Below are 72,089 nucleotides of genomic sequence, written 5' to 3'. Positions count from 1 at the left end.
TTTGAAGTTGACATCTGAGGGATAAATTAAAGAACTGTTGGTTATACCGTTACTAAGGATGGTGAAGATAATTCTTAAACAAAGTGCTAATTGTCCTGTATGATTTTGCTGAAATCATCTTTGGACCTTTATGACTTTGATCTTAATGCTGTTTAAAAAACAGGGTTGGATGTTCATTTTAAAAAATTAAACTTTATAGCAAAATGTTTCATTATACGGGGAAGGGTTCATCGAGATCATTAATGGCTAAGAAGGTTTCCTAATATTTCATCCCCATCGTCATTTTTGTCATGTACTCTCTAACATTTTCCCAATCTGTGAGGTGTAGAATGATGCACGCTTTTAGCGCACCAGTTGGGTTGGTTGTGAAAAAAATTTCCAAAGAACGGATTTGAACTAATTGTTCCTTGAATTGGAAGAGCGTTATAGAAGATCTAAATCAAAGAGAATGGCGTAAGTTAGATCTAGTGTGTTACATAGGATTGTGAAAAAGTCCCAATAAGGAGAAACTGCTGATAGAGTGATGGAACTGTCACTTTCATAAATCTTCACAGTCCAGTATTAGTAGGGGGTAAATTGATCGTTCTGAACGTTTTACATAAATTAACAAAGCTGATTGATTCATCAACTAGTGCTTGTAACAGTAAAAGGAAATTATAATTTTGTGGAGGTAAACTTAGATCTAATATATGGTCATAATGGAATGAAGTAACTCTAATTGTAAAATTTTTTTCTCAGCATGCAATACTTGACGCTAATACTTGACCTGTGTATTGTCCAAATTGAATAAATAAAACGTTGGGTTGTTTGGTGAACTATTTGTGCCGATTCAAATGTCAGTTTTTCATATCTTTTTAATTTTTTCTGAGCTTTTCCAGATGTATCCCAACAACATTGATGGGATATTTTTTTATTGTTTAGTTGATGGACAGAAATTTGTGAAAAGACATTTGGACATTTGCTTGAACCCTTAATTGGTTTTAATTTTGCATATTGGGCATTTATTTTATGAACTGGTACAAGTTCTGCAGAATAATTCTTCATAATTCTGAAAGTGTTCGGTTTTTGTTAACGCTAAATGCGTTCTGATTATTTTGCAAGAGTAACATATAAAATAATATGTTATTCTGAATGCAAAGCATGGTCTTAAAATGACGGGGCATTTTGGATTTGGATGTCTTTTGTAGAGGGCTTCTTTACAGGGAATACAGGTAAAGAAGGGTTTTTCATTTAGTAGGGCTTTTGTAATTTTTCAAATTTCTGACAGTTTTTCAAACAAACGGGACATTTAATGTTTTGACTTTTGGTAAGCCAGTGGGGTAAACTTACTGAAGGAGAAAGTCTTCCTGTTCTGGGATTTAATATGTTTTGTGAATAATCATAGGGTGTTAGGGTCAAGAAAAAAAAGTTTTTACTTATGCTAAGCAGGCAGCCCTGGCACAAGTACGTCTTTCTCCGCTGCCCGGAGTTGTGAGTCTTGGGGCGTGTGTCACACTAACTTGATTGCAACGACCCGTGCAGCTGGGGAGACAACCTTTTCGAGCTGAAAAAGAATGTTTTTATGCGTTTTTGTTTCCATAAATTCGCTTAGCTTCGTTAAACAAATTTTGACTTTTATTTTTCAGACGTCAGTTCTTCGATTCCATAAAGGAGAAGGATTCGACCTGCGTTGAGACCCACTAGGATAGTTTTTATTTCTTCAGCAAAGAAGATAATAAATGTATGAATAAAAGCGGGTACCATTATAATGTTAATTAAAATGGCCATGACATGGGACTTAAATGAATGCAGAAGGGACGGATCAACCATCGTTAATGTGGAGCTTCAAAACACTTTTTGCAGGTGGAATAATCGCCAACACAGTATTTACTAAACCTGATGGCAGGATGAATGGGATTGAGAGGGAATAATTTGAACAATTTTGAAAAAATGATATAATCGAGGGAGAAAACGACAAAGGTTATTAAAACTGTGGTGAGTATATCATTGACTGTTATGGAATGTATCTTTAGGAATAACGGAAAAGAACTTTATAGGCTGTGTTTTTACCAGGGGTTTTTGGGGTCAATGGGTTTGTTGTATAACGGGCACAACGTTTTTTCGTTAGGTATACAACTACAACAGACAAATTTAGTAGGATGGTTTGTTCTGAAGTGGTTATGGGCAGAGCTGGATTTTTTTTAAAATGTTGGCAGGAGTCGCAGTGGAAATAGTGGCACTGGCTAATTATAAAAAAAGGGGTACGCAAAGGGAGCAATTTGGTTTTTCCCACACTTGAAAAATTCGTTGCGGCAAGGAATACAAGCAAAGTCAGGGGGCTGGCGTTTAGGGTTTTGATGGAGCTTTTCGAAAGTTCTACAGTGTAGGTACTAAATGGGGCATTCAACTTTTGGGTGAAGGGTCAATTTGTGGATTTTGAAAAGAGGTAAAAATATTTCCCATGAAGGCAGTTGTCTCTAAATAGAACAACTTGTGTCAACAATGGTCTAACTTCAAGGAATGGGTAAAGTCAGATCTATTATTCTGAAAAAGAATTCCCAATGAGGGTGGTCTTGTTCTATCGTCATATTTTCAAATTTTTTGGTTTTAGTATTACAGAAAAAGATTTTTACCGCTGGTATAAAACCAAAATTTTTTATTGTGAAGCTTCCTTCAACAAAGATGATTTTAACACACTTATTATTGAGATAAAGGCTCTTTTCACTAAAGGCTGTCCTTTTTTAAATGCGAAAATTTGAGTTTTGCGATGAACCTAAAATGGTTAGAATAAAAAAGAAGGGAAGGAGAAGGAAATAGTTGTAAGCATAAAAAGAAGAGGAAGTTCGATTTACAGAAGTGTACCTTGTGCTGATGTTTTTGATTCAGCGATGTCAAAGAATAATTTGAAGTTGACATCTGAGGGATAAATTAAAGAACTGTTGGTTATACCGTTACTAAGGATGGTGAAGATAATTCTTAAACAAAGTGCTAATTGTCCTGTATGATTTTGCTGAAATCATCTTTGGACCTTTATGACTTTGATCTTAATGCTGTTTAAAAAACAGGGTTGGATGTTTATTTTAAAAAATTAAACTTTATAGCAAAATGTTTCATTATACGGGGAAGGGTTCATCGAGATCATTAATGGCTAAGAAGGTTTCCTAATATTTCATCCCCATCGTCACTTTTGTCGAGTACTGTCTAACATTTTCCCGACCTGTGAGGTGTAGAATGATGCACGCTTTTAGCTCACCAGTTGGGTTGGTAGTGAAGAAATTTTCCAAAGACCGGATTTGAACTAATTGCTCCTTGAATTGGAAGAGCATTATAGAAGATCTAAATCAAAAAGAATGGCATAAGTTAGATCTAGTGTGTTACATAGGATTGTGAAAACGTCCCAATAAGGAGAAACTGGTTACAGAGTGATGGAACCGTCACTTTCCTAAATCTTCACAGTCTAGTATTAGTAGGGGGGTCGGATGTTTTGAACGATTTTCAAAAACCTTGTATTTGTTTTAAGCAATTATTGAGGTAAAAGATCATTCTAAGATTTTAATTTTAGAAAAGATAAAAAGGTTGCGGTAATATGAAGGCACTATTTTCTTGGGAAGCTCGGAAAAAAGTGAATTCTATAATTTGGGTCTGCTAATTAGGACTGCTAGGTTTTCATAAACAATGCTATCGGGCTGTGTTACAAATATAAATGCCATCCATTCCAAAATGTGTTGCATAGCTATCAGCAAATTTTCTTGATTTCCTATATTCACAGTTAAGTTTTTGTCTGTTATATGAATCATTGTTGCAATGATAGGTCATTAGGTAGAGTAATTAAATTAAATACGCAAAATATTTCCAGTTGGGGCAATGAGGAGTAATGGTTATGCTGCAAGTTTCCCAAGTATCCCAAAATTCAGAGTCTAAAATCAATAGCGGGGTTATAAAATTTTGCTCTTGTACAAAAGTTTTTCTTATCTGGTAAAGTAACACTAGATGGTCTTGACACAGAAAATACATTACACGTCTACTACAGTTTTGCTAGTAAATATTGTGATGAAGAAAATAAATAAATGTAAAACAAATATGGTCCTACTATAAATAAAGTCGTAAATATTCATTTTTTGGGTAGGTTTTGACAGTTTTGAACGTTTAACCTAAAATAACAAAGCTGAATGATTCATCAACTAGTGCTTGTAACAGTAAAAAGAAATTATAATTTTGGGGAGGTAAATTTATCTGTGGTCATAATGTGGTCATAATCAGGATCAAATATGTGGTCATAATGGAATGAAGTAACTCTAATTGTAAAATTTTTGTCTCAGCATGCAATACTTGACGCTAATACTTGACCTGTGTATTGTCCAATTTGAATAAAAAAAAAGTTGGGTTGTTTGGTGAACTATTTGTGCCTATTCAGATGTCAGTTTTTCATATCTGAAAAAGATAATTGAAATTTTTAATTCAATCATTTAAGGTGGTAATACCTGGTTTTCTGTTTCAAACTCTTTTTGTATATTCAGATACATATTTTTTTCATTTTTTGGATCCTGAATCAATGGATTGTTAGTACAATCGTGTTGTTTTTCTATGGTACTGTAGTTGTGGTGCTGATCTTGAATTGCACTTTGGGCAATTGGGGCACTAGGTCTATTTTCGCTTGAAAAGACGGGTGCAAAAATAAATTGGATGAATAAATTGTATGTTGCTCCTAGCATAATCTTCCAAAATCCAAGTAATTTGTTCGAGATAGTATGAATTTAAAATGCTCTTCTTATTGAAACTGCTATATCTGCTATGAATTTGAAACAAAGAAAGCACGCGAAATAGATTCCAATTTTTTCATGGTAAACAGTTATTGTGCCGAAAGTGCGCTTGAACCGATTGGAGAATAATTGTGGTGACAATAAAGAATCAAGGTAAATTTGTCTGTTTATTACCATTGCGGAAGCAAAAATATCGTTTTGTGTGTGATCAATTTCTCTACCCATTAAAACTTCTCTTGACCTTTTTTTTCAGGACTGCTTTTGATGCATCTGAGTGGAAAATGTTGTCCAAAAAAATCTTTTAGTTGATTTGGTGTATTAATACCGGCACGTTGTGATTCGCATCTGGTGAATTTGGGAATGGAGCCTGCAAAAATTGCTGCAAATATTCTAGGCGGTTGCAAAGGAACAGGTGCTGGCATTGTATGGTACCACAAATTATCATTAAGAAAAAAAAGTGGTAGAAATTTTTGCAACCTCCATAACATTTTACTTCGCTAGCAACAGGATAGGTCTGTCTAGTAAAAGGGTCGACAAATATTGCCTACCCTTATATTGAATAGAAATCCTATCATAACACTGATCAATAATTTTAAGTGATGATTTTCGTTTTGGGCATTGATAAAGCCAACCTTTGCAACCATCGGTGTCGAAAAACATTGAACGGTTGCCGGTTAGCATAAATCCAGCCAAACAATTATTTTCAGTGGATAACATAAATATCATTTGTTTTTGGGTGCGGTCAAGTTCGCAGTGAATTATGACAACATTTTTCCATGATCGTTTTATTTGCAAGTAATTATGATAAATTATGTAGTCCATTTTTACCGCGAGAATAAAGTTATAATCCAGTTAACCGTTTTCTACATGTTTTCCAACTTGAAAACCATTTTAGGCGGCTGAATTCTCTTGATAAGCAGACGGCACTCGTTTTAATGCCTTAATACTCAAGCTATTGTCAGGTTAAAGAAGAAGTTTATGGAAAAATTGTTATAAATATTTAATTTGGTACGCCAGTCTTCATATTAAATCCGTCAGTATAAGAAACATATAAAGAATCTAAATTTGTTCTATTAAGAATTTCAGGTTTTCCACACAAATTATCTTTTTCATCATCTTTCTCCATTTCAGCGGGTGAATAAGCTCCGGGACCTTCATGTGGTGTCTCCGGTTTTTCATCACTCACTATGAAATACTGTACGTTACCAGGTTTGTTTTCATGTCTCAGCATTTTAGCATTTTGTGAAAGTCTTTTGGTAACTATACGATTTTCCAGTACCTTCCAAAGCAAAGGGGTCGAGAGATGTCGAAAAACAGCTACCTACTGATAGGGAACAAGGAAGTTTATGTCCCTGACTGTTGTAAAAGATTCTTTAATATCAAAATCTAGGACACTTTGTTCCATTAATCTTTCAAAAGAGCAGTGTTTTGCTTGTCCGCTATCATCACATGAGGTAGAGGAGTCTTTTTCGAATTATGTTCTTCTGTTATGGTTGGACACTTTGCTTGCTCCATGTTTGATATCAACTTCTATTTCATCACCAAAATTGGTTATTTTTATTTTTCCTGTTTTGTTAGCTTACAAACATTGTTCTGGGATAATTATTAAATCCTAAGTAATTATGGGAACATTGTGTACAATAGAACAATGCGAACACATACCACAATTGTTACGCAAAATCTTTGTTTTTGCTCTGCACATAAGTGCTTTAACAAAAGTGCGGTAAGATCTTTGATTAAGGGTTACTTGAGTATCTACCATCTGAATGTTTTCGGGTGTAATTTTACAAGGCGCTGATTTTTTTAGAGCATACATGTTATTTTCACCAGGTTGAGAGCAATCGTAGTTAATGACTCGTAGTTTATCAGATATATCATATAAATCATTAGAGGGAGTAATAATAGTTTTAATATGGGCTAAGAAAAAAAGAAGAGTTTAAAATGATGATAATGAATTAAAAGGAGTTTAGTTTGTTATAACAAGGGATTCTGTTCATCCTGTTTTTTGTCAGCTACCTGAGCCGGACGAAGTTTGGTAAGATTGCTTAGAAATAGGTATGTCCAGTTAAGGCTCTCCGGGTTTATTGGTACCTAAAATAAAGTTAAGTAAATCAAGCCTGATAGCGGGAACGTACTTTTCTTGAGCGGTTAGACGATCTATTATTCGTGTTTTTATTGTTTTCTGTTTGTTTGTTTTGAGGACCTTGTCCTTGTGGATACTGGGGATTTTGGTTAAAAATCGGTTGGGGTAGTCGAATCGGACTTAGATTAGGGCAATACAGTTGTCTAGATTGGTGTATAAGAGTCGATGAACGAGAACGATTCTCAAAAACATTTCCTGAATTTGGGGTAGTCGAATAGGACTTAGATTAGCGCAATATAGTTGTCTAGATTGGTGTATAAGAGTCGATGAACGAGAACGATTCTCAAAAACATTTCCTGAATTTGGGTTAGAGCCACTTGGGCCGCTTCCTTTGAAACCTGAATCTTTTTTGGTTGGGGTTTTTTCTGGATCAACTTCTTTTTCGAGACTTTCAGAATTCTGTTCTAGTATTTCTACTGGGAGGTCTTCAGTGTTACATGGATTTTGGAAGGAATATTTAGTTAAAGGTCTGTTTAGTTTTTTTATTTGACTGGTCATCAAGTTTTTGTAGAATATGTCTGAATTACTACTAACGATTGCGTATTCTAACGTAAGTTCTGGAATTTTTTCATCAGTGGGGTATTATTCAACTATACGATTTTGATGTGCTACTTTTTTCACAGAAATGTTGCTATCTGAGATTAGTTCATGGTTTACTTTGGTAGTCTTATTTGTCACTATGTATGGTCCAGATCTTAATTCATGTAATTTTTTCGATTTACCTAACTCAATTTGATGATTTTCCATTAAATTTTTTTTACCAGTTTCTAGGGGTTTACCTAATTTGTGTTTGTTGCGGTTTTTATTGGCTCGAATAATATTTTCTTAACTTTGTTTGTAGGCGTTTTTGTAAATTTGTGAAGGAGTGAATTGTTAACGGTTGGTTTCAATAATTTATCTATTTCGATATTTTTTGATGTTTGTAAGGTGTGTCGGTACAATTGAATATCCTTACAGAACTCCGGATTGCATGTTAATATAAAATTTCCTAATAGACATAATTTTAAAGAAAATGGGATTTGAGGTTTTTGTACAAATACAATCTTATATGGAGAAACAGCTGTGCTTGCGTTAAGTACAGTATTGTGTCCGAATGCAAACGTTGTGGCAAGTTCATCCCATCGACCTTGGGCCTGATACAGAAAAATTCGATAGTGTGCACCTAGAGCTTTCCTTTGTACTTCAACTTTTCCGTTAGTCCAAGGGGAGAAAGCTGTTCTTGGAGCGTGAGTTATACCAAGTTCGTGTATATAAATCGCAAAGTCCTTATTTATTAACGCAGAACCATTTTCATAAACTAAATTCTGTGGAAATCCGAACGATAGAAAAAATTTTCAAGTGCTTGACTTGTATCATCAGCGTTGGTTGACCTTACTGGATAAACTTGAATGAAACGGGAGAAGGAGTCTACAATTACCAAGCAATGATGTTTTCCATTTGGATGGAGGGTTCGAAGGTCCTTTATGATCATTGTGAACAGTATCGAATGAAAAAGGTACTATGTCAGTCCACTTTTCTAGTGGTGCTTCATGACAACTTTTACGTTTCTGTTTAATTCTTTGACAGTCAAGGCAATCAGTAATTGAGTTTTCAATCTATTTGTACAAAAGGGGGTCAGAAAAAATCGTTTTATATTAGCAAGTGTTTTGCTTAGACCTCCATGTCCTGATAGTTAGCAATGTGCTAACAGGAAAACTTTAAAAAACAAGGATACCGGAACACAAATTTATAGATATTCAATGTCTGGGTCATCGGAAGTTTACTTTATACAAAGTAAATTTCCCACAAAACACAATTTGTCAAATTTGTCGATGTCTGACGTTATTGTTTTTGATTGACGGTATTCGATATTTTTCTCATTTTTGTTGTTTTCGGAACTCATTTGATAAATTTGTTGGGAAACAGGATCTTCTAATTGTTCTTGAAGATTTATTTTGGTATTTAGATCAACCTCGTCATCAAAGGACGTAAGTTTTTCGATCAGTTCTTTTGCATCCTTTATCTTTGATGGATCGGATGATTTTTTGCTACTTCCGTGTTATCAGTAAAAAAAAATTTGCAAGGAAGATCTTGTCATATGCAGGGGAAGAATATGTTTCATTTTCAAGCATCCCTTGGCTTTCGTCTATGCAATTTTTAGATTGAGGAGGGGAATTTTCGTTGAACAATTCAAATTCAGTTTTAAAATCTGATAGTTCTTTGTAAGTTTCTTCCTCATCATCAAACCGAATTTCAGTATAAGGATCAGAGGTATCAGATTCAACCTCTTAATATATCGGAGTTATGTCACTATTATGATGAGTTCTATAACAGTTGATGAACGAACCATATGCAAAGTTTTCTGATACATTATTCATCAAACAAAGTCTGTTTCGGTTAGGGCCATAGTGTTGTCGGATCATTTTATCGTTTTTGAAGATTTATTTGTCGTTTCCTGTTTTGCTTTGTTTAAGAACTGGGAAGAAATCATCTGCTGGACTCTTTTCAAAGTCGCGCAGAATGAAGTATTTTTCTTCGTTACCGTCTTGATCGTAAAAGCTAATGTCTTGGTGTATTTTTTTGTGATTGACTTGGTTTCGAACATGATCTTTATTTTTTACAAAGCGACCGAGAATATCTGGGAAGGCTAATTTATCTCCTTCGATCCAGATAATTTTTAAATTTTGGAACTGTGATTTTACTAAATGGTAGCGGAAAAATCTATGTGAGAGTTTTACTCGTCTGCCCCATAGGTACAATAGAGGTTTATGGTCTGTATAGACATATACACGATCGGGAGAACCAATTAAGTAATGTTCGTAAGTTTACAGAGCGGATATTACTCCACAAAGTTCACGCACTGTTGTGCTAATATTTTGTTCCTCCTTAGTGTAAATTCTGGAGTTAAACGACACTAATGAGCCTACTCCAATTGATGAAGCGACTACATGCACATGAAAGGGGTACTTAGTATCAGGTAACGCCAAAAAGGTGTCCTCACTGATACTGCTTTTGATATCATTAAAAAACATTTCGTGTTCGGGAGTCCAAGCAAACATGGTTTCAGATCGGGTTAAATCGTAGAACGGTTTGCAGTCTACATGAGAAGTTTTGTTATACTTGCTATATAATCCTAGACATCCTAAGACTCTCATCACATCATTTAAATGGTTCTAATGGTTTATTGGGATTTTCATGGTTTAAGATCTGCAACTCGCTTCTTTAATGGTTGTATTCCATGCATACCTACTACATATCCGAGAAATTGTACCTATCTTAGAAAAAAATTGTTTTCTCAGGTTGCGCTTTCAAACCTGATTTTCTCAGTAGGTGATGGTGTTTATCAATGATTTCAAACATTTCTGCTTCTGTTTGTGATTGCATTTTTTGTATCATTAATGTATGTTATTGCTTGCTTGTTTCTAATCAAAGATGCAAAGTGAATTGTCATTATTTGACTAAAGAAGTTAGGAAGTCCACATAAACTTTAGAATCCACGTTCAAATGTGTATTGTTTTGGCCCTATCACAAAACTTACAAGTAGCTTAGTTTCCTCTTTTAGGGTTACTTGGTTGTATGCCGAACAGAGATCACTCTTTGTGAAGTGGTTTCCCTTTAGCCTAGTCAATAACGCTCCAATAGATTCCAGAGGCCATGAATACCTACTCAAATCTGTGGTTGAATTCAAATATCTTGCATCTATTACCAATTTGACAGTGTTCCCCTTGGGTAGGATAAAAATTGAAATTGATAAATTCTGTCCCCACTTCTCCATTATTACCCTTTCCTCGGATGATACCTGCTTTACACAATTGTCCTAATAGATTCACCAATTTCTCTTGGTAGTCTAGAGGTACCTTGGAGGGTCTTTGTTTGGCAAGAATTGAAATTGGTAAAAGCTTGACATTAATTTTTTGCTTGGTTTTTACTAAATCAAACTTGTGCTGTGAGCACACGTTTTTATTTTCGATTAGAACTTTCACCAGCTGCATTAGTTTTTCATTATCAATGTCTGTTTCGCTGAAGTCAAACTATTTCAGGAATGTTTGATCATCTTTGGTGAAACCTTTAGGTTGACTTTTGGGTAATTCTATTGGTCGTATATTTTCGTCAGTTTTTTCAAATTGTGGTCTAAGATCTTTTAAGTCTTTGCTAAAATCTCTTTCTAATTCGTACTGATTTGTGAAATCCTGTTGACGTTTCCATTTCTAAGATTTTATAAGTTTTACTTTCTTTTTGTTAGTTCTGTGAAATCCTGTTTTAGTGTCACTTTGAAGCTTTGTTTTCACCTAAATGAAAGATCTGATCCCAATTTGTCTCACTATTCATTAGGTGATCTACTAAGGCTATGTTATCAACGACCGAGAATTCGGGTTTTTGTTTATTCGAATGTCTTCTAATCTGTGACCAATTGGACCTTTTTCTATGGTAACTTTGCAGTTTTCAGGATTATTTAGCAAAAATTGGAAGCTCTATCACTTTTCTGAAACATTAGACTTTGTATGTAAAGATAGCTTTGTCCTGAATCAATTGGGGGGGTCTGATCGATATAACTCGTGTTGATTTTGGTGCTAATGGTAAGGATTGTTTAAGATTTACAATTTTAAATTCACCGATCTATTGGTAGCTTTTTGTTTGAAAACGGGAAAGTAAAACAGAAAATCCGGGAAAGAGTTTCAGACCTATTTTTGGAGCAGATATATCGATGGAACTTATAGTATTTTCAAAAAAATCCCTTACCAGTAGGTTTGACTTATATCCATTCTTTGCCAATACGCATGCGGTATCATCTACTTGATGTGTGCCTGCTATATCAAAGAAGCTTTAAATGTATTTCGCCAAGAAGTTATAATTTTTCATCATTTACAACAAGAGTATGATTTTTTGAATTTCTAAAATCAAGTTTTTGGTTTTTGTGTTTTGCAGAGTTCAAGATAAGTGTGGTAATTATTTATTGAGCTTGAGGCTCTATCTTCTTGCAAAACTGTGTTTCAAAAACGTTATTTTTGTTTGGGCCTACGACGGATTGGTATAAATTAAAATAAATATGTGAAAATGGTCTGGAGTATTTGTATTAGAAGTGTTAATTGACGGAGACTTGGTTAGTTCAAAAAGATTTAGTTGTAGTTCTCGTCAACATTGTATCCTCCTTGAGTCCCATTTACGAAGTGAACTCGAGGACTTTGTCCACGACTACTGTCTCTGGAATTGATTCTTTCACTAGAGCGGTTTGGGATTTTATCGCGACTATCGCGATTGCGATTCCTGTCTTGTGATCTATCATTGTACCAATGATTGCCCTGGTTTTGTCTATCTTGACTATAGATCTATTGTTTTGATAGTTGTTATCGTTATATCTATCATTATGTTGTCTATCTTGTGACCTACTCTGGTTATGATAGGTTCTGGGTTGATTAGACTGACTTGATGGGTGTGGAAACTGATGTCCACTACGTGAGGGGAAAATATTTTGGTTGTATCTGGTCTGATTTTGTTATAGTTGTTACTACAATTTTGTTGATACTTTTGGTTTCTGTTTACCCTAAATGGTTGCTGACAAATTTGACCGGGCGATTGACTGCGATTTCGCCTGTAGTTATCGGTACACTTTTCTCGATACTGAGGAGGTGAACGATTGTCATTTTTCAAATCCTTGTAATTAAAACAATGGGCGATTGTATGACCAGTACGCATGCAAAACTTCAAAATCTAGTTCGATTTTGTTTGAACCTGGGATTATCTGTTTGATTGTTGTTTGGGTAAAGGGCGTTTACTTCTTGATCTATAAGAAGACTATTCAATTCTTCGAGTTGATTTCCTATTTTGTCAATTTCTCAATTGTTGTCTGTACTGTTGCATGAAGTACCTGTGAATTCACTGCTCATTAAGTAGCTTAAAACTTTATTCGATACAGGGTCCTGAAATTGTTGCCACGTTTTGCCTGGATTTTCTATTAATAACTGATTTTTGTATAAGTGATGGTGGAGTAAGAGCTCTCACGAAAAATTCCATACTTTTCATTGTTTGATAGTAAGCATTAAATTCAGGATCTGATACACTTTTTCTATTGATTTTGTTAATCTGTGTAAAAAACTTGTAAAGAGTTTGTCTGGTTGCCGTTTTATGTTTTTTACTTCGATACGTTTCCTGTGTTTAACCCCAGCATCCGTAAATCTATTGATAAATTGTCCTTTGACCTAATTCCAATTAATTCCAGGAGCTAGCGACTCAAACCATTGTGCCGCAGGTCCTCATAAAACAGAACCGAACAACGCTCTTCGTTGCGCGTCATAAACCGTATGCGGGTCTGGATCTGCAGGGTGTGTTCCGGGAGAGAACTGTGTTTTTCTTCGTATGAACTTAAAAAAGTCTTGAGTGTCTTTAGATGGATCTGGTCCAGTAAATTTTTCCAAGGCAAAATCAGGGTACGCTACTACATTTGCCATGATAATGCAGTGTCTTTATTTGCTTTTTTATATGATTTTTTTTCAGAATAAACACTTTTCCATATGTTTAAAAATTTATTTAAAAGCTGCTACTTAAATTTAGTTAGAGTTAGAACTATAGTTAGAAAAAGACTTAAAATTGAAACCGTTTGTGTTTTTCTACGTACTCAATTTGTTCCGGACCGTATAATGATTAGATGATAAATTCAAAAGTTTTTCCGTTATTTGTGCTAAATATTTCTATCCACGAATTGTTATCTGACTGTTCAGCTGTATAGTTCAATAACCAGGGGTATGTACCGTCTGAATGTTCAATTTAGATACAAAAAAGATGGTAGTTTTGTATTCTGCCAAACCTAATTTGTGTTGCTTTCTCTTTTTCTATTATTGACCTAAGCAAATCTGATTAGCTTTCTGGTTGATCTAAGGGTATGTCGTAATAATTGGGCTTTGTGAATTTAAGTTCTTTCAGTGTAAATTGTAACAAATTTCTTTGACTAATTATAAACGTATACAGAACTGGGTATTTCTATTTCTGTATTACTGTTTTCTAGAGCTTAAAAAAACTTCGCTAAAGTTGAAAGTTAAATGTTATGTAAATACGTACTCTGTTATCTATTGGTAACTTGTAGAAAATTTCTTAGTATGTTCTGTTAAAGTTAGTTAAATGAAAAGAAATGTTACCGTTCTTGTTGTCTTCCCTAATTAAAATGTTTAAAAGATCAGCGTTTTTGTGTATATGCGTCATATAAAAATGGTTATTCTAATTTTTGTGATGATTATATTCAGTATTTTTCTGCAAAATTTTAACCAAAAGTATAAAAAATTTTAAAACATGACTTTTAGTACATTGGGAATTATGAAAACGGTGTGTTTGCTGTTAGGTTTTTGTGTTATGAGCTTTTAATTACGGTGGAATTGTGTTAACTTACGCTTATAATGTAATATTTTACGAACCGTCTTGTTCGAATTACAACTTACAGTGCATTACAGAGCAAAATGGTAGCTATTTTGGCGGACCTTCTTGTTATTTGTCCAATTTTGAGCTAGTTTTTGGGGTGAAATTCTCGTTAATTTGTTTAATTTTAGTGGCAAAAGTGGTAAAAATGCATAAAATCCGCGTTAAAATCGTAAAATTTTGCAAAAAGTCGCTTATTAATTGGCCAGAATTGCAATTTATTGCTGTTCAATTAGCTTATTTTCTCAGAATTTGGGCAAAAATTTTTCCAGGTTGGTGACAAATTACTAAATGTTTGCTCTTGGGGGGGGATGAATTCTGGTTAAAATTTGACTAATTAGTGTGCCTACACAACTATTTTAGTAAAAATTTGGTAAAAATTGGATTTATTTTTCTCTGAACACACTTTTGGGGGGAAGAAATTTGGCTAAATTTTGGTTTAATAGTGTAATAATGCCAAATTTTAGACAAAATTCTACAGCAAATTGGACATATATTACTCTAATTTTGCTTTGGGGGATGAATACTGGCTAGATTTGCGTTAAAAAGCGCGAAAATACTAACATTCAATCATACATTTGGCAAAAATTGCGTGAAAATTAGGCTAAGTACGTTTTGCGGGGGTCGAATCCGGCTAAATTTTGATTATTTTGAGTGAAAAACCTAAAATTTAACCATAAACATGTAGCTTAACCAGAAAATGAAGCCAAATTTAAAGCTAGTCGGTTTGGGGGAATGATCGCTGGTTAAAATTGTGTTAAATAGTGTGAAAATACTACAATTTGACCCTAAATTTGATGAAAAAAAATTGGGTAAAAATTAGCTTATATACGTTTTGGGGGATAAGATCTTGTTAAATTTTGAATATTTAGCTTGAAAATGCTAAAATGCTAAAATTTAACCATAAATTTATTAAAAATTGGGTAAATATAAGGGTACAACTTTTTTGGGGCGATGATTTCTGGTTAAATTCTGGCTATAAAGTATGTAAATACATGAAATTGTATAGAAATAAAATACAAATGGGACATAGATTACCCCCACTTGCCCGGGTCAGAACCATTTTACAAGAGTAAATAATCAACTGCCTGTCTCTATTTTAGTGTAAATTCACTATATTTTGGTAAGAAAACTGATATAGATTACGCTATTTGTCTTTATTTTAGTGTGCGTTCACTGCTGTGCTAGTGGTTATTTCATTATTTTATTCCGATCGGACAAAAATACAAAATTTCAGGCGTGATTCTTTCCTATGGGCGCACCAGTTATCAATTTAGAGCGGTCTGCTACAGATAACACAATACGGGATCTCTTTATGTAGGCCGATTTAACTTGATAAAGGGTATAACAAATCGAAGGCAATGATACATGCCTAAATCCTAATTGTGCTATAAGACTCAATTTGAAAATTGCGGGGCTGAAAGTGTTTAATTTATAAAAGAGTAAGTATAAAAGTACAGCTTACTAATTACCAGTTGCGTTAAAGTATTAACGATATGAGCTGCGTCACGATCGCTCAACACTTCTTCGAGTTGGGAGTTGTTCAATATAATCGAAAAAAACTTATAAAATTTACTTGAGAAATTGTTGGTTAATGTAAGAGATGTTACTGTTTAAACAGTATAATTTTGTACTTAATTTGGATGAAAATTACTAGCAAGGAAAAGGGACCGTTGTCTGATTTCTAACTCAGAACCCTAATAATCTCATCCTGCTTCTTTTTCTCAATAATGTCAGCGAAGCATTGGGCCGATAGGGGGCGGAAAACCACGTTCACGTTCATAGTGAAACGGTTTCCTAGTTTTCCTATTTGCCAAGAAATCGAAAGAATTAACTCTGCTCATCTCTTGAAATTATTATTGTTTTTTCCTTTAAAAAATATTTAAAAGGCGGGAGCCTTTGAGCCTTTTTCATCCTTGCTTGGGCGCCTTAATTCCTCCCATTCTGCTCTTGAAACCTTGAAGTTTGTGGGGGAATTTATTGCTTTTCATCAGATGCACCTGCATCGCTTTTAGTAGCTCCCCTGAGTTGCAAATGTCAGTCAAAGAGCAGGGAAATTGAGCAGTATTAGCGGCGCCTACTCATACTTAGTTCTAGTTCTAGTTCTAGTTTGGATTTGTTCCTGGATAAGTCAGGCCGAAACTGAGGCTCTTTTTTTAATTAGAAAAGTAAAGGCTCAAATGCTAATATATTGTTCGCCTAAGCGCGCGTTAATTTGATTGGCGGGTGCTAAGAGTGGTGGTAATTAATGCTTAAATGTATGCGGTTGATTTGCTTTGCGTGATTAGTTATTCGGTGGTTTGTTTAGAGCAGGTCTGTAATACTACACCGTGATACTATGATACTATAATAACTATTATATTGATAAATTGCCTTTGCAAATCCTAACTCAAAAACCTGATTTAATACTTCGATTTTTACAAAAATTCGGTACAAGTACAACTAAAAATACCAAGCCTTAAATTTTCAAACAGCACAAAACCATAATAATTGTGGGTTTTTTACCTAAATCCGTCAACTACAAATGCGTCTTTCCGTTCAGCCCATTCGGCAGCAGCTGACATTTGTTTTTTGAAATTGAACTCTCCAGTGATTGGTTGAGTGAACAATTCAAAAAAAATGTGAATTATCTTTACATAAATTCGAAGAATTTTTGAAACAAATTTTTAAGCTGCAGAACATTATAAATACGTGAAATAGTTCATAATTGTCTTTACCAAGACTGTCTTAAGAAATGTTAACTAAAGACAAAGGAAAAAATACAAACTTGTAACTGGAAAAGAAAAACTGAAAAAGCAAAGTTTAATAAAAATTGAACCAAACAGAAAAAGACGTTGCCGATGGTACAGCCTTTTAAAAAAGGGTTCATTTCCTAGAAATTATATACAAGTCAGCTTTTCCGATCATAGTTGTTGGAATTTACTTTGAGAGTTTCCAGGTTCGCATTCTAAATTCATGTCTGACCATTTTACAAGTGCAATTTGCATATACGCTGGCAATGAACGAGTTGAACAAGATACTCTGTAAATAATTGCGGTAAACATCCGAATAGTTACCATGATAAACCACCAACAGCTCAAAACTCTCAACTGCTGAGGAAAATTTGAAGTAATTTTTGAAGTATTCTGTTTTCCGCTTGTGATTTGGAAAATGGATGTTTTAATTATTCATCAGGCAAATGTTCCCAAGCTTACCAGCACAGCCACTGAACAAAAATTATGTACAAATTATGAACAAATACATTAATGTGCATTTACGTTGCTGAATCTGAACGCTTGTTTATTTTTTGCTCCATCACCTCAAAATAAACAACTGGAACTGTTTTCTTGTTAATTATTACCCTAAATATTACCGATCAAGTAAAATTATTCAAAACAAAGTTTGTTTTCGTATTAAAGATATCAAATTTAATTTGAAATATAATTGGGCAAACAAAATATTTCAAAATTGGCTTAATTCTCTTAAGATATTATACTCAATTCTTTTTGAAATTGTATCTGAAAATTATATCCCCACATTTGACATCTTGTGAGCGTGCACATACTCACTTCCCTTCTTAAATTGATATTTAGTTTAAGTTATTTTTTGAGTAAATCTTTGAGAAACAAAAGTAGGCTGTCGGAAAACAACTTGGAAACCAAACCAAAACTTTGAGAAACAACTTGGAAACCAAACCAAAACCATTTGTTTATTTTTTTTTATCTTCTGACTACGTATCTAACCATAATAAATTAGGGTAATAATTAATCTAATCTTAAGTAAAACAGATAATTAAAAAAATAAAAAAAACTAATAGCCTAACTAAACAATAAAGTGTTTAAAATGCAGACACAACTTGAAGTTTTAGAGTTTGGAGTCTAAGAGGGGGGGGGGGGGGGGTTATCGGTGGATTAGTTGATGGGGAGTAGGTGGGGTGGGGGTTAGTGTGGCATTGAGCTGGGGGTACTTAGGTTTATGGGGTTGAGCGTAAGTGTATTTGGGGGAGGGGCGTCTGTTTATGGGAGAGGTGGAAGGGTAGGGTAAGTAGAGGCAGGCAAGTCGGGGGTTGTTTGTATTTTGAATAAGGAGGATGTGCTTTTTTGGGAAGAAAAGTGATTGACAAAACAAAATTTGTGTTTTAACTGCTAACTACAGTAGCAATTATTAACAATGCAGACAGCGATAAACTACAGAAAATTGAATTTTTACATGATACTACTTTAGTCTATCAATTTGAGATATAAACCTGCAGGATAGCTAGGATTAGAAAAATTAGTAATAAAAAGTTACAAAAACCGTCAGCAGAATGGTGCAAAAAATAACAGTTTTTACATCTTTTGTCATTAGTTTTTTTCACATAAAAAATTTTTCTTTGGCAATGATTCCTTTCTCAGAGTTTGAAACATGAATTTTCAGTTAACATTATTGGGAAAATTAAATTTAAAGCAGTTCTTTTAAAATTTTAGGCAGCTCTTTTTCTCAAAATTGAAAAGAGACAAATAACAGGTGTCTAAAGAGTTGATAACAAATTGAGTTAACAGTACTGATAAACAATACAAAATTCAATTATCTACCATCATCAATATTATTTTGAGCAAAAAAGAAACAACTTTTTTGAAATTTTGGACTTCAAAACTGTCTATGTGTATTTTTTTGCAATTTCTTTTATCTTGTGAGTGATTATCATTATGCTTGCCTGTCGATAACTGAGTATTGTTAAATTTGTTTTTGATTCATAGCGTTTTTTACATCATAATTCACAATTTTTTATAAAAACGTAAGCGTATTAAAAGACTAATACAATGTAAAATTGTGAAAATCTTCAATCCTGACTCCCCTAGCCAATAAAAAATTTTACTTCATATATGACAACAACACTATGTATTCATATCATACGGGATCTATATTCAGCCTTTGATGTTATTTGAAAAGGGAAAGGCAGAAACGTGAAAAAATTGAAAATTTTAAACCTATATTTTTCCTCGATATGAAAAACTTTTGAAATCTCATCAAAAATATCCCTTCAGTTATTGGAACTTTCTAATGGTACCAATTTTGTATCTCTCCGCCAGAAAATTGATCGTCCAAAATCGGCTCTACAAAAACAGTGGGGCTGGTATAAAATTCCTACCCTCCAAAAAGTTTTAAACATTGAAACAATTATTTACATCAGCTGCCCCTTTTATGTCGTTGGTCAATTCTTTCTTATAAAAATGATAGTTTGCTGCTAAATTATTTTTAAATACCTATGTAATAATACTGTAAATAATCGTATGGAAAACAAAAAATGCTGTGCATTTTGTACACCATTCGAAAGCAATTAAACATTTGTGATCAGACATAGTTTCAAGTTTACATATCACCAAATTTTTCCAAAAGTAAAAAAAACAACCATCCATAACTGACAAGAAACTATCTTGAAATATTTTGAAAAAAAATGTTTGCTCAATGCAGGACCTATTAAGGTTTGTTCATCAAATATATCACGCTTAACTTGTGTTTCATTGCCTACGTTTTCTGAGTTACATTTTGAGACGCAACATTGCAGCTACTGGGAAAACATTCCACCGGAACTTATAAGAAACTCGTCTAAACCGGAAAAAATTACTCAGCAGAATGGCTATGATAATGTACGAGTCACACAACAGCCCAGGTGTTCACGTGCAGATAGAGAGACAGATTGGGGAGCTATTCTGTGAACTGAGGTGCAATCAACAGCCCAGAGGATTTATCGAGATTGTGACCGATTTCTGCCAGCCGGAAAATAGCGGAGAGACCATATTTCGACTGCGACCCCGGAAGTAAGTTTGCAACCATAGCTCAGATTTGGGCCTCTCTGATCAGAGGACTGGCTACCATTGTCCAGACATTTTATGCATCCGAAAAAATACTAAAGCAATTGTCACCAGCTACGGATAGCACTACTGACAATTTATTGTAAGCTTTCTCTTGCACCAATTGGAGTCTACAATTATTCAAAAAAGAAAGACTTTATAGGTACCGACCCTTTAGACGGAAGACAAAGAAAAATTGTCCAGATAGGCTCCAAAGCATGGGCTCTGAAAAATCACATAAAAATTCAAACCTGGAAAAAATTAATCTTGAACACAAAATATCAAACTAAGTTATATGAAAACAGCTAAATATGTTTTTCCGTTAAATCATCTACAAATTAATTAACTACAATAAGGTGTATGAAGAATTTCAAATTGTAACCAAAAGCTAGAAAAACTGGATATGTGATAAGATGCTCTGCAAAAATTAGTTTTTTCCGAGGAAGACAAGCTTTATGAGTTTTGTCAAACAACACCTTTTGTCAAGCTTTCAAAATCAATTGATACTTTTGGTTATAAAAATTTTGACAATTGATTATAATCTTGTTGAATCTTGTGAGATATATATTGCATACGCTGCTGATTAGAAACCAAGTCAATACTTTTATATTTTGGAGTTTCAACTGACCTTAAAACACTCACGAGCACATTTTAAAATGCCGAAAGTCTGCAGTGCCAGAAGTCAATATGCCAGAAGTTGCTACTTAGCCGGAAGTTGAATTTCGTAGACTTTCGTCATTTTAAAACGTGCGCGTTTCGTGTTTTAAGCATGGTTAAGTGACTCTGCAGAAGTCACTTTGAAATTCTGACTTAATAGATGAACGCCAGAAGTTCTCAGTGACTTCAAGCAGAGCCACTTAAACATTACTTCGGCTTGAAGGCAGAATTCTAAATGAAAAGAATGAACTTATTTACCAAAAAAATATCTTTTGTAAGAAAATCAATTTTATGGAGAACGCAACATCTGGATAGTTATTCAAAAACAACGTCTTTTGCAATTTTCTAGGCTCTTTCTAGGCTTTTTTTTTGCTTGAGATATGAGGCAAGCAATATTACTTCTATTACTGCATTTTTTATCTCTTCAAATAGATTAATAAGGTTTCTCATTACTTTGTATTGGAAGCCTAAACGGATACGTATTCAAAACGCTAAAACAATCAAAAATGATTAAAATGAGAAGTCCTATTTCTCGCCAAATAAAATAGTTGGATATGAACTCCAAGGAAAATTATTTTTCAGGATCTTTTCAACAAAACCACATTTTTTTCTCTGCATACAGAAAGACCATCGGGCGTGCAAAATTGACTCAGCAAAAAACCATGACAGGCATAGATTCGCTAAACCTCGGCTAAATTTTTTGTTAGTAACATTACCAGCTGATTAATAAAAAGTTTCACTCAAATCAAACTTCTTAAATTGGTCAAGTATATTAAAAAAAACTTTCTGTTTTGAATGTCAACAAAAATTTTGGAAAGATGTATCGGAAAAAAATTCAAACTACCATCCAAATGAGAATAACAAACCATATATTCAATTACAACCAAAAACTTATGGGAGATATAATCAGTAAGCACGATTGTATCAGATCAATCTAAACCAACAACCAAAACTTTTATGTTAAAAAGCACACCTGATTAATGCTATATATAAAGTTATATGACCCAAGTTCTTTGAATCCAGCTTATACTTATCAATATTCACTTCTTACAACCACGAAAAAATTTTTCGCATCTAATTTTTACATCTTTCTCTTTCTCTTAATTCAAACAAACTTCAAAATTTTTGTTTGCGCACCCATATAGTCAAAAGTGAACTGCAAATGCAACATATTAAGTTTAAATGCCCTCTGTTGCCACTATACGGGAATTTTTGACATCAGTCAAAGGTTTTTGTACTATATATGACCTTGTATTTCCAAGAAATTTTCTTGATTTCTACCGAAAATAAAAATTAAACAGTTTTTAAGATTTTAAATTTTTTGTATGATTTTCAAAGAACTTATATGTGATCTTTGTAAAACTACTAACAAATCATACAAATCATATATGACCTAGTATGAGATCAAAGAAAATTTTACGATCGGTGACCGGGTATTAATCAGTCACTCTTCAATTTCGATACCTCATTAGAATTATGCGTACACAAAACTCATAAAAAGTACTCTAAATTGAGTGGAGCGCAACTTGACCTCACGCTATAGATGATCATGCGACAACTGATTGCTAAAACATTTCTTTTTCTTCATTTTTATATGAACAAACCAGTTTCTTTGATCAATCAAATTTCAGAATCGGTTGTTATTCGCAATTTTGTCAAAGTGTCCTTTTGTTTGTTATTCCTGAACTTTTCTACCTCCCCCCCCCCCCCCACCTACCGTGTTTTTATCCCGACACTTACAAAAAAATTTGTTATATAGCAGGTTAATTTGTAGCAAAAAGCACGTGTGGCGGCGTGTATGTCAACTGCCTGTTTCTCTAAGGCGTCCTTCCGTTTCCCAAACCGAGGTGCCCACGCGTATTCCACCATTATTAAAAGAGAACACGGGTTTAAAGCAAATTCAACTCTTAATAAGCATGGAAAAGAGTGTAATTTTAAGGCAGTTACACATTTTTACGCTCTTATGTATGCTATTTATTTATACTTTTTATTTATACTATTTATATTATTGACACAGATACTCTTTTTTACACAGATATGGCTTCGCAAAGTATGACGACCTGCTGGCCATGTTGCATGAGACGAACCACTACTGTCTGTTCGTCTATGATCTTCACTACACACTCTCTGGGGGTGGGAACAGGCGAAAATTGGTCGAATGTGAGAACGCATTTTCGATTAATTGATACCCATTAAGGAATCATAATAAAAAAAGTGAAAGAGTAAACTTTTTACGCACATCATCGCCATATAATGCAGGATTAGTTTTTAAAACAAAGTGAAATTATCAATATTTTTTTCTCCAAATATTCCTTTAATATTTCAAATGCCAGTTCAGCAACATTTTGAGCATGACGATGTGAACTCAGAAATTTTTAGATAAATAGTATAAAAACAGAATTAGATATATTTTGCGCAGTGCAGTCACTTGAAAGTTCCACGCCTTTTGGGAATACAAAAAAAATCAAAATGAAAATTAATGTCATTTACGTAAATGAACAACGTGCTCGTTCCTACCCCACTTAGCTGGGGAAAGAACTAAAGGCTGAATTGAGTTTTTTTCAGTCAATTTTGGTCTTTCGATATATTTGACGAAGAAAGACGTGAGCGGTATCCTTAAAATATCCACTGAGCAAAAAACTGAAACTTTTTTAAAACAGATATATTTCGTTTTTCTTGGAAGACATCCAAATTTTACATTTTTGTGAACATTCAAAGTATGTTCACTATTTTTTTCTATATTGTCGTACTTTTTCACATCAACTTTGATGCGAGAGTTTTGCTAAAATTTTTCAAAAACGAGCCGTTCTTTATGAAAAAATGGCGCCAAATCAGCTCTTACAAAAAATTGTTAAATTTTGCCAGAAAACAGACCTAAGGCTGCCTATAAAAAGCAATCTAAAATGAGGGCTATTATTATTTCGGCTTCCAGATTTTCCTGGAACTAACACTTTAAATTATTTCCAAAATCCAATCGATTCTTATTTAATTTATATCTTTTATATTAGTTCTTCTCTTTTTTTCTCTCGGCATTGGTCTTAACTTCCATTTGGAACTTTAGTCGGGTCCACATTATCCACTTTTCTCCTTTAATTTTTTTATTATATTTCAGGAGTTCAAAGTGTCATGTGAAGTATTTTCTAATCTGTTCTGTTATCAGTTTTTTCAAAAATCTCTTTTCAATGTAAAATTGAAATCAAAAAATTGAACTAACCAAATTAAGATGGCTGACTGGCTGACGACATAGTTGTTGATGAATTTGTTGACGAACCAACAGGGATAATAAATTTGCTAAGTTTATTTTTCCAACACCAGAACCCACCATTATTTGAATTTCAAAGTTGCAATATAATCATAGATAGAATGAATATGACTGCCACCAGTAAGAAAAGTGCAAACCGAGGAGTGAAAAGTATGAGGGTGATTGTAAACAAAGAAAAGAAGAAAATGGCTGAGCCGGAATTAAGAAAGGGCAATAAGGAATTGGAACGCGAAAGGAAGATCTTAGTCAGCATGGAGCAAATATCCCATGGGAAACAGCTATTTGTTGCCAGGAGCCATATAATTGAAAATGAAACGGAATCAGAGAGGGAGATTTTGAAGGGGATGTTAGAAAGAGAGGTGAACAAAAACTAAACTATAAACTAGTATCATCATCATCATCGTATCTATCATGATCATCATCATCATCATCATCATCATCATCATCATTATCATCATCATCATCATCGTTGTTTTATACATATCGTTGTAATTTAGCCTACTGTGGTTTCAGTTCCACTTTCCCTACTAGACTAACATCACCGAAACTTTGTTATTCACCGAGAACGCGTGATAAACAGAGGGAGCCGACTAGCCAGCGTGTGCGCCTGAATAACTTTCCCAGTGACCTTATGATTGTCCAGGCGAAATAAAATAGACATAGACATTAGTTGCAAGTGTTCGGGCAATGATCCGCTAGTCGGTAGAACTAAGCTCGGAAACATCTTCGCTTGAGTTACTGGAACGTACTTCATCAGGGAGATCAAATAGTTAACGATTCGGTCCCGATACTTGGAGGCGTTTCACCCAGTCCTCGATATTTCCACCAAAAGTTCGATCCCCAGTATACACTACCGATAACGCTGAACACACGCAATTGTACGTATGATGACCAGTACATAAGATTACAATTTGGAACTCAGTAAGAGAATCAGAACTGACAGAAACATAGTTATGTGGTTACAAAGGTATTGCTAACAAGATAATTCCAAAGATTACATTACTTACTTCTGGAACACTTGAGAAAGTGATTCAGTCCATCCAACGGGATTCGCAATTGATTAAATAATCGCCCTATACCTTGCCTGTTAAGTGAACCATAAAACGGGACTAACGAATATCGATACGTTGTTGGCATTCTTCACACTGTGCCAAAACTCTCCGGCAAACAAGCCGTAAATTTTCTACGTGAAACTTTAAGCGGGCAAATCTCAAGTTGCAAGCGGTTATGGTGAGCACCGACGTGATGCGCATTATCTTGGGTAGGATAACCGACTTCGTTCTGCAGGAATTACTCCCATTTCTGACGAGTTCCCCTCTCCGATAGTGAATAGGCGGGGCTTCGTTCTGAAATGCCGTTCTTTGCGGCCAAGTAGCTTCAAGGATGTAGCAGAGAGCTTTTTGTAATGTTATTTTTTTACTATAGTCGGCAACATCTATTAAATTTGAAAGAAATTAGAGTTTCACAAAATTCGCAATTTTGGTCAAATCTGAAAATTTTTTGGTCAAATCTGAACAAGATGGTACCGAAACTTTGTCCAACCCACTACCAATTTTTTGAGGCCAATATGGCTGGCTGAACCAAGCTGAGATCACCAACACCCTGGGGCACCCACAAGCTATTTACCAACCACGACTGGTAGTAACAGCCTTACCCAGTGCAAAGCTATACTTATAAATAGAAAAGGTGATAAATTTGGTGTGAAATGCGAAATCCACCATCTCTTTTGAACGCTATTGATATTAGGGTGCAATGAGGCCCTCAACCCATGCGTGTTTAGGCTGAATGCCGACTATAACCCCCGAAACCACCTTATGTAAAGAAAAGACCCGGAAAGATATAATTGGTGGTGAACTAAAAAGATGTCGAATTGTTGGCCATTTGAATTATTTTGGTATTTTTTAACACACCACGGTATTACGGCATTGGTACTGCGGAATGTAAACAAAATGGCCAATAGCAATGTAGAAAGGTGAATACTTGTGTCATAGTGACGCTGCTTTTGTTTAATGCAACAATTTGTTTGCTCGGTTTAGTATAAAAGCGGCTTACACTATAAGCGCGGCGTAGAAGTTGCAAACCGCGAACGAGTTAATTATCAGTTAATTGGCATAGTTTGCCGGTTTTACCGAGCGCGATGCTCTTGTTAATCGTGATTAAGGGTGGTTGCGTTAAATTTGCCGGAGCGATTGAGCAAGAGGCTGTTAATTATCGCTGAATCGATTATGGATTTATTGGCAGAGTTTCGCCTGCCAGTTCAGCGATTAGCTCGGATAGCGTGGTTCAAATCGCTAGGTGATCAGTTAGGAATAGAGCGATCGCTCTGATAGTTTGCCGGTTTACGACGATTCTGTGGGTATATAATCGTGCCAGGGTCGAAAGATTTTGCGGGATTTTTTTGTTAGTTTCCTGTTTCGTTGTGCTTAAGGATTACCAGTTAGTACTCTGAGTAGTTCTTAAATGTATGTTAGTTAGTGCTGTAGTATAGCTATTGTAGTTGCATGATAATTGTTTGTTTGTTAATTGTCTAGATTCATAATTACTGTTACTTTGTTGGTTATTTATCTATTTATTCTGCTAATTGAATAGTTGCACAAACTGTTTTGATTGAGCCAAAAGGGCAATCAAATGGGTTAATAAATGGGTTAATCAAACCACTTATTAAAAAATTTTGAATTGTGAGATCTGGGCGGTAGTTCCCGTTCTAGGCTGGCTAAAAAAGTTCAGAATCTTACAAAAATGAAGCCGTGATTTTGGTAACGCTCGATTATTGAATGCAGAAAAGGAATGACGTTTCGAAAAGCGGATTCTTTCAATTGGTTTTGAAAGTGAAAAGAATTATATTACAAATCTTGATTTTAGAGATAACGTATTTTAGTGTACGTATTTTTATACGTAACTTAATTTGAGTTCAGTTTTTGACTTTTTGTCTTGATTTTCTGAAAACGCGTAAAAGCCGAGACGAATGTTTAAAAGGACCATAGATGCTGTTGTATGAAACAATTACAGGACGGGGAACTATTTCATGACTTCGATTTCAGGTTTCAAAAAATATTTGCTTTTTTCAGTGTGATTCGTATTGTTCAAATTCGTTTTTATGATTTTGCCATTAGGGAATAATAAAATTTTGGTAAAGTTTTGGTTCTGCTTTTACTTTTCGTTGTCTTTCTGGTCAGATATCTCAGGCTGATTAATTAGAGGACAATTTGGCTCCCTGCGAAAGCTTAATTAAATGGTTTTAGGGAGTTTACTTAACTCTAAAACCGTTCAATTAAACTTTCTGAGGCAGCCCCAATGTCCTCTAATTAATCAACCTAAGGTCATTAAATAGAAGACAGTTGGAGACTCTCTTTTGTTCTCTTATAATTCATTTCATTAGTGACAAGTACTTTTGTGCTTTCTGAGATGTCATAATTGAGCTTTTATTTTGAGGTCAATGATTTATACTTTGTGGACTAGAAATAGTTTGACCTTGTTCAGTTGTACTAGATTTTAACAAACACTTTTGAAGAAGTCTTTTTTAAAGGAAAACAGTGATTGTTGAGTTTCGACAGTATATAACTTCAATTATTATCATGTCTATTATTATCAATGACATTCTCAATGCTCTAACAAGACTCTTAATGCAATCTTAGTGGCTTATGGATTTCAACTCTCAACTGAAACTACTGGCTAGGATATCAATCACACCAAATTTTTTGCCATCTGTTGGATTTTGCTTAATTTATTGACATTTAATAGCCCTTTCTTATCACTTTGTGCCTGCAGCCAAGATAAGATTTTACTTTCTGATTATGAAGTTGTCATTGATTTGAGAGTTGCGGTTCTGTTTTTATGAGGTCTCTGTATTTTAAAATCAACGCCAAAAATTGTTAAAAATACAATGAGTTTTGCAATGTCAACTTCTGGCCGTTTTTGTGTTGTTCTCACGCATTTTCTGCAAAATTGGTCTTTTCGTTGATACATTGCGCGGAATTGGCCAACGTGAAATATAATCGAAAAAATTAAAATTGATATTTTTCGACGAAAATGAGTTTTTATTTTCTCAGATTTTTTGGCTGTTTCTTCTGCTTTTATTTTTGGCGCATGTTTTGAAGAAGTATCAAAACTCATATTACTGTTAAAACCTTGAAAGCTAATTTTCATCTTTCCTATCGATTTTAGTTCAATTAATTCAGGACAAGTGCTCGTATCATCTACCAATCACTCATCCTCGATTTTCTTAGCATCTTTTGGATCACAAGTCAACCAAAGTTTTTAGCCATTTGACAACTAAATTATTCAAACGACAATTTCCAAATAATCAAAAATAGCTGGCAGATGGCCGGAAAATGGCTGCCGTTGACCCAACTGCAGGACGTACGGATCAAACAATTAGAAATGAGAAAAAGTGAGGACATTCAAATAGTTTTCTCAATTGTCAAAAAGTGTTTTTTTATTTCAGTATCATTAGTTTCAATAAGTATGATTGATGCAGCCTCTAAAACAGAGATAAACTGAATATTAAAACCAGTTAGCAGTATAGTCTAAAGAACTTCGTTAATTTAATGCACTAAACCTTCAATCATCAGTTCTTATTGGCCAAGATTTTTGGTTAAAACGACGATTCCGCTTTTTGACCGGGAATGCATTCCAGTAAGTTTCTTCAACGAATTCCAAATTCCACTTAAATGAAATACTGCGTGAAGTTAGTCAGACGTCAAACAAGAAAGCAGACATTGATGTAAAAAGAAAAAAGTGTTACAAACGTACGACGAATAAAATACAAAAAAACATAAGATGAATCGAAAGACACCGGAAATACCTTCTACAAATTTGAAGAAAAAAGTAAAAATTCATGTACCAGACCAGTAGGCCAAATAAAAATTATCAAGACAGCGGGAAGTTATCAAGACATGAACAAGAATAGCATTCGCCGAGCAAATGTAATTGGAAATAATTTCAATAGCAGTTAGCAACCAAATGATCTAATTATAATATTTAGGTATCACATTTCCCCATTGACACCAAATGAGTAACAACAATTCAATTACAGTGTCTTGACTAAGTAACAGTGCATTAGAGATGCAACAAAAAGGTAATAAATAAATAGAAAAATTGCTGGTTATCATAACTATAAATATATATGTACTCGTTATCATAACTAGTGTTAATTTTGACAACTAGTGACAAGTTGGTACCGTGTCGTACGCGAATGAAATTGCGTACTTGATCTTGAGTCGCGACTGGCGTTTATGTTCTATGTCCTACTTGCGCGGCAAGTGCGCTTTACACAATTTCTAAATGAATCCGCTTAGCGAATCGCGTAAGGACTAATTGTTTACTTTACTCGATTTGTAAAGACAGTTAATGAAGAATAAGATAAATTGAGCAACTGTACGCGAAGTGCAAAACTAAGAGAATGAAGATTAAGGCAACTGGTATTCCAGAAGTCATAACAAAACGTGAACACTAATTTCCCGCTATGGGAGATGGGAGCAACAGACTAGCAAGTGAAATAACAATGACTTATACACATGCCCCTCAGGAACAAGTACACTAAATAAATTAAGTACATCGTATGATAAATTTACTGCACTAAATTAATTTATGATGTATGACATTTCTCCCGCTTCAAAGAAAACTAAAATTGCATAACGTAAAATTTTAATAACAATATGAATAATAATAATACTTATTCACCGGTTAAATAGTATCAACAATATATTTACTGGTTATCATAGCTAGTCATAATTAATAATGTATCAAGTTTAATGGATCAGAGTTTTCACATGTCTTCTTCATCAATGATTAGTTCATTTGAAGTGCTGTGGTCGGCTGGTCGTATACGGGGGTCCGTCGGTGACACCTGTCCTATGATAGGCGAGGGAAAGTCGTTTGCAATAGATTCAACCCGCGTAGCTGTATCAACAATTGTTTGTACAACCGAAGGTTGTATCGATTCGATGTCGCCTACGCGTCGCTTCCTACGAGGTGGAGCAAAGTTCGGAGGACACGAAGTAGTGGAGTCACCAGATGAATCTTCATTATCATATCCATAAAATTTAGGACTTTTTCTAGTCCGTTTGGTTGTTCTTGTCAGAGTATGGTGTAATGTTGTTGTTGGAACTGAAGGAGATGATAAAAGAGCTTCTTGTTGAGTATTTGTAGGAGGGGGTGCAATTAATACTTCTCCAGTTATAATTTGCTGTTCGGGAGCAGCCTCTGGAATTTCGGGTATTGTTTGAGGAGCCAAATTGTCTGGAACTTTAGGCATGCGTACTCGCATTGCGCGAGCAATGTTAGATTTATTTGAGGATACACCACTACCAGTTTCTCGTTTTCTATGCTTCATTTTTCGGTCGCCTTTTTGTATGCGGGTACACTCTTTGATGTGGCTAAGTATCTTAGCCTCAGTTGTTTTCTCGTGCGTGCGGGGTCCTCGGCGGTTTATGTAGTCGGTCAATTTGGTTTTTAGTTCTTCCCGAGTACCAAATTTTGCAATATCACTATTGCGTACTGTCACTTCCATCTTTCCCGGCTCGCGAATAACCGAAGTGTATTGATCGGTCTTTTGTACTACCGATCCTGGGGCCAACACCTCATACAAGCCGTCCAGATTCTTCTTGGATCTCTTATGAAGGTGTTTCTTTCTGGCAATGTTTAACCGTACGGCGTGTTCTTTCAATGGAAGTGGGCGATGCGCTTTCGTGGTGCGAAGGAAATGGGGTTCATTATCAGTTGCTAGCCGTTCGCGAGTGGTGGCATCCTTTGTCGCCTTACACATATTGTGTTCAATTTCGTCGTCACTCCGGCTGTTTCCCCAGTGTTCCTCCGGCAGCAATTCATTAGGGGTTACAGTTTCTTCATCTAAATAATGATTCAAAATTTTTTCATAACTTAAGTCAGATGATTTTTGTTGAGTACTTATATTACTAAGTGGTGTATTAGCTTTACACCCGAAGTGAGATTCGAGCGAATGGCGAAAGCTTAGTTGTTCTATGTTTACATATGCGAAGCTGGTATATAATTGATTTCAATGCTGCTTTAATGGTGAACGAATTTACTTCTTTATTTGCGTCTTTTATACATGCCAAGCGTTGTTTAATAGTACCAATAAGTCGTTCAACTAAACCTATTGCACGATGATCGTTCGCCGGAGCTGGTATTAGTCTGATGTTATTTTTGGTACAAAAATTTTTTACTTGGTTACCTACAAGACAACGGGCTTGATCTATTCTTAAGGAACGAGGAACTCCATGAATTTGTATATAATTATCTAAGATTTTTATGACATTCGAGGCATTTGCATTATCAACCAATTCTGCAGAAGGGTATTTTCAAAATCTATCAATGCATGTTAAAACGTATGTTTCATGTTCTTTTTCGTTATTAATGGGCCCTGCAAAATCTATTTGTATTTCTTGGTTTGGAACTTATGGTGTATGTGCTTTAAATTGTTTTGCGGGAATGACAGATTTCAAATTTTTACCGATAGCAGTGCAAGATTTGCACTCTATTGCTTTGACAAGCAAATCACGATTCATGTATGGCCACCAGCAGTGCTGAGCCATACATATCATCCCCCAGCTACCTGGGTGACTCGCATGTAAATCGTCAATGAGGGCATCTTTGAGTGCATTCGGAATGGCCACCTTCTCGTCCATACAAACACACCCGCCAGTCACATGAAGGTCCCGCCAATAGCAATGAAGATACGGGTTGAGGGCCTTCAGTCTTTCTTCATCTCCCCGAATTATGCTGTCCCGAACCTCTTTTAGAACTGCGTCCTTACTTGTGAGTGATGCAATTAGACCTTTGCTAAATACTTTTCCCACCACTCGTTCAAACGACATTACTTGGGGACTATCCGTTAGTGGGGTGCTTAAATTTGAATGCGAGGAGGATCTGCGTGGCGTACTTGTGGTTGCATTGTCGGTGAATGACACGCGAGGCGAAGCTCTGGTTGTTCGGGAGGAGAGTGATTTTCCCTTGAGAGATGAAGCTTGTTGACTCATTGTTGATGAGAGTTGAGTTTTTTCAATTAAGTTAATTGACAGAGAGGAAGACAACTGAATTTCAGGTTGAGTTTGGGCAAAAAGCACTTGATTGTTGTTTGTTAATTAAGCACGTGAGTTATTTAAAGTATTTGAGTGTGGCTTACTAAAAAGGGTAGGAATTTGAGGCTGATTTTTGATTGACAAGTGAGAATGACCTATTGGAGTAAATTTGGAAGCATTTTGATAAGCGAGTGACGCTTTTCTTGTGTTTACTAGCATTTGAGACTCAATTTGTACAGGATTAGTTGTAAATGGTAGACAACGTGACGCAGATTTAGAGTGAATTGAGTAATTAGTAACTTGCTTTGCAAAAGAGTCATCTGTGGAATGCATTCTAGTCTTTTGAGTAAATAATAGAGGATTATGCCGGGCGGGTGTTAAATTGTTAAAGGAAAAGCGTACTCGCGATGCGAGATCGGAGGTGGTATTAATTAAATTAGAATTGTTAACTTTTGGAGTAGGATATGTATGAGCGAATACGGAATCATTTTGACTTGAATGTACTCGCTGGTCATGTGCACTAGTACAATTAATACTATTAGTGGAATGGAGAAATAAGTTATGTTTTTGATCCGCGAATGATTTAGTATTATTAGTTAAATGTACGTGCGGGGCGTGTGTGCTATACGGATGATTGAATTTAAAAGAGGTTACATTAGAGTTGTATTTTCGCGCCGCGAGATTCAGACTATCATTTGTTAAGCGTACATGCTGGGCGGAATTTATGTCTAAATTGGAAGTTTGTCTTGAACAGAATTTTGAACTATTGTTTCGCGGGGCGAGATTTGAACTAACGTTTGTTAAGCGTACACGCTGGGCGGAATTTATGTCTGAATTAGAGGTTTGTTTTGAATAGAATTTTGGACGATTGTTTCGCGGGGCGAGTAAATCATGAATTTCAGTTTGAGGATTTGGTGTTACGTAATTTATAGTTAAAACTTGTGCTGTATTGGTGGTGGAATTTTTATGTTCACCATCAATATCAATATATAATTTATGAAGTGAATTAGCTGAGAGATTGTGTTTCCGTTGAAGTAATCGGGCATCAGAATGTATGCTCGATAATGTTGCAACTAAAAATTCCTCGTCATATTTGGAAACACTTTTTGCTGGTTGATATGGATTACGAGATATGTAATCAACTAGTCCCATTTTCGCGCCAGGTAGATGCTCTATTGAGAATTGATAAGGCAAAAGACGATCAACCCATCGTGATAACCTACTATTGTAACTTTTATTTGATCGATGTTCTTTTTAAATGGAAAGTAATGCGCGGTGATCAGTGATAACAGTGAATTCTTTACCATACAAATAATTTTTAAAATATTCTATGGACCAAACTACCCCAAGAAGTTCTAATTCGTTAATACTATAACGTTCTTCACTACTGTTTAAAAATCGGGATGCAAAAGATATCGGCTTCCAACCGTCAACTGTTAGTTGTTCTAATGCTGCTCCCAATCGGGAGCGAGAAGCATCACATTTGATTCGTGTTTCAAGTTGATGGTTATAGTGAATGTTTTCTGTATGATTTGCTATGCGAGTTTTAATGGCATTAAAATGTAGTGTATGAGTGTCAGTCCAAATGTACTTAGTGGACTTACGAAGTAGAGGTCTTAAAGGATGGCAAAGTTGAGCTAAATTGGGAATAAATTTACTAATATAGTGGACTGAGCCGAGGAGTGAGCGTAATTTTTTAAGTGTATTGGGTGGTTGTAATGATATAATAGAGGATGTTTTGGATTCGAGTGGCGAGATCCCAGATTGAGTTATATTATATCCTAACCAGGAAATTTGTTGTTTCGCAAAGTGGCATTTCGGAAGGTTAATTCGAAGGTTATCTGCATCCAATTTTTTAAGACAATCTAATACAAGTTGGAAGTGATCATCTTCTGAACCTTTGCTAACAATTAAAATGTCGTCTAAGAAACAGAATGTATTTTTAAGTCCAATCAGGGTGTAATCCATTGCCTTCTGAAACTCGGCAGGCATGTCTGTAAGACCGTAGAATCCCGTCTTGAATCGATATGTGCCTGTCATGTCACCACTTACAATATTAAAATTACAATGATTAGCAGTTTTAGGGTGTAAGTTTAGTTGGCTGTATGCATATTTAAGATCAATAGTAGAGAAGTATATTTGTTCCGCTGGTTCTGTTTTGTAGTTTGTTATTATTTGTGATATCGAATCCATAAGTGTTTGAATATTTGGCATCTGATATTTGTTCTTGTGTATTGCTTTGTTAAGAGTTTTAGAATCTAGTGCTAACTTTATGGTTTGATCTCGTTTGACTGTGATTACAATAGGTGAAATAAAATATTGGTGAGAACAGTTATTCAGTTTTTCTATATGTCCCTCTACAAGAAGTTTTTTAATTTCATTATTTACTCGTTCTTGTAAATTAATGGGTACTCTTCTACCCTTTTGATGTTTTGGCTGAAAATTTCGATGGAATTTAGATTTGACAATGTGTATTTTTGAGCGACCAATACGTGTAATAAGTTGAGGAAATTGTTGTGCGATACGTGTTTTAAATGGACATTGAGATGTGATAGTGTTGACCATACTACCTTCATGTTTTGGGATTTGAGTTACTGAGATTCCGAGAGCGTCAAATAGATCTCTACCCACTAGTGGTTTTAGCCCATCACGGACTACTACAAATTCAGCTTCTTCAAGTCGCCATCCATTGCTCGCAATTGGTGCCTGTATCATACCCGTCACGTTTATGGGTTCGTTTGAAAATGTTTTGAGTTCCTGGAGAGGCGCTATCATCAGCCAACGAGCATGGGGAGAATTTTCCACAATTTCCGAAGCAAGAGACTCGGGCAAAATACTGCATACACTGCCTGAATCAATGAGAAGTCCAACGTGGGTGTTACCAATTTGTAAGATGGTGTTCTTTGGTTCGATCTGTATTGCGTTACTTGCGATGCTAGCGACCATATTGTCATCTGAGCTATCGTAGTCCGATTCGCATTGCGGGTTATAATTCATATTTTGTATAGCGTTTACCGTTTGCTCAGTTGTAGTTTCTTCAACGGAGTTAACATTAGAGCGACTAGATTTGTTTGACGAGGACTTCGGTTTTCTGCACACTCGCGAAAAATGGTTTTGGAGGCCACAATAATTGCAAGTCTTGCCTATCGCAATACACTTGACTTTATGATTAGCTGACCAAGTTAAGCCACAGTTCCTGCAGAGTTGGTTTGGTGATCGAGGAAAGCTAGATGTAGTCGGCCGTTGATTCGGTGGTCGAAAAGATCGTTGAGGAATTATTGCATTAACTTGCGGAGCAGATTGCGAGTTTGTAATTTGTAGTTGGTTTCTTTGACCTAGTTCCATATTTATGGCCAAACGTAATGCTTGGGCTGGTTCTAAAGTTTCTCGCAACAATTCCCGTTGAATTTCTGGATCTAACATATTTGCAATAAATAAATCTCTGATGAGGGTGTCTTCTTGACTTCCGAGCTCACAATTCTCAGAAAGTTTATTCAATTTTCCGAAGAAATGTTCGATGGACTCTCCTCTTGTCTGTTTCGTGGTGAGAAGTACATATCTATCAAATGTGATATTGCGCTGACGAATAAATGCTGTTTCCATGATTGTCCAAAGTTCTGCTGTTGAGAGACTGTCCATCCTGAGGTGTGGGTTTTGGCTACAAAAAATTCGACGTCCTTCAGTGCCCAAACTGAGGTATAGCATTGACACAGTCTTTCGATCGGCCTGTGCCCATGGTTTGTCTCCGGACATTATTCCTATCTCCAGTTGTCTCTGACACCGATTTTCCCAGTTCATTTTTGATTGAGCATTCCTCGCCAATCTTTCCCTCTCCGATTGTGCCGATGATCTTGTTATCGTAACCTCATAGATCGGTTCAAGTGGTAGTTGCACTGTTTCGGGTTTTGGTTCCAACAAAGTGTCTATTGTAATATTTTCCTTCGCAAGAAGAGCTAGCTTGGCCTGCATCTGCCACTTTTCCCATTTCAGCGACGGGTCTACACTAGGTTTATCCCAAAATGGCTCAATGCCAAGTGGAGTCCGCTTCTGAGCTGCTGACTGCGCCATGTCGTACGCGAATGAAATTGCGTACTTGATCTTGAGTCGCGAGTTTCGTTTATGTTCTATGTCCTACTTGCGCGGCGAGTGCGCTTTACACAATTTCTAAATGAATCCGCTTAGCGAATCGCGTAAGGACTAATTCTTTACTTTACTCGATTTGTAAAGACAGTTAATGAAGAATAAGTTAAATTGAGCAACTGTACGCGAAGTGCAAAACTAAGAGAATGAAGATTAAGGCAACTGGTATTCCAGAAGTCATAACAAAACGTGAACACTAATTTCCCGCTATGGGAGATGGGAGCAACAGACTAGCATGTGAAATAACAATGACTTATACACATGCCCCTCAGGAATAAGTACACTAAATAAATTAAGTACATCGTATGATAAATTTACTGCACTAAATTAATTTATGATGTATGACATACCGAAACTTTGTCCAGCCCACTACCGATTTTTTGAAGCCGATATGGCTGAATCAAGCTGAGATCACCAACACCCTAGGGCGCCCATAAGCTATTTACCAACCAAGACTGGTAGTAACAGCCTTACCCAGTGCGAAGCTACACTTATAAGGAGAAAAGTGATAAAATCGGTGTGAAAAGCGAAATCCAACATCTCTGAGTCTTATGAACGCTATTGATATTAGGGTGCAATGAGGCCCTGAACTCATGCTTGTTTAGGCTGAATGCCGACCATAACCCCCGAAACCACCTTATGTAAAGAAAAGACCCAGAAAGATATAATTGGTTGTGAACTAAAAAGATGTCGAATTGTTGGCCATTTGAATTATTTTGGTATTTAACACACCACGGTATTACGGCATTGGTACTGCGGAATGTAAACAAAATGGCCAATAGCACTGTAGAAAGGTGAATACTTGTGTCATAGTGACGCTGCTTTTGTTTAATGCAACAATTTGTTTACTCGGTTTAGTATAAAAGCGGCTTACACTATAAGCGCGGCGGAGAAGTTGCAAACCGCGAACGAGTTAATTATCAGTTAATTGGCATAGTTTGCCGGTTTTACCGATCATGATGCTCTTGTTAATCGTGATTAAGCGCCTTTGCGTTAAATTTGCCGGAGCGACTGAGCGAGAGGCTGTTAATTAACGCTGAATCGATTATGGATTTATTGGCAGAGTTTCGCCTGTTAGTTCAGCGATTAGCTCGGATAGCGTGGTTCAAATCGCTAGGTGATCAGTTAGGAATAGAGCGATTGCTCTGATAGTTTGCCAGTTTACGACGATTCTGTGGGTATATAATCGTGCCAGGGTCGAAAGGTTTCGCGGGATTTTTTTTGTTAGTTTCCTGTTTCGTTGTGCTTAAGGATTACCAGTTAGTACTCTGAGTAGTTCTTAAATGTATGTTAGTTAGTGCTGTAGTATTGCTATTGTAGTTGGATGATATTTGTTTGTTTGTTAATTGTCTAGATTCATAATTACTGTTACTTTCTTGGTTATTTGTATTTTTATTCTGCTAATTGAATAGTTGCACAAACAGTTTTGAGCCAAAACGGCAATCAAATGGGTTTATAAACAAGATCAAATCACTTATTGAAAAATTTTGAATTGTGAGATCTTGGCGGTAGTTCTCGTTCTAGGCTGGCTTATAATGTTCAGAATACAGAAATAAAGCCGTGATTTTGGTAACGCTCGATTATTATTGAATGCAGAAAAGGAATGAAGTTTCGAAAAGCGGATGCTTTCAATTGGTTTTTGAAAGTGAAAAGAATGTTATTACAAATCTTGATTTTAGAGATAACGCATTTTAGAGTACGTATTTTTATACGTAAAGTAATTTGAGCTCAGTATTTGACTTTTTGTCTTGATTTTTTTAAAAACGCGTAAAAGCCGAGACGTATGTCTAAAAGGTGTATAAGTGTTGTTGTATGAAACAATCACAGGACGGGGAACTATTTCATGACTTCGATTTGAGGTTTCAAAAAATATTTGCTTTTTTTCAGTGTGATTCGTATTGTTCAAATTCGTTTTTATGATTTTGCCATTAGGGAATAATAAAATTTTGGTAAAGTTTTGGTTCTGCTTTTACTTTTCGTTGTCTTTCTGGTCAGATATCTCAGGCTGATTAATTAGAGGACAGTTTGGCTCCCTGCGAAAGCTTAATTACATGGTTTTAGCGAGTTTACTTAACTCTAAAACCGTTCAATTAAACTTTCTGAGGCAGCCCCAATGTCCTCTAATTAATCAACCTAAGGTCATTAAATAGAAGACAGTTGGAGACTCTCTTTTGTTCTCTTATAATTAAACTTCATCAGTGACAAGTACTTTTGTGCTTTCTGAGATGTCATAATTGAGCTTTTATTTTGAGGTCAATGATTTATACTTTGTGGACTAGAAATAGTTTGACCTTGTTCAGTTGTACTAGATTTTAACAAACACTTTTGAAGAAGTCTTTTTTAAAGGAAAACAGTGATTGTTGAGTTTCGACAGTATATAACTTCAATTATTATCATGTCTATTATTCTCAATGACATTCTCAATGCTCTAACAAGACTCTTGATGCAATCTTAGTGGCTTATGGATTTCAACTCTCAACTGAAACTACTGGCTAGGATATCAATCACACCAAATTTTTTGCCATCTGTTGGATTTTGCTTAATTTATTGACATTTAATAGCCCTTTCTTATCACTTTGTGCCTGCAGCCAAGATAAGATTTTACTTTCTGATTATGAAGTTGTCATTGATTTGAGAGTTGCGGTTCCGTTTTTATGAGGTTTCTGTATTTTAATATTGACGCCAAAAGTTGTCAAAATTATAATGAGTTTTGCAATGTCAACTTTTGACCGTTTGTGTGTTTTTCTAACGCATTTTCCGCAAAATTGGTTTTTTGGTGATACATTGCATGGAATTGCCCAACGTGAAATATAATTGAAAAAATTAACATTGATATTTTTCGAATAAAATGAGTTTTTGTTTGATCAGATTTTTTGGCTGTTTATTTTGCTTTTATTTTTGCCGCTTATGTTTTGAAGAAGTATCAAAACTGATGTTACCGTTAAAACCTTGAAAGCTAATTTTCATCTTTCCTATCGATTTTAGTTGAATTAATTCAGGACAAGTGCTCGTATCATCTACCAAGCACTCATCCTCGATTTTCTTAGCATCTTTTGGATCACGAGTCAACCATGGTTTTTAACCATTCGACTACTAGACTATTCAACCGACAATTTCCAAATAATAAAAAATAGCTGGCAGATTGCCGGAAAATGGCTGCCGTTGACCCAACTGCAGGACTTACGGATCAAACAATTAGAAATGAGAAAAAGTGAGGACATTCAAATAGTTTTCTCAATTGTCAAAAAGTGTTTTTTTTATTTCAGTATCATTAGTTTCAATAAGTATGATTATTTCAGCCTCTAAAATAGAGATAAACTGAATATTAAAACCAGTTGGCAGTATAGTCTAAAGAACTTCGTTAATTTAATGCACTAAACCTTCAATCATCAGTTCTTATTGGCCAAGATTTTTTGGTTAAAACGACGATTCCGCTTTTTGACCGGGAATGCATTCCAGTAAGTTTCTTCAACGAATTCCAAATTCCACTTAAATGAAATACTGCGTGAAGTTAGTCAGACGTCAAACAAGAAAGCAGACATTGATGTAAAAAGAAAAAAAGTGTTACAAACGTACGACGAATAAAATACAAAAAACATAAGATGAATCGAAAGATACCGGAAATACCTTCTACAAAATTGAAGAAAAAGTAAAAATTTATGTACCAGACCAGTAGGCCAAATGAAAATTGCCATTCAAAAGAAATAAACAAAACAGCACATGAAAGCGATCGATCAAAAATAAAAAAAGCTAGACAAAATTTCATAGACAAAAAATTTCAGGCTTGAACAACTGAACAATTATGAATTACAGAGAGCGGGAAGTTATCAAGGCATGAACAAGTATAACATTCGCCGAGCAAATGTAATTCGAACTAATTTCAATAGCAATTAGCAAACAAATGAACTAATTATTATAATTGCGTATCACATTTCCCCTTTGACAACGAATGAGTAACTACAATTCATTTACAGTGTCTTGACTAAGTAACAGTGCATTAGAGATGCCACAAAATGGTAAAAACTAAATAGAAAAATTGCGGGTTATCAAAACTATACATATATATGTACTCGTTATCATAACTAGTGATAATTAATAACCTAAAATGAATAAATAGATATATTTACCTCTGATTAGAATCATATAGATAACGAACTCTGGGGAGACTCATCAGAGCATTAATTCTGATTGGGGAAGGCAACCATTAATAGCCTGCTCCTCTTCTACACAATCTACAACAGAAGAATTCTGTGGTTGCGATCGTGGTGATGCAACAGCTACAACATTAGTTTGCGTTTCTGACGCGCTTGATCGGTTTCTTAATTGGCCCTGGTTTCGTGGGGCAAATTACAATTTGATTTTCGATGTCGCTTCTTGGTCGTGCAGATGTGGTTCGTAAAATCGAAATAGGATCAGCCTCTGCTATCAAATTTGTTGAACTCTATTTACGGGGTCTTTTCGTTGATAGCTTTTCTAAACTTTCAAATCCAAAAATTCTGGGCCAGTCCGATGTATTTTATATAAAATTAATTCTGAGGTGGCGTCATCTAATTTTTCGGACAACTATTGATTTGAGGCTTTTGGCGCAGGAATGGCAAGAGCCTTTTCAGCTCGGCACTACTTCTGGAAGTTTTATCAAAATCGGGGGCGTCGTTGGTTTTCGCGACCCAATTGCTCTCAGTTCATTAGTTCGCCGGCGATGCCACAAACTGATTTGGATCTTCTTGATCTCTTTGATATGTTTAGCTACCCTTTTCTTCGGTTGTCTTCTAGAAAGGAAGAACTCGTCGTTGGGCAAGTTGTCAGAGAGCGAGAGTTGTTTATCTTTCTTTACTGTACCCAAATTTGGCGAGGTCATTGTTCCTCACCCTCACAACCTGTTTTCCAGGTTCTTTTTACTGCTGACGAGGTAGGGAATACCTTTTCCACTGCCGAAGGAAAAATTACGGAAAAGGAATTCCATGCGGAAATTATGTATAAATATAATATGAACATAGTTTCCGCATCACAAAGAAAACAGGAGCAAGAAGGACAAAAAACACAGTTCAAAATAAGGAAAAATTCGCCAAAATTACAGCAAAAACCGGCAAGTTCTTGAAAGTACTCAATTTAAACCTATATCACTGAAATATACCTATTAACCAACACACAAACCTCGACCACGCTTCATTGCCCCCTAAAGTTAAAAAACTCAAAATACAATATATTTTACAAAAATGAGAGAATCGAAGTTTATTGAAAGTTGCTAATCCTGATAGACACTTCTTCAAACCCATTTTTGTCGCTAAAACTGTCCAATAAACCAACTCCAGGCACTGAAACCATAACAAAGATTCATTTATTCCTCAATATCAAAAAATAAACTATCATTTATAGTTTTTAAGTTTCCATTACCAATACATATACCTCCAAACAGACAAAAAGAAAATATGGATTGTGTAAAAATCTTAACTACAATCAACGTTAATGTAAACCTATCTACCAGAAACTCAAAAACTGACAAAAAAAACGTGAATTGTACCAATCTGGCCTCAAATACTTCAAAATGACTCTTCACCTAAGTTTTAACCTTCCAGCAACTTCAGCACACCAAGCGCGAAATACTTTCACGGCCAAATTAGGGCATTTAATCAAATTTAATGCCTACTAAACTTGTTTATACCGTTTTGAAAGTCATCTAAAAATTTGTGAACACATCGTAAAAAGCGTACCAACACAATCCAAATTCTATGGATTGTAAGAAAAGAAGAGCGCCTAAATATCAGCCGTTGAGAGGTTTACGGTGGCTATTTAAAATGAAATAGGGTCTAACCAAGCTGGTTAATCAGACGTAAATTGACGGTTCTTTGAAGTTCTGCTCAATAGATTGTATTAATGTTGATTTCTTTCAACTGATTTCTGATTGAGACCTGCATTACTTACCAGACTTGTATTATCTGCACGGATATACATTTTCTACTCTTAACTATTTGACTTTTTCATAACTCTTCTTGACTTGTTAGATATTCAAGCCAAGCATGGCGATGAGTGGGAGCAAAAAGCATTATGTGCGACCGCATAGTGTGGATCCTCCTTGTTTGATTTTAAACAAAAACTTTTTGGTTTTTTCTTGTTTTTAGGCGTAAGAAATATTCGTTATCGATCTCTCGATGAAAAGGTTTGACCTTTTCATCGGTATTATCTGTCATTGATGGTTTTTGGCATCTAGCAAACCATTGTCAGTTTGTTAGGCTTCTGTAATCCAAGAATAAAGATGTGCGGGGTCGGAACATTGCGCATAAAACCGAGCCTCATCGTTTGAAATAGTATCTTTTATTGAATTGCGCCAACGAAACGCATCATTTAGAATCTCCTGCTAATTTCAGTTGTGTGGCAACCAGACCATGACGTGGACTACGAGGTGCGACTGGGTCTGAACAAGTGCATTCCGGACAGAATGGTCACTAAGGTGTTCGGAAATGACATCCAACAAATTGATACCAATTTGAAGGACATTCTGCAGAAAGAGGGATCACTCACACAATCTCCACATTAAACAAATGCTCCGCTTTGACAGCGAAAATTGGATATTTCCGGGTCTTTTCCATTTAAAAACACACCCCCCCCCCCCCCCAAAAAAAAAAAAAAAAATTTAATGTGGACATGCACATGAAGTTTACACTAACTCCCTCACCAATTATCCAATTAACGTAAATATACAAAAAAGGGCTGTATAATTTCATGGTTGGGGCTACTACGGTAAAGACCCTATTTTCCTCGTGATCACCCACCTCCACCCTGATAATTTGTCACCTTCTCCGCCACAATTTATGATGGCCTCACGAATTAAGATCTAAGATGTTTGAAACCGGACGGAAACGATCACAACATTTGTTCAAATATCTTTAAACAGATTTTAAGAAATCGGCGTTTCCTCTTCGTACTCAAAACAATCATGAATTCTTCGAAAAGGGGTTTTGCAAAAATTTTGCATTTTCGTAACAAAAATTTAAACCAAGAATTTAAACATTTACTTGCTCTCAACCAACGCGCATTAACTTTAAATTGGTAGCCAGTACAGTTTCGGGTAGAATAGTCGATAACCCAAATGCCAAAAAATTCGCCCAGTGCTTTTACATTTTGATCCAGCCATTTAAAATTCCACACACGCTTGTTCGCAAGGTGTCGCAATCTTGACAGTTGGGAGAAGTGTACAAATTATCTTTGCACAGCAGTAAATTTGAGTGAATCATTTGTGCTGCCATTATTCACAATTCAATTCATTTCTTCATTGACAAAAATTACGGTATGTGTCCTAGACAAACATCAGATGTCGCAGTATCTTAATAAACCCTATAACTAAACCAGCTTCAAAACTGAAATAGAAAACTAATGAGTCATAAATATTTTAAATTCTAAATTGCCAATCAGTCAAACAATGATTTGAACGTAATTTTTCACTTTTACCTGAAGAATATTGGGAAATATTGCGCCAAAACAATAGCTAAAAAGAAACCAAACAAATAATTCATCAAATGTTTCAAAAGCCGAGTCATGAATTTTGAGCTGCACCTGATAGCTAGTAATGCCCATTGATATTGAGGGTATTTCACAGACAGAAATTGCATGAAGTCGTCTAAGGCACTGTTGTCTGTACTGTCGATAAGTTTGCGACTGATGATGACATAAATTTCTGAACAAAACAAAAAGAAAATCTTACTTCATAACTCAAATTACATTTCAAATATACTAGTTGGACCATCATTTTTGCGTTGAATTCAAAATTCAGTCAATTGACACCTTTCGGTTATACTGTGATTTTAATTTTAATTATATAATGCTTCACACGTTAAAAAAGACCAAGTCACTAAAAAGGGCCAACGCTACCCGAAAAAAATGAGAAGTTGGGAATACTAAAATAGAACCCAAAAACATACCAGGACAAGTCCTCAAACGCAAACCAAGCAATTGAAAACCCGGTTTAATAAATAACAGGTTTGATAGCAAATGACATACATAATCATACAATGTCAACACTACAGGCCAAACAAAACGCAGGGGTTCAGAAGTCGTTAAACCTTTTCAAACAATACTCCATGTTAGACAAACAGCACCTTATAATCTTTTGTAAAGTTTTTTATAATTCATACAGACAAATCTAACAAAAACGACAAAGTCGCATTTGAATGATTACTGAAAATAAGTGTTCTCAAATACATCAGAGATAATCACTAGATTTCAAAAAAGCAATTTCAACCACTTAAAACAAATTATTACTTCTAAAAAAAATCTCCTTTCAGCCTTTCCTTAGGGCTTTAAAAGTTCCAAAATCTCAAAGACATCTTTAAGACCTTTCAAAAAAAGAGGCTTTCAACTTTTGGTTTGCAATAGTACTGCAATTGCGAAAACATCTGAACTCGTAGCAACCACCTTTGTTGGCAGGCATGACAATTTTAATCAATGTCAGTTATTATTGATTCTACCTTTCAAATTAATGTTGAAGGTCAGGGAATGAATTTCGATGCTAGGAATTTCTCGCAGCCTGAGGTCTTTTTTGCGCGATCGCACTAGATCGTCATATATTTCCTGCGAATGGGCAATAAAGTAGTGCAATTGAAGAACTGCTGAAAAACAGAATCGAGCGGACGGATTCTTCTTTAATTTTTTGTTTCTTGTGGAACGCTAAAGGCATGAAGTGTTCAAAACTTTTTATTTTTTAGTAAGAAAAAGATACATTACATATGTAATGCATAAAATGAAGTTTCTCAAAAACTTCTATAAAAACAAAAACAAATCCGAATACAGGGCAAAAACTATCAATATTTGCTATTTATAAAAAAACCTTTGTTTGTTAAACTATTTGTTTCGACCCCACTTTTGTAGGAGGGAGGAACTATACTCAAATGGGCTTTTTTGTTCAGTTAATTTTCGCCGACCCATATATTCAACGTAGAGCTGTGAGACACATCGTTAGAAAAACCCATCCAGCCTTGAATACAGAATAAAGATTTTCTGAATTCCGTTTTCTACGTGGATTTATCAATTTTTAAAGTTTTGTGAATAGTAGACCGTTTCCCATTGTTTTTATTCACCTTTTCCTTAATTATAGCCCATGTTTTTGTAAACATTCGAATTTTTTTAAAAATTGTTAAAAAGAGGGTTAGTTATTTTACCTCTTAAGACAAAAAAGATTTCTGAATGGTTGGATCCAAGTTTTTTGTTAAATTTCTGCTAAATTTTTTGAATTTCAGATTTTCTCATCAAAAATGGTGCTAAAAGTTAGTTTTAGCCCACTTTGTTCAAAATTAGAGAAAAGAAGTAGAGAACTGAAATCTGCTACCACCTTCTTTTACAACTCCAAAAGCGAGCTATTTTAGTTTCCGCTTCCTATAAGAGTCTTCTTGAATTTAAAAAAAATTGCCCGTTTTCGGTAATTTAACTCAATTTATATCTAAAATGAATTTTTTGATATATTGAGATGTCTCATTTGCCAAACTATCTATTTCGCAATTATTTGGAGCCAATGGGTCTTAACCTTGACGAGCAGCTACATCATGGCTAGTTTTTCTCTTCTAATAATATAACCAAAAAAATGTTCCGATTGTATTGGGGCACGATGTTCTCTTCAAAACATTTTGTCACTTTATTGTTATGATATATTATGTTAATTATTGACGAAAATGATTTCAAACGAAAGATCAATTAACGGAAATCCCATTTAAAACTAAATGAGCTCAAGTTAACAGAAAATTAACTTTTGAGAACGAGCTCATGGTTATTAGGGATTAAGTAATTTTTTCAATAGAATTAAACTGATTTGCCTTTTGCCTGCAGTTTTTGTTTTTGTTCCTTTTTGCCGTCTCACGGCTTAGTCTGACTAATATTGACAATTCTAATTGGCTTCTTAAACCGACACAAAAAGAACTATACCGCTTTTTCAATTAATAACTAATGGCTCCTAAACTTGTATATACTTGTTTTAAGAAGACATCAGCCAACTTTCGAACCATGCAAATTTTAAATCATTCTTTTGTCAACTGGTAGCTTGGTCTCATTAAAAACAGCTAAACTTCTCTTCCATGTGAAAAAAATATTTTCTATAATCGTTTTATTTAATATTTTCTTGGATTTAGTACAACGAGTTCCTTAAACAGAAACAGCGTCATTTTTGCCCATTTTTGAGGTTCAATTGTTTGCTTGGCAAATTATCACATTAACGACAGGTGCAATTGACGTCTGAAGATTGCGCAATGGAACATATTTGAAGTTTTTGGTGATGTTTTTTCACGGCTGCGAAATCATTCTTTTTGTAGTCGCTCAAACTATCCTAGTTTATAAAAGATCTCAATGACTCCTTCGTATGTATGAATGAAACATCTCAGAAACTTAAAAGATCTCTCCCTTTTGTTCTTGATTTTGACATCTAATTTAGTCTCATTATCGATAATAAATAATACAATTTTTCTGCACCAAATATTCAATTTTCTGTTAGATATATCTTATGACTGGTGTCTTTATGGCTTAGGCCACTTGTTTTCACAAGAAGTTTTCAGCACTAGTCAATATTTTACCTTTTTCGTCTCTTTCCGCACAGACCCTTTACAAAGAGAACCCATTCATAATCAAATGAGACCCAAATGGAGAAAACAATTTTCAGTTGATCATAGTTTTTGATGGTTTTTCAAAATTCAAAATTTTTATGGCTTCAATAATATTGTTTCGTAAAAAAGTTTGTTGGATAGTGAGATCTGTCAGAGTATATTTTTTAAATGATTAATTTAATAAAATAAGACACTTACTATCACTAACAACGAGCCCAATTGGATTTCTAAGGAGTTGCAAGATTTTCAATTTGTGTTTTTGGTGGAAGGCTTAAAGTTTTTATGATTCTCGAAATAACTCGTTTTGAAGTAATTGAATCTTTGAGTTTTGACAATTTTAGCTTATTTCTGTCAATAGGTAGCTCTCTGTAAAGAGAGGTCACAACATCCTTCTGGTGATCCAAAATCCAAGTTTAATCTGTTAGTTCTTGGCGTTGATAATGATACCGCGCGTTTGCATTTTAAGTAATTCGATTTAGAATATCTGCGGACTTCCTTAAAAACAATCTAATGATGAGGTCCCTTTGGCGTTGAAAGATTGCGCAACTGAACATATTTATTGTTCTCAGCAAAAAAATTGTGTTAAGGTCTGTGACACCCTTTTCTTGATAGAGTATTTTATTCTTTAAAAACGTTTTGCCTGTTTCTGTCAATCCTTCTGTATTTGAATGACGCAATCTGAATAATGAAAGACCCAAATTGTTTCCATAGGAGTTTCAAATTACCAGTTTTCAATTGCTTACTCAATAAAACAACAAAAGGTACAAACTAAACCTTTTAACAAATTCAGTTGATATCTAATGGGTTTTGATCATTTAGAAAATAATGGTTTCAAAATTGGAAAATTATTTTTGAACATTTCCCTTTCTGAAGTATTTTTTCGAATTGCTATAAAGACTCATTCAGGACAGGTATCATATCTCCTTTTGGTAATGTACAGGTCAAATTGTTTACATAAGGTGTTATCTGATGCCATTTAGATTTTGTTATTGTGTTTTATTCTAAACATAGACTCGAATTTTCATGGTAACTATTGTTTGTTCTTACTTGCCTTTTACGTTTGTCTTGGCTCATAGTTCAATTATTGGCAGTTTTTATCAGCCTTTTAATGCAACATTACTTTATTCATTAAGTGGTTTATTGAACAATATGTGAATGTTTGAAAGTTTTCTATCACTACCTCATTTGGTAGCCCAATAAGTCAAAAACGCTGATGAGCGGAGTTAGAACATAATGAGCGAACACACTACCGAGCCTCCTTGTTGATTGTATATGCTCAAAAACATTTACAATTGATAGCAAATGACATACATAATCATACAATGTCAACACTACAGGCCAAACAAAACGCAGGGGTTCAGAAGTCGTTAAACCTTTTCAAACAATACTCCATGTTAGACAAACAGCACCTTATAATCTTTTGTAAAGTTTTTTATAATTCATACAGACAAATCTAACAAAAACGACAAAGTCGCATTTGAATGATTACTGAAAATAAGTGTTCTCAAATACATCAGAGATAATCACTAGATTTCAAAAAAGCAATTTCAACCACTTAAAACAAATTATTACTTCTAAAAAAAATCTCCTTTCAGCCTTTCCTTAGGGCTTTAAAAGTTCCAAAATCTCAAAGACATCTTTAAGACCTTTCAAAAAAAGAGGCTTTCAACTTTTGGTTTGCAATAGTACTGCAATTGCGAAAACATCTGAACTCGTAGCAACCACCTTTGTTGGCAGGCATGACAATTTTAATCAATGTCAGTTATTATTGATTCTACCTTTCAAATTAATGTTGAAGGTCAGGGAATGAATTTCGATGCTAGGAATTTCTCGCAGTCTGAGGTCTTTTTTGCGCGATCGCACTAGATCGTCATATATTTCCTGCGAATGGGCAATAAAGTAGTGCAATTGAAGAACTGCTGAAAAACAGAATCGAGCGGACGGATTCTTCTTTAATTTTTTGTTTCTTGTGGAACGCTAAAGGCATGAAGTGTTCAAAACTTTTTATTTTTTAGTAAGAAAAAGATACATTACATATGTAATGCATAAAATGAAGTTTCTCAAAAACTTCTATAAAAACAAAAACAAATCCGAATACAGGGCAAAAACTATCAATATTTGCTATTTATAAAAAAACCTTTGTTTGTTAAACTATTTGTTTCGACCCCACTTTTGTAGGAGGGAGGAACTATACTCAAATGGGCTTTTTTGTTCAGTTAATTTTCGCCGACCCATATATTCAACGTAGAGCTGTGAGACACATCGTTAGAAAAACCCATCCAGCCTTGAATACAGAATAAAGATTTTCTGAATTCCGTTTTCTACGTGGATTTATCAATTTTTAAAGTTTTGTGAATAGTAGACCGTTTCCCATTGTTTTTATTCACCTTTTCCTTAATTATAGCCCATGTTTTTGTAAACATTCGAATTTTTTTAAAAATTGTTAAAAAGAGGGTTAGTTATTTTACCTCTTAAGACAAAAAAGATTTCTGAATGGTTGGATCCAAGTTTTTTGTTAAATTTCTGCTAAATTTTTTGAATTTCAGATTTTCTCATCAAAAATGGTGCTAAAAGTTAGTTTTAGCCCACTTTGTTCAAAATTAGAGAAAAGAAGTAGAGAACTGAAATCTGCTACCACCTTCTTTTACAACTCCAAAAGCGAGCTATTTTAGTTTCCGCTTCCTATAAGAGTCTTCTTGAATTTAAAAAAAATTGCCCGTTTTCGGTAATTTAACTCAATTTATATCTAAAATGAATTTTTTGATATATTGAGATGTCTCATTTGCCAAACTATCTATTTCGCAATTATTTGGAGCCAATGGGTCTTAACTTTGACGAGCAGCTACATCATGGCTAGTTTTTCTCTTCTAATAATATAACCAAAAAAATGTTCCGATTGTATTGGGGCACGATGTTCTCTTCAAAACATTTTGTCACTTTATTGTTATGATATATTATGTTAATTATTGACGAAAATGATTTCAAACGAAAGATCAATTAACGGAAATCCCATTTAAAACTAAATGAGCTCAAGTTAACAGAAAATTAACTTTTGAGAACGAGCTCATGGTTATTAGGGATTAAGTAATTTTTTCAATAGAATTAAACTGATTTGCCTTTTGCCTGCAGTTTTTGTTTTTGTTCCTTTTTGCCGTCTCACGGCTTAGTCTGACTAATATTGACAATTCTAATTGGCTTCTTAAAGCGACACAAAAAGAACTATACCGCTTTTTCAATTAATAACTAATGGCTCCTAGACTTGTATATACTTGTTTTAAGAAGACATCAGCCAACTTTCGAACCATGCAAATTTTAAATCATTCTTTTGTCAACTGGTAGCTTGGTCTCATTAAAAACAGCTAAACTTCTCTTCCATGTGAAAAAAATATTTTCTATAATCGTTTTATTTAATATTTTCTTGGATTTAGTACAACGAGTTCCTTAAACAGAAACAGCGTCATTTTTGCCCATTTTTGAGGTTCAATTGTTTGCTTGGCAAATTATCACATTAACGACAGGTGCAATTGACGTCTGAAGATTGCGCAATGGAACATATTTGAAGTTTTTGGTGATGTTTTTTCACGGCTGCGAAATCATTCTTTTTGTAGTCGCTCAAACTATCCTAGTTTATAAAAGATCTCAATGACTCCTTCGTATGTATGAATGAAACATCTCAGAAACTTAAAAGATCTCTCCCTTTTGTTCTTGATTTTGACATCTAATTTAGTCTCATTATCGATAATAAATAATACAATTTTTCTGCACCAAATATTCATTTTTCTGTTAGATATATCTTATGACTGGTGTCTTTATGGCTTAGGCCACTTGTTTTCACAAGAAGTTTTCAGCACTAGTCAATATTTCACCTTTTTCGTCTCTTTCCGCACAGACCCTTTACAAAGAGAACCCATTCATAATCAAATGAGACCCAAATGGAGAAAACAATTTTCAGTTGATCATAGTTTTTGATGGTTTTTCAAAATTCAAAATTTTTATGGCTTCAATAATGTTGTTTCGTAAAAAAGTTTGTTGGATAGTGAGATCTGTCAGAGTATATTTTTTAAATGATTAATTTAATAAAATAAGACACTTACTATCACTAACAACGAGCCCAATTGGATTTCTAAGGAGTTGCAAGATTTTCAATTTGTGTTTTTGGTGGAAGGCTTAAAGTTTTTATGATTCTCGAAATAACTCGTTTTGAAATAATTGAATCTTTGAGTTTTGACAATTTTAGCTTATTTCTGTCAATAGGTAGCTCTCTGTAAAGAGAGGTCACAACATCCTTCTGGTGATCCAAAATCCAAGTTTAATCTGTTAGTTCTTGGCGTTGATAATGATACCGCGCGTTTGCATTTTAAGTAATTCGATTTAGAATATCTGCGGACTTCCTTAAAAACAATCTAATGATGAGGTCCCTTTGGCGTTGAAAGATTGCGCAACTGAACATATTTATTGTTCTCAGCAAAAAAATTGTGTTAAGGTCTGTGACACCCTTTTCTTGATAGAGTATTTTATTCTTTAAAAACGTTTTGCCTGTTTCTGTCAATCCTTCTGTATTTGAATGACGCAATCTGAATAATGAAAGACCCAAATTGTTTCCATAGGAGTTTCAAATTACCAGTTTTCAATTGCTTACTCAATAAAACAACAAAAGGTACAAACTAAACCTTTTAACAAATTCAGTTGATATCTAATGGGTTTTGATCATTTAGAAAATAATGGTTTCAAAATTGGAAAATTATTTTTGAACATTTCCCTTTCTGAAGTATTTTTTCGAATTGCTATAAAGACTCATTCAGGACAGGTATCATATCTCCTTTTGGTAATGTACAGGTCAAATTGTTTACATAAGGTGTTATCTGATGCCATTTAGATTTTGTTATTGTGTTTTATTCTAAACATAGACTCGAATTTTCATGGTAACTATTGTTTGTTCTTACTTGCCTTTTACGTTTGTCTTGGCTCATAGTTCAATTATTGGCAGTTTTTATCAGCCTTTTAATGCAACATTACTTTATTCATTAAGTGGTTTATTGAACAATATGTGAATGTTTGAAAGTTTTCTATCACTACCTCATTTGGTAGCCCAATAAGTCAAAAACGCTGATGAGCGGAGTTAGAACATAATGAGCGAACACACTACCGAGCCTCCTTGTTGATTGTATATGCTCAAAAACATTTACAATTGTAGTTGACACAGTTTGCTAACATAAAGACAATATTAACTCGAGGAAAATATCGATCTAGAGACTAATAATAGAAAACGTTTCCAATTACTTTTTCAAAAACAAAAATAAAAATTTTTGATTTCGAAACGTCGAAATAAAACTTCAGTAAATATTGGCAATCAAAAAAAACCTCGAAAATTTAAGAATTTATTTTTAATTCATTTCAAAACTAGGGGTCGTCACGAGATTTTCAAACGTCCTTTTCTCATAAATAATTGTTTTAGCGTTTTCTCAAGATTTGTAAATCATTGGCTAATTTTTCTAAAAACAATTATTGCAATTTCATAGTCATCAAAACGTCACGAAATAACTCCGATTGACATTGGTTACTATTTCGGATTCTTAATGTCAAACAAAACTGAACTGGTCCAAATTTTAGTTAAAAGTTTTAATACCTGAAGGGCAATTCTCACCTTTACAAAGGCCCACTAACAGAAAGACGTCATCGAAGTCATTGCAAATTTTTCCTTTATTTACGAACTAAAAACCATTTATCTAAATTTCAATATTACTGACTCAGCACTTCTTTCTTCTGAATGAAGTTCCATAATTTATCAGAAAAACTTATCAAAAGTTCTTGAACTCCCGCTCCGGATTTTCTGATAATTTTGGAATAATACCCCTAACTCTTTATTTTGTGTCATTTCTAAATCGTTGAAGAACCGATGTTTTTCTATTTTCAAAAAATCTGTTATGAGCTTTTTTGAGGATTTTCTCCAAAATGATTAGATGTCAGTTCTAATTACGCGATAGAATTTTCAGAAAATAGAAAAGTTCTGTAGAACTCGGTCAACCTATTTTACGGCTATTCTGTTTTTGGTTTATTAACATTTAAAAAAAAACAACCAATTAACGTCGGAAAGAGTCAATCTATACGCATTTTTCTTATTTTCACTTTGCAAAATCATTGGCCGAGTGTATAAACATATAAATTACTCAACGCATGTAATGACTTTTGATGTTACTCGCTAAGGCTGATTTTGTTCAATTGTGTAAACACACGCAAATTTTCCCGCTTAAAATTCACTCGCTTTGTTTAGCTACTAATTTCTCTTGATTCAAAAGACATTCAATTCAATATTTAATTCAATCCTTTATTTACATAGTAAACAGCTATCGCGAACGTACATTAATCTGGTCCGCCGACAAAATGAGCCAAGCAGCGTCTACAGAGACAAGTTCCAGAAGGAGGCGTGCCAATTCACGACAGCTTAACAAGATCTTTGATGAATGGGATAGACTTAGCCAGCCATTTAACGAAGACGAGCTCAGATTGGCCCTCTCCGAAGCTACTGAATGCTTCAAAATTCAACAGCAACTAGACGAATCCTATTTGGAAACAGTGCAGGACGATCAGTACGATACAGAATTCGATCTGGTTCAAGACAAGCACACAGTAGTCCGCAAGAAACTATTTCAAATGGGAAAAGCCATAGACAAATTTGAGCTGGAAAAGGTGGACGAAAACGTGACTATGAATACGTCTTTCGGAGATGCAACACAGCACCAGCCGCATGTTGCAAAGCTACCACAGATACAGCTACCCAAATTCGATGGCAAATTCACTGACTGGATAGCCTTTATCGATCAATTCGATACAGCCGTGCACCTCAACACGAAATTGTCAAACAGCCAGCGACTTGTTTATCTGAAAAGTTGCTTATCAGGTCCCCCTGAAAAACTAATAAAAAGCCTATCATCAACTGACAGTAACTACGAGACTGCAAGAAATCTACTCGAGCAGCGATACAAAAACGATCGCATAATTCTACGCACATTGCAAGCTAGGGCTGTTGATTTCAAGCCTGTGAGAGGAGAAAGCAAGTACCAACTCCGTCTGCTACACAGTACTTTCAATGAAGTAACTCAGTCGATTCACTCACTTGGCCGACAAGTTGATAACGACATGTGGCACTATCTTCTTTTCACAAAATTGGATATCGACTCTCAGAAAGCATGGGAACTCAAAAATGAAGGCACTGAATGTCTCAAATTTGACGAACTGATGACCTTTCTTGACAACAGGGTAAGATCGATGGAAATGCTAAACGATCCCATTCCCCCCAAACAACTGCACGTCACTGGACGGGATGAGCGATCGAAGCAAGGCTTCAAACATCCGTGTGTCGTGACTCAATGCAAGGAATGCCATGCGCCGTGGGCTTGCTCAAAATTCAAGGGCCTTTCAGCAAAAGATAAGCAGTCTGCCATAGCCGCCAGTAAGTCCTGTCAAAATTGCTTGAGATTCAATCACGAAAGTGACCAATGTTCGTCACAGTCTAGATGCAAAACATGCCAGGGTAAGCATCATACATTTTTACATGAGGCTTTCAATGCTACACCAGGCACACATGCTTGTAATTTGACTCAAAAATCTTCCCAAATGACTATTTTACCAACTGCTCGTGTTCAAGTAATTGCTAGAAACAAACAAGTACACAATCTAAGAGCATTGTTAGACACAGGAGCTCATATCAATGCAGTTACAGTAAAAGCCTGCAAGACACTGGGATTAGAACCAAAACCTTCCAATGAAAGAATCATAGGGGTCAATCAGAAAGACTCAATGCCAGTTGACGGTTCTCTCAAACTTGAAATTATTCCCAAAACAGGGGAAAATATTACTCTCAACTGCGTAGTGCTGAAGACAATTACAGCCAGTGAAAATCCTAATCAGCCCCTTTCAGAGACTGACTACGCAGACTTGGTCAATTATAATTTGGCTGATGATCAATTTTGGCAACCAGGCGAAATAGACATACTACTCGGTATTTCTGCATACACACAGATAATAAAAGGACGAATACTGAAACAAGGTTCCTTATGCCTCACAGAAACTACGCTAGGCTGGACAGTTTCAGGATTAGCTAACCTAGAATCAGCAAACAAACCTGATGTAAAGTCGAATGCAATATGCCTCCTTGACAACGAAATCAAGTCCTTTGCCAAATTTTGGGAAATCGAAGATGTTCCAGCACTTCCTCCAGCCATGTTCACTCCCAAAGAATTGGTTTGCATTAATCACTATGACACGACAACAACATATGGCCAAAAAGGAAGGCCTCAAGTTCGACTACCAATTGACCAACATGAAGCCATTTTTGATCCAGACAGTCAGGAATGGTTGCCCGACATTGGAGAATCATCTCGAAAAGCGCTCAGACAATTTTTGGTTAACGAAAACAAGCTTTCACGAAACGCAGATGCCCAAACTCAATACACAGAATTCTTTCAAGAGATGATTGAGACAGGACATTTAGAACCAGTGCCTGAAAGCGACCATAATCTGCCACCCGAGAAACACTTTGTGATGCCACATCACGCAGTATGGAAATCAAGCTCTACGACTACAAAATGCAGAGCAGTTTTCAACGCATCAGCAAAAACAACGAACGGAAGAAGTCTCAACGATTGTCTCCTGGTTGGTCCAAAACAGCAGCCCGACCTTTTTGAGATACTGATTCAATTTCGTCTCCATTGCATTGCTTTATCAGGTGATATCACAAAAATGTACCGCCAAATCGAACTAAACGAAAAGGACCGTAACTTTCATCAGATGTATTGGCGAAGTAGTCAAAAGCAACCAATAAAGAAGTACCGTATGACACGAGTCATATACGGCGTTTCTTCTAGTTCATACCACGCTATCAGGGCACTACGTGATACAGCAAAAGATGCTCCATCAATTCATTGCAAAAATTCATTACTCAACTCATTTTATGTTGATGACCTTCTTGGTGGCGGTGACACAAAAGAGCAAGTCATTGGCCTGTTCAAGGACATTACAACTACTCTAGAACTCATTGGGATGTCTATTCGCAAGTGGGCAAGCAACTCACATGAGGTTATGGAAGCCATTTCCCCGGATCTACAAGAAAATAAAGATCTTTTCATCGGTGAACATGACCACACCATCAAAACTCTCGGTCTCAACTGGCAGCCCAAAACCGACACTTTCTATTTCAATAGACCCAAAATTCAGTGCAGCGTTGTTACAATGAATCTGCCCGAACACGAAGAAACAGTTATTGAGTGTCCATCAGTCGAACTTGACGAGTTTCAAAAATCGGATTTTCCACAATTAGTGGTCAACCTTGACTGTAAAAAACTAAAGGAAATCCATTTATTGGACTCCCACGCTTCTAATCATGCAACTCCCCATGTTTGCCCGATTAATTCAATGCAATTTTTAACAGGGTTTAATCAAGAAAAAACATCAAAAATCCCACAAAAAGGCGAAAAAACGGTCAAAACTGGTGTCGACAAAAATCTGCAAAAAACGCCCATTGGCGATATCCGAGATGTTGCCTCAGATACTGATAGCTGCCCGAAGTCATCCGAACTTTCAGAACCTGAAAATAACTACTCAAACACAGAAAACCAAAAAACCGAAAAACAAAAATTAGTGGTCACGTTTGGGGACAAAATTTTCGCAAAAAATGAAAAATTTGGTAGTGAAAAACAACACCATTCGAAAACTGAACCATGCCCGAAACTTTTCGATCAAAAAGATTCCAGGTCCAACAAACCTATGTTCGACAAAAGAACGCCAAAGCCGCAGCCGAATCAAAAAACTGGTCAAAATAAAGAAGGTAAAAAATCAACTTTTACTTCATCTAACAACAGAATGTTGATAGATTCAGTTAACAGCAACTTGCCCTATCCTGAAAATGTACATATAACCACCAGAAGAGCAATATCTAGCAATATGGTTAAAATATTTGACCCTATCGGTCTCCTAACACCAGTAACGCTTCAATGCAAAATTCTTTTCCAAATGACTTGGGAACATGAAATTGGATGGGATGATGATGTTGGGGTAACCATAACTGACCAATTTAAAGCTTGGATGATTGGATTACATCATCTATCTGAGCTACGTATACCACGCTTTGTGGCCAACTTCGCTATTGAAAAAATGCAACTTCACTTATTTTGCGATGCTTCTGAAAAAGCGTACGGAGCCGCTATATATGCCCGATCACTGGGAGCATCTCAGACCAAGTCTACCTTGCTATGTTCCAAGTCCAGATTAGCGCCCAGAAAAACACTCAGCATACCGAGACTTGAACTGTGCTCAATGGTTCTAGGAGCGCAGATGATACAAACAGTTCAGACAACGGTAAACCAAAATGGATTTACAACTGAAATATATGCTTGGAGTGATTCAACAGTTGCCTTAGCTTGGATTAATTCTACCCCTAGCAGATTCTCAACATTCATAGCAAACCGTGTGGCCAAAGTCCAACAAATAATTCAACCAGAAAAATGGCGATACGTGCCGACAGAAGAAAATCCGGCCGATCATACTACGCGCCCGGTGCCAGCAAAACAGCTTTCATCCCTTAGAATGTGGTGGGAAGGCCCACAATGGCTCTCTGATAGAAAGCTGACTATCCCAAAACAACCAGAAATTCTTCAATCAACAGAAGTAAAGAAGGAAGTAGTGCGGAGCCAAATATTAACAATAGATTCGGGCACTATTCCCGAACCTGTGGGGGAGGAAAACGACCCGCTCAATGATCAAAACATAGAGCAGTCGAATCACCATATCGACCAATTATTCCCTATTGAACGTTACGGAAGTCTCGACAAAGCAATAAGAGTAGCAAAGCAAGTTCTAAACTTTGCTTATATTTTGCTTAAAAAGCCAATCGAGAGAAAAGAATTCAAGCGACAAGCATTAAATATGCTTGTTAGAGATGTGCAGAAGCAAAACTATATTGATGAAATAGACAAATTGCAGAAAAGCCAAAGCATAAGCCGAAAATCGAGAATCCTTCAACTTTATCCCTTCATAGATGAGGAAAGAGTTTTAAAGGTTGGTGGACGTCTAGTAGCAGCAGATTGCTTGAATGAATCTGCCAAATTTCAATCAATTTTGCCTTACAAAAATCATCTTTCGAGGTTAATCGTACTTGACAGTCATCAGCGAGTGTTACATTCAGGCGTAAACGCAACAGTTGTTCATACGCGTCAGAAGTTCTGGATAATTCGAGTGAAAACGCTGACAAGGTCTATAGTTGGAAACTGCATCACATGTTTTCGGTTTAATGGCCGTAACCTCTCTCAACTCTTAGGCGACCTACCACAAGAACGAGTCAACCCAGCTCCACCATTCAGTAACGTGGGCATAGACTTCGCCGGTCCAATGCCTTACAGATGTGACAAGACTGAAGCCAAATGTTATTTGGTAGTCTTCGTATGCTTCGTTACAAAAGCCATTCATTTGGATGTCACTAAGGCACTGAATACACAGGAATGCATGAAAGCTATCAGACGGTTCATTTCTCGACGAGGATGCCCAGCACGCATATTTTCAGACAATGGTACAAACTTTATAGGATCATTGAATGATCTCATAAAACTCAAAAGGATACTGAGAGAGAAATACGGAACTGATTGTTTACCTCAAGCTGTTCTAGATTTAGGCATCAACTGGTCAACAATTCCAGCCAAAGCTTCACATTTTGGTGGACTATGGGAAGCAGGAGTCAAATCGATGAAGCTTCTGCTGTTCAAAACAATCGGAACAACAGCTAACCTCTATTTGGATGAAGTGTATACAATGCTATGCCAAGTCGAAGCTGTACTTAACTCGAGACCGCTCACAGTTGTCTCAGATGATGCAAAAGACAGTTATCCCTTAAACCCTGCTATGCTATTAACCGGCTTTCATAATCATCAATTGCCTTTGGTTGTTTCCCCAATCCCAAAAACAAAAGATGAGGAAGATCCAAATAAGCGCTTTCAATACTTGCAGAAACTCATAGCAGAATTTTGGAAGAAATGGACAACTGAATATTTATCCCAGTTGCAGACCAGGTCAAAAAACATGGCCGAAAAGCAAAACCTGACAAAAGGAGATTTAGTGTACATCACAGATGACAACAGTCCTCCCTTATCATGGCCTCTGGGAATTGTGCATGAAACATATACAGGAAATGACAATTTGGTCAGAGTAGCCAAAATAAAAACAGGAAATGGCAAATTCTCAAACAGACCCATAGTAAAACTCAGAAAGATACCAATCAACACAAGCTAACCTCAATCCAGAAGCTCTGGAAAATGGTCCTGCAGAAAGGAGCCAACTCGATCCCGCCTGCCGTCCTTCCCACGAGCACACTTTCGGTACCTGTGCACCCGGACACGGGAAGATTTTACAACTGGAAGTTGGATTCTTACAAGCCTCACTTCGCAAGGACTAAACTTGGTCCAAATATGATTCTTTTTGTGATACAAGATTGAATAGCGGTTGATGCTATCAAAAACTGACATATGATCTGAAGTAATATTTCATTTATATTATTTTTGATGCCAGACATCAACGGGGGCGGCAAGGTATAAACATATAAATTACTCAACGCATGTAATGACTTTTGATGTTACTCGCTAAGGCTGATTTTGTTCAATTGTGTAAACACACGCAAATTTTCCCGCTTAAAATTCACTCGCTTTGTTTAGCTACTAATTTCTCTTGATTCAAAAGACATTCAATTCAATATTTAATTCAATCCTTTATTTACATAGTAAACAGCTATCGCGAACGTACACCGAGTTTTCATTAAGATATTATCTCAACTTCATAGTCAACAGAACGTCACAAAAAATCCGCGATTGACTACGTTGGTTATCATTTTGGATTTAAGCAGTCAACGAAAAAAAAAAGAAAACGCCAGAAACCCTCAGACTGTTTTTCATAAGGAAGTCTCCTAATTCAGTAACCAAAATCGAGAAGACCAAAAACTTCATCAACTTTTGAGGAGCGAGTGATTGTTTTCAAATTAAAAAAAAAACATCTGTTCTTATCAGAATTTTTGGATGATTTTTTCCATAACGATTAGCCAATTTCATCTCTATTTGAGCTTATTTTCAAAAAATAGAAATGTTCTGAAGAAATAGAAATGTTCTGTCAAAAAATAGAAATGTTCTGTCAAAATATTTTATCACAATTCTCTTTTTGTGTTATTATCATCAAAAACATAACAGACTAATTCCGGAAGAAGATTCAATATTTTAGCATTTTACGTATGCTTTTCAAGATGTGCAAAAGCATTGGCTATCAAACTTTGTTAGCTTCATATACAATCTGTAAGCTGGGGTAATACAATCTCACTGTTCTTAGTAGTGAACTGGCGCCACTTGAGTTCAGCTGCTGACACTTGTGAATGAGAGAGCGAAATTTAGATCACGCCAAACGCAAAAGTCAAAGGCTTAAATTCAATCGATAAGTTAAAGCGGTCAGGCAAAATTTTGAATAAAAAGGACCCACACATCTGCAATAATTGCTTCAAACTCCGTTCAAATTTGATTTTGGTGAGATTAAAACAGTGTGCTCTAAATAACAACTCATTAATTCAAATGCTTTGAACAGCTGTAAACATTAGCCTAATAATCTCTTCGATCGAACTCCAAGTTTCAACGTAGCATTTTGAGATCACACAGGTTGGAACTTTACGCTCAATAACAACGATATTTGGCACGTACAAACACGTTAAGCTTCCCGTAGAAAGTTTTCAGTATTTCGAAAAATCAGTAAAAAATACCCCACCTAATGTTAAAAAGAAGACCACAGGATTGGAATACTCGTCCCAGAAGCAAGACAATAATCCGGAGAGCACTCCAAGCATCAGGCAAACAAGACACAGATCAACATCAGATTTAAGAATTGATGGAACATGTTCACGAGGTGGTTTGAAGTAATTATTAGGTAGCATATTCATCAGTGGCTCAAAAGAATCAGGTTCGTCTAGTCTCATATTTTCATTCACTGATCCTTTCAAGCTAACTGGATTATTTTCAACTATATCCGGTTTTAATTCGGTTTCAAGCGGGTCTTGATTCTTTGCATCTCCAATGTGTGTCTGGAAATCACCAGCACATGCGTCTTCAATTGCCTGTTTCAGCTTATCATCTTCAGGAAAATTAGAATCAGACCAATTATATGTTATTTTCGCAAGACGATTGTTTGCATTCCGTAGTATTCTCTCCTGTCTTTTCTTACGCCTGATCTCAGCAGGATTGTATTCCATGTTTTCTGTTGCTTCAGCCATTTCAATCCCTAAAAAATCAAGTCGATTTTTAACGCATGGTAGTAGTAGTTTAGGCTTCAGTGTAGTGGCACCAGGGTTGACATCCCTGTATTGGTTGGCTAATTTGACCTTCTGTACTGTATTGCAGTTGCACAAAAAGGTCCACGTACAAGAATTGGCTTGAGGAATGTCTAGAGAAATAATACCAGTATCATTCGGTTAATCGTTTTTTGCTTAAGCTTTCAATAGCTAAATTTGTGATTTTACAGATAATATTTAAAAGTTATAGAACGCCTCCAGAAATTTTCATCTGCTTCTTTCGTTCTTGTATGATATATGTTTATTAGCTCAAATTGTCTGGTATTTGGTTGACCATCAGTTTTGGTTTCTAGTGATCGGAATATTGATATTGTAATTTCCTGAGAGAAAAGCAATTAAGAGAAGTAGATCGTGTAGTTCTATCTATGAGGAGAGAGGAAGTAAATTGAGCTTTCCAAACCTCTTCTTGTAATTCAGTTCCCAGTTGTTTAGGATCCAACTGGTAGTTTTTTTTTAAACGCGCTCAATCTCTTTCGTCTCCGTTTTGTTAGCGGACCAGGCTTGAGTTGCATATGTAACAATTGGCTTGAGTTGCATATGTATGACAAGACAGGCCTTTGCGGAATAAGAATCGTCTGCCAAATGGTACGACAAGAACGTACGTGAGACAATATCAGTCTCCTACTGTTCTGCGCCATCACTGACCACAAGTATGACATAAAAACATCAGACTACATATCACTCCAGCTTCAACATTCCCAAAACCAGACTCAAAAGGACCGACGATAACTTCTGGACACGAAACGGAACACTGCACAACATTCTGAGTAAACATTTCGACTTGACAACGAAAGAAAACAGAAAAGCACGAATAACACAGCAATTTTGGAATTTCTTCGAAAAGCTCAACGAAGCCAATCTATGTACCTGGAGGATACTCTGCCAATGCACGAACTGTAACCAACATTCCAAACTTACTCACTGATGACATAAAGGGTGAAAACCCATGGTATATCCCTAAAGACGTCGCTACTACTACTACTACACCAATGGATAGAGGGGTTAAAAAAGCTCACGATTTTTTGAAAGATCAAAAACTACTAGCTGTACCTTTCGATAAAGGTTGCGGTTTTTGTGTTATGAAACAGACAAAATACTCGGATAAGCTAAATGAAATCCTGAGCTCGTCAGTTTGAGCCTCGTAATGGAGAAAGTGATGATCTAACAATAAGAATGGAAAAATTGATAAATAGCAGTTTGCATCAATTAATGAAACAGGGAAAGGTAAGTGAAAATGTCCAGGCTCAGGACAAATGGATCGCAACCAGCCAGGCTTTATGGACTTGCTAAGGTACATAAAATTGTGACGGCGCTTCGGCCTGTTCTGTCAATACCCGGTAGCAGTTACGAGAAACTCAATAAATTCCACTCTCCCCTTTTCGGGAAGTTACCAGGTGCAAATTTTGAGACTAACTCGAAAGATGCCAGAGCAGCTCTAGAGGCTACCAAATTGGATGAAGATGAGCCAGTGGTATCTCTCGATGTAAAAAGCTTATACACAAATGTACCGGTTGAGGAGGCAATTGAAATTGCGCTTAAAGATCTGTACTCCAGTGACGAGGTACCTGAGATTCCGAAGTCAGCTACGAAGAGCCTTTTGAAACTAGCCGTAAAGAATGTTCACATTAAGTGTATTAAAAATTGATACACTCAAACGAAAATTGATACACTCAAACGGAGATCAAAACACCTGACATAAAGGTGATATGCATTGACTGTATCCGACGCGATACTTTCCGAGGGAAAGGAGTCGAGTGCGAATCATTCAAAAACTTCAAAAATGCCAAGGTATCACTGACACAGAATATCAGACCATGCAGGAAATTGTTTGGATCTGTTCTTATTGTGCAGAAAAAGGTAGAAAAGAGGACACACTGGAATCGAAATTATTCAAGAGGTATGTGGATGACATAGTGTGCACGGTAAAGGGGAACCCTCTAGATTACTTTGAGCCTGCAAATTCTCTTCACAAGAACTTACAATTCACTCTTGAGACACCAAACGGAAGTGGAGACGTAGCATTCCTAGATCTAAACATAAACCTAAACGAAGATAGAACAATCAGCTGTCATTAGTATCATATATCAACTGATAGCGGCATAATCCTAAATTTCCGTAGCTGTGCACCGTTACAACATAAGAGAAATGTGATTCAAGGGATTGTGCATAGGATTTTTAATGCGACCAGTGACTGGCAATCCTTTGATGTAGCTCTTAAGAAAAATCAAGAGATCTGGACTGAAAATCAATACCCAACGGATTGGTCCTCCAGTATTGTGAATGAGACGTTAGATAAAATAGTGACGAAGGAAAAGGTCACAGCAAAACCACCCCAAAATGAACACCATCTTAAAAAAGTTAAAAGTCTTAACAATAGGAAGCCTAAACCTATGTTTTTTGTTCTATACAGAAGAAATATCACGCAAAATTTTGCAAGTAGACTGAAAAAACTGTGTGATTTTCAAATTATTTTCACAACAAGAAAGCTAAGAACTTCCTTGCCCACCCTAAAATCACCTTTTGATAAGAATCTGAAATCCCATGTGGTATATAAAGTTACATGTAATGGATGCAGTTCCATCTATGTTGGCCAAACTAGCCGTCATGTTGCCACTAGAATTTCAGAGCATTAGAAGAAAGATTCCCCTAATGGACAACCCCTTGTTGAATGTTGTGGAACAATGCAAAACGTAAAATGGGAGATTCTTGATGCATGTCGCGGGGTTGAAAAACTAATGACGATAGAAGAGATCTACATCAAAAAGCTGGAACCGCAATTAAAAACGCGCGATGAATATAGGAGGAGGAAATAGACATTGAAGTACTAGTTCAAATACAAAAATTTGACTTTTGAAATTCAAAAAATATTCTGGTACATGATAATTCGAAATTTTGTCAACCCCAAAAAGTAAAAAACAAAAACAGATTGGAATGAAAGTAAAAAACCATTTTCAGGAATAGAAAGCATTATACCCGGAATTTTAACAAAATCCGGAATAAAAAAGGAATTGATTTAAGTATAATAAGTGTAAATAAAATGTTGTAAATCTGATTTTAAATGTAAATAATTTCAAAAATTTGATGTTATTTTAACTTATTTCTTAGAATTATAGTCAAAGACAAGTTTATATACTTTGTAAATGATTTCATTTAATTTTTAAACCTGATGATGAACGCAATGTTCAAAAACTTTCGTTTTAGTTAATCAATTTTAGTTTTAATTGACAATTACTTCTCTGCATCAATTGGTACATATCCTGCGTACGCATTGAGTTTTGCGCTTGGTTTCGTGGACGTTGAAGTGTTTCTTTTTAAGAAGTAGAACGCTTTCAGTGCCCTTGAGCACCTTTTTTCGACATTAGGTTTCCAGTTCAGCTTTGGCGCCATTGTAATGCCTAGATCTTTTCTGTTCGCTCTGGTAAAGTAAAATTTTGTTGTTTAAACTTAACTTGGGTTGATCTTCAATTTTGATTGGCAAGATATAACACTCATTTTCATTTAATGTAAATTTATTAATTGTACACCATTCTTCTATTTGTTTTAAATCGTAATGCAAGTTTTCACTATTTGTTGCTACAAGATTGAAATCGTCCGCATAACCAGGGGCTTCACACTTAGCTACTTGTAGTCGAGATCGTTAACAAAAATGATGAATAAAAGTGGACCTAGCAGTGATCCTTTTGGAACGCCACCTGTTACTTGCACTGTTTCAGAGTTAAAATCATTAAGCTTTACATTTTTTTCTTTTACTTGAGTAGCTGGCAAAATTTTTCAAGAAGTTACCGCCAATGCCTAGCATTTCAATTTTCTGTAGCAAGATGTCATGTGGAACGCTATCAAAGGTTTTTTTGAAGTCCAGATACAGAACCAAAGTTCTTCTTCATTACCATTTGTTGTAAAGATGATTTAGGAACAGCAACATCTGTGTTACCACCTACCCGTGTCTTCAAAAACCATGTGGTGCATTGTGTATTGTCGTTTTTACAATCTCATATTGTTCGTTATATATAACCTTTTCGAAAAAGTTTGATGTGCTGCAGAGAAGGCTTAAAAGTCTGTATTGCTTCACGTCTGCCCTGTCTTCGTCCCTGAAGATGGGAATAATTTCACTTATTTTCCAAAACGATGGAAAATAACCTTTTGATAGCGCAGCCTCGAAAACTCTCAGTAAAGACTTCGAGAGGGCAGGTTGATTTTTGAGCACAAGATTACCTATGTTGTCCGGGCCACATGCTTTACTAGTTTCAAATTTTGACAGGATTTCTAAAACTTTTGTTTCACTTACGTTTACCTGGTTATAATTCTTTTTCGTGAAGGTTCGATTTTGGTCAACTTGATTACATTTTAGGAAAACACTCGCAAAAAAGTTGCTGAAAAATTTACTTTTCTGTGCATCTTTGTTCGACTTTTCATCTTCGTATTTCATTGTCTCAGGAAACCTAGTACTTTTATGGATGGATCGCAAATATTTTTGTAGATCTGAAAATTTTCTCCATCAAAAATTGTTATTCTTCAAACTCAGCTTAGTCTTTGACTAAGTTTTTTCGTAGTTGATTTTTTTTCTCTTCAGTTTTAAAAGTTTCGCCAGACTTGACTTTTTCAAAATTTTTCTCTTTAATGAAGCGATTGATTTCATTAAATGATGTGGTGTTTCTTTTTTAACCCAGGGCGGGAAACTTGCGTAGTGTTTAGTTGTTCTTGGAACGTTTTTTGCCAAAATATTTTCCAGCCATTTGTACAACTGCTTCACAAGTGCGTCTGCGGTACTGTAGCAGTAAGGGTTAGAAGGATTTTCAGCTAGAAGTTACAGTCATACTCTTTATCTCCGCTATAGCGCTGATACAGAAAATATAATAGCAATTAGTTTGAGAACTAACATAATGATAATGCATTTTTTTAGTGCACTAACAGCCAATTCTTTGAATGGGCTCTAAATGATCTTTTTACAGCTTATACAGAACACTGATACGATTTGTGGAAAACAAATATTGGCGCTCTTTTAAATTAAATTTTAGCAGTTAACTGTCACTAATTGAGTTCAACTGCTTCAAAATTTGAATGAGAACCATTTGTGTCAAATTAGGTAATAATGATCAAAGTAACAAACTGAGTAGTTATAAACTGAACAATAGTAACGATTGAGTAGAAATAAAATAACACTTGACAATTTGGGTCTTTCCCATAATAGACCCCATGAAATTATAGCTCCCACATTATGGTATAATTACCATTATCGGGGGCTATAACTTATCTAAACACAAAGCTGTTGGGGCTATAGTGGGAAAGACCCGAAGATTTAACCAGGTTAAAAGAAGAAAACAGATTATAAGAACATAACCCACTAACTATTAATAATTTTTGAGTTAACAATTTTCTTGAAGGGTTTTCCGGATCTTTTCCGTTTGTGCCCCTCCATCTCAGTGGGCGCATATTAATTGCAACCCCCAGACGCACGTGCCAAATTTTTACATTAGGATCTCTAGGCGATGGCACGTACCCTTAGTTTAATTGTAAAAATGGAATTCATCAGTTCTGACATTTTTTTTCCAGATAAACTTTTTCGACAACATTAACTTGCAAGGAAGACTTCTAGAATTAATGTGGAAATTTTTCAATGAAAACTGTGCTGAGAATAACCTCTGTATTTGGATTCTTTTGTGCCTGTGCTAAAACTGTCGTGGTACTTCTATGTTATAAGTTGGGGACCTATACTCCCCGTGAAAATGCCTCAAAGCCATAATAATAACAATAATTATTATTCACACAAAATCATGAATTCACGCTCCACATTCCTTGCGGCACAGATCAATTAGTTTTGTTTGCAATGTTTTTGAGGAACCGCAGCATTACTTACTTGCTGTCCGACAAGTGAATCCGCTTTCCAAGTTGTTAAAAAGTCAGAGAATCTGCCCTAGATTTTCGGCTCAGATCCACTTTACAATTTCATAAACCACGTTGCACAGCACAAAAAATTGGAATATCTTCTCCCAGCTTAAAACTCAGATTACCACGATACTGTGAGAAAATATTTGCTTATCGAAAATACACCGCATTTTATGCCCTTTCCGTTTTACAGTACAAATTATATTGTCTACATTTCTTTGGAATAATTGGCTCGGTTTCCGGTTCACAGTCTAGTTTCTCAATTTTGTGAAAATTAGAGCAATATCACACTGTTTCCTTTTTCTTAGCGTAAAAATAATCATCAACGGTTTGGCATTTTGCTTGGAACTAATTCTCACATTCTTAATATTCGACTTCTTTTCCTCACTAAGTGATTCTAAGATTGCATTCAAGGCAGATCTAAGATCATTTTTATGGAACCTGTTCACAATCTTTCTCGTTGACTTCATCTGATGTTCATATGTTTGTTTGCCCTAGTTATTGCAAGTGATGCTCCCATTTTTCAGTCATCCACTTGACATAGCCGCCTGTCATTTTCAAAAAGTGCGGTTCATTGAATTTATCGTGGATTGGAGGTTTTGGGCCATAAGAGAGAAGAACTTTTACAAAAGTTGGTAAGCTAATGCCGTCAATTATTCTGATTCAATTGAAATTTGGTTCCTTTAAATGCCTGTCTTGGCGTACCGAGAGCTTTTTCAACTTGGTGTCTAAAATTAGTATATTGAAGGCAACACAACCGAGCAATTTTTTTTCAGAGCCTGACACAGTTCACTCCTACTCACGTCGGCCCATGCGTCAAGGTTCGTTTTCTTTTCTCTAGATTCGTTTATTGCTGTTTTAAGTATCCTCAGTTGAAAACAATATACAACCCTATCAGAAAAAACCTCAAATTTGGAACACAAAACTTTTTAGAGAGTCTGGCATTATACTATTTTCAACGTATTTTTCTTAAGTAAAAACCAACCAAATCAATTTTCCCCATTTTCTAAACTTTTCGTTTGTTCAAGAACTCTTCCTTTTTTCAGTTCTTCTTAGGAAACATTTAACCAACACAGTTGCAATGGAGGCGTCACTTACAAAAGTTTTACCAGAACTATGGACAACAAAGTCCTAGTGTTAAAAGTTAGCCTCGATTGCATTTCGCTTCGCTCTTGCATGACAATGACGTTGACCCACCTTCGCTTCACCCATTTCCTTATCCAATAAACCGCATAAGTTCCCCCGGTGTTGCCAAATGATATCCAAAGTCTTCAATTCTAGGGCAAAATCTTGATATATTTCATTATAGTGCTTCAAGCACCAATAATGACGCTGTTTTTGTATTGAAATATGGAACCTGGTTACCTGGTTTATCATTATCCCTGTTTTCAGCATGCTTTTTACAATTATAAGGGATTCCCTTAAATGTATTGTACATAATAACTTTGAAACGGAACCTGTTTTATTGCATGCACTCTACAAGGTTGTCCGGGTCACAATGCTTGAAGTCGAACAAATAGAAAATAAACATCTACAAACGGTAAACGTTTAAGGCACTTTTAATGTAAAAACGTTTTTTTGTTAGTCAAATCAGAACATTGGAATATTCTGTAAAAGAGTTTTCTTGATATCATTTGTTGATAAAGTCAGTGACATAATCATATTGATCTTTTTTTTATATGAATTGGCTCCTTTTGAAGCGATTTGCACTTTAATAAGGAAATGTTTGTTGTATTTCTTTTCCTGGCTTTCCGTATTGACAAATGGTCTAAATTAAGCTAAACGCGTTTTTGTCGAAGTATGCTTCAAGAGTGCCATTGAAGAACTTAAGGTGCCGCAAATTATGGCTTTAACACTCTGATACTCTGCTTACAACAAGAAAATTTTGTTGAGCATCGTTATACGGCGTTTCTGTTAATTGGGGAACCTAATGAACAGCAGGTTTTGTTGGAAGCTTTCAAGTTTTAATTGGTCGCAGCGGATTTTGCGCCAAACCAAACACTCAAATTGTAGAAGAATGATCACAAATTGTTACAGCCTTTTTTCTTTCAAATTCAATTACAAATGGCCACAAATTTCTTGATGAAGTTCACAAAACTGACATAGGAAAAAGTGGAAGGCATAGCAATAACTAGCCGACAAACTACCACGGGATTTTTGGAACATCAAAAGTAGGTTTGCCCAGTGGGACAGTACCAAGTTGAATGTTGTGGTACAGGGCATAACCTTGAATGGGATATTCAATGAATGCATGTCGCGGGGTTGAAAAACCAATAACAATGGTAGCAATGCACATCAAAAAGTGAAACCGCAACTGAATACGTGTGACAAGCACTAGGGGCGGGACTTCTAAATAAAGTATTCAATCAAATGCATAAAATTTTGACTTTTTATTTTCGAAAAAATTCGGGTACATGTTAAGTCGAAACTTTGAAAACCCCAAATGCAAAACAAAAGATATAGGATTGAAAGTAAAAACCTCTTTTCAAGAATTGAAAAAACCCCTGAATTGCAAAAACTTCGAATAAAAGATTCAAAATTTTTGCTGTATTAAATGAAAAAAATGAAAACAAAAATGTTGTTGTTATTTTCACTCATTTTGTAGAATTTGACAGATAGAATCATTGACAAGTGTATTTTTTGTACATGATTTGAGGCTACAGTAAAATTAGGTCTAAGTAAACCTGATAATGAGTCTAGTGTTAAAAAACGTTTGTTTTTTCAACCGATTTGAACTGTTATTAATAATTCCTTCTTCTGCAGCGTCAAAAACTAGATTGTGAATTCATTTCCACTAACAGACAGTTTTTTAGGAACGGATTTTGTTCAGTTGTGAAGGGACAACCATAACAAGACAAAGTTTTTGAATTTTTCTTCTCGCTTTGAACTCAGGTTGCAACAAAACTGTAGAAAAAATATTTTCTTATCCAAAAAAACGCGGCAACTGGTATTCTTTTTGCTTTGATTGACTCACCATCATCTTGCTGCTTCTGAACTGACAGCAGTTTTCAGAAAGTTTTGTTGACAATCATTTTAATTTTCCATTTTTCAGTCTGGCTTCGTTCCCAAACTCAACGTAATTGTCCATTCTATTCACAAGTCAAAAAATTATGAAGACAAATTGTCCTCTAGCATTTTTGCTACATTTTAATCGAGCATAGAGCGTAATAAATGAGTTGATGACAAATTTTTCAATTCTTGTAGGTGTCTTCAGATGCTCTCGGTTGAGATAGAAATTGATGTATTCATTAGAATGAGAAAAACCATTCCAAAGCAAAGTGCCCCAAACACACTACCCCGCCATATTTGAGTTTCCACTATTAAATCTGGAGCAGTTTTTCGATTTTAATGGAATCAGTTTGATAGCAGCAAGTTGCTGCCAAGTCATTAAAGGCAGAAAGATCACCAGTTGCTGCGTAATTTTGGATAAGCAAACCTAAATTTTGAAATTCAAAAGTAACATTTATTGCTTTTGAACTGAAACTTCAAGTTCAATTCCCGCCCCAGGAACTCTTCGCGCGTGTTTATTTGCGGTTTCACTTTTAAATGGAAATGGCTTCCATTAGTTCTCTGACCCCACGACATGCATCGAGAACACCCCATTCAATATTATACTCTGTACAACATTCAACGTGGTGTTGTCCCACCGGGCAATCTTTTTTTGATGTTCCAAAATACCAGTGGTAATTTGTCGGCTAGTTATTGCTATATCCTTCAATTTTTTCTGACACTCACATCGAATAAAGAAGATTAAAAAGCAGTTTTTTGAACTTCATCAGGAAAAATCTAGCCGTCTGCAATTTGTTTTGACGGAAAAAATGCTGTCTATTTTATGATCTGTCTACTGCAATTTGTATTTTTTGTTCAACACAATTAGTATATCGATGCCCAACAAAATTTGCCTGTAGCAAGCAGATTATCACAAAATTGAAAACAATGTTTTGCTGCTCTTCAATTTCTTAAATGGTACTCTGGACGCACCCTTTGGAAAAAGTGCTTATATTTCCAAAAAGTGTGTAACTGAATCAGGACTGTTTGTCCTTAAGCAAAGCCAGAAATTAAAAAACGAACAACATTTCCTTATAAAAGCGCATATAGAGTCAAAATTAACCAATTCATATTAAAAAAAGTTCATTCTGATTATGTCATTGATTTCATCAACAGATGATATTAAGCGTTATATGATGATATTTCGCAGAATAATCCATTGTTCTGATTTGACGAACAAAAACCGTTTTTACATTAAGAGTGCCTATAGATTTTGCCCTTGGTATATGTTGGTTTCAATTAGTTCGACTTCAAGCTTTCTTACCCCGACAACCTCGTGCAGTACCCACAGCAAAAATGTTTTGAAGCTATTGTTTCCTGTACACGTAAGTGATACCCGGATTTTGTTTATAAAAAACCTTCTAGATACTGATTTTCTGATAATGAAGGTAACAATGCGCTTTATTTCTATACGAAAACAGCGTTTTTATTGGTGTTTGAAGCAGTGCAAAGAACTACATCAAAAATCGGCCTTGGAATTGAAGACATTGGATATCAATTGGGGACACCGAAAGAACTTATGCGGTTGATTGGAGAAGCAAAAATTAAAACCGAGGGTGGGTAAACATCAACGTCAGGCAAGAGCAAAGCGAAACTTAAACGAGGCCAACTTGGACACTTGGACTTTGTTGTCCGTAGTTCAAGTGGACCTTTTGTTAATCTGTGTTTGTTGAAACCTGTTCTATGAAAAAATGACAGATTGGAAGACTTCTGGATCATACAAAAAAACTACAAAAGCGGGAAAATGGAGATGGTAAGATTAATTATCCAGACAAATGTGTTGAAATTTGTGTAAAACCAATCTTTTTAAAAATTTGTGTTCCGAAAAATAATGTTTCCTCTGATCAAGCCAAATGTGGTTTTCAATTTTGGGTACACAGACTAGAATTAAACAAAGCCAGAGAAAAAAAAGCAAACCTTGAAGAGACTAAAACTAGTGACCAAGCCCCCAAAGATGTCAAGATCGACTTTGAAATCACTCTTGAAGCTAGCTGTGCAAATGTTTGTTTTGAAAGCAATGACAAGTGGTTTTGTCAAGTG

General features: G+C 35.5%; 1 protein-coding gene and 1 long non-coding RNA gene across 5 annotated transcripts; one reads left to right on the top strand and one right to left on the bottom strand.

Moving 5' to 3' along the window:
* The first annotated feature begins 17,454 nt into the window (after positions 1-17,454).
* LOC142346035 (uncharacterized) lies at positions 17,455-42,777 on the top strand. 4 transcript variants are annotated; one of them, XM_075398520.1, is made up of 4 exons: positions 17,455-17,593; positions 19,699-20,045; positions 22,771-22,895; positions 42,542-42,777. In XM_075398520.1, the coding sequence occupies exons 2-4, from the start codon at positions 19,861-19,863 to the stop codon at positions 42,709-42,711; spliced, it is 480 nt and encodes a 159-aa protein (XP_075254635.1). In that variant the 5' UTR covers positions 17,455-17,593; positions 19,699-19,860; the 3' UTR covers positions 42,712-42,777. The 4 variants fall into 4 exon arrangements, with proteins under 4 accessions (XP_075254635.1, XP_075254634.1, XP_075254632.1 ...); XM_075398519.1 differs by having other exon boundaries at positions 17,455-17,644; positions 19,710-20,045; XM_075398517.1 differs by having other exon boundaries at positions 17,455-17,644.
* A 771-nt stretch (positions 42,778-43,548) lies between these two features.
* On the bottom strand, positions 43,549-61,748 carry LOC142346034 (uncharacterized). The gene is made up of 2 exons (XR_012759379.1): positions 60,539-61,748; positions 43,549-43,848 (listed from the first exon to the last, which is right to left on the bottom strand). It is a non-coding gene; the product is annotated as an uncharacterized LOC142346034 (long non-coding RNA).
* Positions 61,749-72,089: the final 10,341 nt, after the last annotated feature.

The sequence above is a fragment of the Convolutriloba macropyga genome, chromosome 9, assembly GCF_964194025.1.
Source record: "Convolutriloba macropyga chromosome 9, txConMacr16.3, whole genome shotgun sequence".
Taxonomy (NCBI): domain Eukaryota; kingdom Metazoa; phylum Xenacoelomorpha; order Acoela; family Convolutidae; genus Convolutriloba; species Convolutriloba macropyga.
This window is presented reverse-complemented; position numbering and strand designations above follow the sequence as displayed.

Coding starts and splice junctions, on each gene's coding strand:
- LOC142346035 (XM_075398520.1), top strand. CDS start 19,861: ATGGCTATGATAATGTACGAGTCACACAACAGCCCAGGTGTTCACGTG. Junction 20,046..22,770: donor TTTCGACTGCGACCCCGGAA/GTAAGTTTGCAA, acceptor TTTTTTACACAG/ATATGGCTTCGCAAAGTATG. Junction 22,896..42,541: donor CAGGCGAAAATTGGTCGAAT/GTGAGAACGCAT, acceptor TGCTAATTTCAG/TTGTGTGGCAACCAGACCAT.